Source organism: Triturus cristatus, chromosome 2_2 (assembly GCF_964204655.1).
Source record: "Triturus cristatus chromosome 2_2, aTriCri1.1, whole genome shotgun sequence".
Lineage (NCBI taxonomy): Eukaryota > Metazoa > Chordata > Amphibia > Caudata > Salamandridae > Triturus > Triturus cristatus.
The window spans coordinates 158716720-158788808 of NC_140582.1; positions in this window are offsets into that span (position 1 = coordinate 158716720).

Sequence of the window (72089 nt, forward strand, 5' to 3'; positions counted from 1 at the left end):
ATGCTCCATAATACCACAGGGATCTCCCAGTAATAAAGCCCTCCTTGTGATTCTAAATATTCTCTGGAAGAATAAGGGCAGTTTTTTTCCTTATCATTATATAACTGAGTTGATTGTTGTGTTGACGATTCAATCCCAAATCGTCTGAAAAGTACGCAGGACCATCCTCAGGAACAGGTGTCGGAATTATTAATATGTAGACCCTAGGGAACAATGAGCAGCCAAAAGGTCACTAGATCACAGCAGTGTAAATCACTGACCTGAAATATTTATCTGTTAATTTTGCAGCACAAGCCATCAAGCCAGAATCCAAATTAAATTCGGAATATGTCTCCTCCATGTAAGCACACGAGCATGAGGAGAATTGCATGCGTCAAGTAGTGTGGCCTTAGATCTTTGCACACTTTACCGCTGCTAACCAGTGCTAAAGTGCTTGTGCCCTCTCCCTCAAACATGGTGAAATTAGCTTAAACCCAAATGGCATATGTAATTTACTTGTAAGTCCCTAGTAAAATGGGATACATTTACCCATGGCCTGTAAATTAAATGCCACTAGTGGGTCTTAATCACTCATTGTGCCATCTACTTAAGTTGCCTTTTAAACATGTCTTGGACCTGCCAATTCATTCTGTGTGAGGTTTCGACCTGGCAAAATAAACCTATATGCTATATTTGAGTGTTTTATTTATTAACATAAGATTGTTTGGATTGCCTCTGTGTCCCTGAACTCATGGAGAGGGACTGATAATAATCTGAAAACATTGTCTGCACAAGATTGCTAAGTGGGCTAGGGTCAGGACTGCAGTCCAACTGGTTTTCTAACTCATTGAACTAAGTTCTTGCATTAGAAGATTAAAAATCTGACTCATGCGGCTCTGGGGATTCCTCAGATTTTCAGGCATTCACAATTCCATAAAAGCATTGCACTGAAAAAAGCCCCAAAGTGATTGGTGGAATGCTTGCGATGGTCTAAATAACAGGCAGTTGCTCAGGCCACATTCCAGTCCATGATTTTACATTTACTATGCCACTTCAGACAGAGACAAGCTTTATGAAAATTAGGATGGTCCCAATTCACTAGGACCAGACCAGCCCTAACTGCCATGCATGTTCAATCTGAACAAATACACAAGTAGCCCCAGGTCTGATTTGGTGCCTACCTAGGCATTGTCAGGGAGGTAAAGCTTCAATACTGAGGCACAGTGATCAAGTGACCTATCACTAGGCATACCCAATACTCTTAGGGTGTCACAATGATGAAAACATAAAGGTAATGGCTGGAATGCCTGCAGAGCCTTAGCCATTGGTAATTGCTTGGGGTCACATTTCAGTCTACTATTTTTCACTCATAATGCCACTCCAAACAGAGACTTAGGGCCTTATTATGAGTTTGGTGGTCCCCTGAACCACCATATGGCAGTGTGGGTCTGAGCGTGAAGAGCTTGGCAGTCTGACCACCATATTACGAGTTGGGTGGATTGCCTTTACAAAGATTGCGGCAGGACCATCGAGTTTGCCAGCAAACTGCTGACCATTGGGATCGCAGTCAGGGTAGGCAGCCACCATATGGTGGTACAGGGAAGGTACACCGCTGTCCGTATTACGATTTGCTTTGTCCATGAGCTGACTGAAGCGTTCCGACCGCCTGCTTCAATATGGCGGTGACTAAGGTTTTGGGGTGCCTACTCACCCATATCGTGTTCTTCCAGGTAGACACCAATCCCTTTCTTCAGGTCCTCCTTAACAGCAGGATCTTCACCTGAGGATTATGACCCTGTGAATGACAATCTACAGGGGAGTCCTTTTCGTACCAAATACCCATTGCCAGGACTGCCCACTTATGGGCTGAACCCCTGCAATGGGTAGATGGTATTTTTCCACATGTATCATGCATATGTGTGCATCCGCTACATATGCAGTTGAAATGCACACAGAGCCATCAATATATTTGGTAAAAGTACTCACCTCCACCACAAGATCTCCGCATCCACACCCCCATGACCATGGTCAACTCGTAATACAGCAGTCTTTGGACCGCCGGTGCCATTGGCTACTGGCGGGGGCAGACCCAGTTCTCTGTCAATAGGAGGGCCAAAATCGTACAAAAAAAGCCAATAGCCACCTTCAAATGAACCTCAATACAGATCTGATAGTAAGAGTCCAACCCAAATTGCCCTTCCAGATCTCTTTTGAATGTGATCTATATAATTCGCCAACATTGTTGCAGGAGGAAGCCTCGGGCAAGCAATGGAGAAATACAGCAATAATAAGCGCTATGGGCAGGTGCTAATATCTGCATGTGCAAGGACCCATGATTACAGGTGAATGGGGAGTGGTTAATTCAGATTCCTGTCTAAACTTCTTTTTTGCCCATTAATCAGGATTTGGAGATTTGAATAAACACTGCACCATTTTCCATGAATACACTTCAATATGCCAAACCTGTCAAACGTTGCCAAAGGGTAAACCTGCAGTACATTCCTATACATGCGAAATTTGTTACGAAAAACAACAAGTCAGTACGAAATTCCTTATTTCCCAGGGCAATGGGAGGTAGTTACAACACATGGTACATAAAACACCCACAGTTGTGGTACTAATCGCATGCTGTAAATATTTTACCTTGTGACCCCTTCAGAATTCAGACTTAAGTAGTGTAATCTCTGTCATGCACATACACTTTTACTTGTTGTACATGCCACAAATGGTCATGCTTGTGTCTGAATGTCCATATATGGTACGAGGAGCATCTACATGGTTAATTTATTCTATTGAATGGGTAACTGATTCTGCGTGCATTCGTCTGGACTTTGACATGTTTTTGTGGCTATTGGCTGTACTAATAAATAGACTTTACCATCTATTTGTTTGGTCAATTAACACATTTTTGCATGGTCATAGATACTATTACCCCGGCTTAGCGGGATTAAGTGAATTAAAAAATTTAAAAAATAAGTAAAATAAATAAACCAGATAATTTACATGCAACTTTGAATAACTACATTTAATTGTTTTCAAATATTGCTATTAAAATATTTATTGCATGTTTTAAGCAATTACGTGAGATCAAAATATGTTTTTCTTATTATTTATGCTTGAAATCAGCATGTGGTTGTACTATTCTGACATCTTTCCTGGTAATTAGTTATTTTTTAATATTTACCATTTCACTGGCCCGTCTGCTATTTGACTACTTCAGCGTTCAGGCACAGGGTGCTGGAGCTGATGCTGTTGCATATCACTTCAGGCTATAATATGCAATAGCACAGCTTGCAATCATAAATGTGGTAATAGGCTCTTATAACAATCTTCCCATGAAAGATAGCCTGTTGTGAAAAGTATGCTGTTTGAACTAAAGCAAATTAAATATCATAGGAAGCAATCACCACCTATCTTCCATTTAGAACCCTCGGTTGCCACATCAGAAAGAAAGACACTCTTTCATATTAAAATAAAATTATACCTCACACACCGTGTGAAAGGATAGGGAAACAAAAGTATTTTCCCCAGCTGGAATATAACGTAACTAAGTCATTGGTAATATGACGTTAACAGTTATAGCAGCATAATATAATACTCTTACATGTTTACATTTATATTTTTAATGATGCTTAAGGTATCTTTTTGTTGTGCCATGTTTTATATTCAATTGTTTGACTGTGGCAGCTATAAGCAAGATCAAGACCCAGGTGCATGTCATGATCACGTCCTGTTGATTGTGACGATGAGTTTCTTTTTCTTTTGCAGTTGTGGGAGCACTGTACCCCTACATTCTTACACCTGAAAATCACGACCAGTAGTTGGGTGGATAAGGCACAGCGTAAAGTCTCAGTTTATCAAGAGACAAGGTAGAAGTCATAATATCAGAACTGTGGTCAAATAAGGAAAACACGTGCTCAATAAGTGAGTTCTAGAATGGAATTAGAGAAAACATGATTTTTTTATTACAAACATTCGAAAGGTGCAATACAGAGTAATAAAATAAGTTACATAGAATCCAAGTACAATAAAAGGCATCAAATCAAAGGTATACAGAGCAAGGACAAAATGAAAAAAATGCCATGTCCCAAATTTGCAGCAAAATCAGCAAGAAATAGGACAGCATCTCTAGTAAAAACCCCAAAACATCAGCCTCACCTCAAAATTTGTGGGTTTATATAGAAAACGTGTCCATAGGAGGATATGAAAACTGCAAAGTCACTATGGTTTGAGCAAAGAAATACATGTTAATAATACATTCCTACCACCTAAGCACAAATCTGCTACATGAATATTGAATCAGCCCTTCTGACCTAATGTCATCTGGAGGTATCAGAAAAAACATAATTACATAAAAAATAGGGAACCATTGTAAATGAATGTAGTACAGGAACACAAGTTACAATTGTGAGCCAGTGCTAGAAGGCCTTCTTCGAGAACAGCATCATTCAGAAATAAACAAATCCACATCCTGCTTGACTACGTGCAGCAGAAACATAAACAAAGCATGAACATACATCATGTAGTATCCAATTTGAACAAGATGGTGTTGAGGTTTAATTAAGGCCTAGATAGCAGAATCCAGGAAAACACACTTTAATGGGTCATTACAAAATTGTTTCAACTGCAACAGAATCATATTTATACATATAAGTGTGAAATCAAAAGTAAATTATTATTCTGCCCACTTTTAATAATGAAGGTTTTGGTAAATGAACAAACACTCTCTCTAGTGCATGGGCTGTTGACAGCAGAACCTGGTAACACAGAGCAGTAATTGTCTCTTCCGTTTTCCATCACTGTGCACACAAAAACCTCGCAAGATATATACGTACATCCAGTTTTTATAAGTCCCATAGTTAAAGTTGCCTGAGTAGCAAATATGGCTGAAGAGTGTAGTTCCATTAGAACTTTTTCTGCTAGAATCAAGCTTGTTTTACCACTGTTTCATGGTCAGTGTAAGCAGAAATTATCTGGAATGCAATGGTTTTAATAGCATATCTTGTAGAGTGGTTGTTTCTTATAATGGCCCTTGATGAGTAAGTAGAACATCTCACTGCCACGTATTCTCTTTTTCTGAAAGGAAATTTTGCAAAGTCAGAGGCCGCTAACCTAACTGAACGTTTATTCAGGCACCTCATGGGCTATTTACTTTTGTGAAAAATATTTTGGAAGGCAATCCATGGTCCAGCATAGGCAATATGAGGGTTTATCTACAGGAAGCATAAGTACAATATTATCCATGGGTCAAGGAAACAAGTTGATGTGGACTAGGATCTCCAGATTGAAAGCTATGACTAGAACCCTACTGTTCCTAGTTTTCAAAAGTATTAGCACATTCTGATCCTTGAGCCATTCAGTTCTCATACTCTTGAAGTGTTTTCAAATCAGTAATGAGAAAGAGAATTGCTATGAACAATCTAGTTGATTTTGGGATGTGGGCTGTTGAGCTATGGAGGGAGACATCACAGATTTAATGTGAGCTAAACAGAGCTCCTCCCAGGCCAAAACAATCTGATCACTAAAAGAAAAACTAAACTGCAAACTAAAAGTTAAACTGTTTCCCTTAAAAAATGCCTGGTAGTCTTAGAAGCTAGCAAATATCTCATCAGAGAAATGCCTGCCACACACATGTGCAACAAGGACCAAAGTAGTAGAACATTTACAAATATTGAACAAAACATATTCATACAAAGTTAGCAAAAAAGACTAAAATGTTAACAAATTGAGATATTGGATGTTCAGCTCGAACAAAACCAAAAAGAATACAAAGCCAATAATCTTATTTTAGTCTAAATTATTCATTAGATTGTTACCTAGCTATCTTCTTGCTGACGTTGGTGGTTTGTGCTGGTTAAACGTTTGTCATTTCCACCTTAAACATTTTGTGAGGTGAAAGATTCTTCAGTGGAACATGGTCAAAACCTTTAATAAGGTCTTATATATTTGTTGAATGATCCTCATATGTTGCAGTAATGAGCTCTGAGCACTTATGGGGGTTCACTTCACTCCTAGGACACAAGAGAGTACATTTATCACCCAACATTTAAGTCTAATGACTCTGATTTCTTGTTCAAAATATTCCCACATTTTCAAGGCTGTTTCCATAGATTTCAGTTCAAGGATCCCAGTTCCACGGGGTCTCCCGCAACTCCAGTTAAGCTCCAGAGCAAATATCCAGTTCCTACCAGCCCTTGGTATATTTCTACAGCAGCAATATCTCAAAACTTTATGTACCTACAGGGCATCTGCTACTCTATAAAACAGGAGCGACAATCCGCTGGGGTAGACAGGACAAAAATTGAGTTCTACCAGCTCCATTGACTCTTTGATAGCCGGCTCCATCTTTCTCTTCTCCAGGGTCTCATGCATTCTGCAGCAACAGGAGAGGAGTTTCACATCTTTCTGCAGGATCCACTGGAAGGGCAGTATCCTTGTGTAAGAAAGAGGCTAAAATCCATAGCCTTGGAGACACCGTCCTACAAAAGTGCAGTGCAGCAAGCAAATAGTCTTCCTCTCTTCCAGTACCTTGCCCTCAATATATTTTAGAAGGCAACAACAATCTTCTATTGCCAATGATGCTTGAGTGAAAATGACTAAAATTCCTGAGGTTCTGACTCTCAGATTCTGCATCTGTGTTACCCACTTGATCTTCTAGGGTTATGCATTTAGGTAAAATCATTACCCCCTCTGAACCTAGTCCAAATGCATCCATGAAGAAACATGCAACCCAGTCTTTTTATCTCCCTGTCCCCAACAGCTCCATGGATGTATCCCCACGTTTATATTTCTATTTCTTTACACACAACAAGAAGGAGACCAGTGTAATAAGGGCTACTGTAGGCATCTGTGACCTTTAATGCATGCTGACCAATCCTCCCTCCCAATCCAACCCATTATCTGCTTATTATATGAGGTTTCCATATTCTCCAGTAGCTAGCTCAGGCTATCAAACGCAGGCAAAATAATTGAATGGAAGGAACTCAGTCAAGAATTTGAACATTTTTATTCATCATTGCTCTGATAAATATTCACCAAGAGTCAAAACACAAGATTTGGAAGGTGCACTCGTTCCAAAGTCAGTGAGGCAATTTAATTCAGTTATTCCATGAAAAATCCTTTTATTCAATAGACTACTCAGAAGTGGCACACAGCCAACGCGTTTTGTTCCCGTTTCTTTGCCAGAGGGAACTTCGTCAGGGCTGTAACATTATAGACAAAGGACAACATGAATATAACATAGCAAGTGAGAGGACATTGGGAACAGCAAGTTATTTTTCTGTTTCCTCTTGCAACAGTAAACAATTATACAAATGTCATCAGGGACAAAAGAAAGAAAAGCTATTTACAAAATATTAGTGATGTTGCCAAAATTGAATAGTTAGACCACACAAATAAGTCACATATTTTGCGATACATACATATAACACAAGACAAATGAGATATATTTAAAAAGCATTTAAAAAAACATTCAGAGAAAAAGCATTAAAAATGCATTTAAAGCATAGAACATGCATGTATAAGCAGAAGACCATATGCCAGCTATATCACCCGTAGTGTGGTACCTGACAAGATTTACGGTATACACAGGCCATAAAGTCTCCCAACCCATGCCCACATTGCTGAATCAATGTAAAATACCATATACCAGCTATATTACCCGTGATGTGGTACCTAACAATGTTAATGGTAGACACAGGCCATCCAGGCTCCCAACCCATGCCCACATTTGCTAAATCGATATTCATACAATTGCATGGTCACATGGTATGGTATTACTTTGTACCGTAAAGTTGCAAGAAACATGCAACCCAGTCTTTTTATCTCCCTGTCCCCAACAGCTCCATGGAGGTATCCCCACATTTATATTTATATTTCTGTACACACAACAAGAAGGAGACCAGTGTAATAAGGGCTACTGCAGGCATCTGTGACCTTTAATGCATGCTGACCAATCCTCCCTCCCAATCCAACCCATTATCTGCTTATTATATGAGGTTTCCATATTCTCCAGTAGCTAGCTCAGGCTATCAAATGCAGGCAAAATAATTGAATGGAAGGAACTCAGTCAAGAATTTGAACATTTTTATTCATCATTGCTCTGATAAATATTCACCGAGAGTCATGTCATGATGACTACATCAGTGATGGCTGTCCAAAGGTTGCTCCATTTCACAAAGCAAAGCAACTGTGTTTATGAACTCACCTATTACTTCACGAGCACTACCTTGCACTCATTACACGGCGTATAAATAAAAAGATCTCTGCCAAAGCAAACTTTCGGGGGACTCATAGGGCATTGCAGTGCCGGCCCTCTGAGGAGCACCACACTACGATGAAGCATGACATCCCTTGGGATATGTGAGGGCACCAAGTAAAAGTCACTTTGACTTCCCTTCTAATCTCTCTAAAACAACTCCCTCTGTCTTCTCTTAGGAACAGTGGCCCTCTATTTTGATTAGTTGTGCTTTTGTAAACATTTTAGTGCAAAATACACTTTTATGGGGAAAATTGACTGATCTTGTCATTTGTGACATGTTACATTGCATACTAAAGCATATGAAAAAGTGAGGGATGGAATGCTTGAATTTAACTCAGCCACTGGCAATCACTCTGTTCACAATCCAGTCCATCATCATTTTGCACACCATGCTACCCAAGTTTTAACCCAGACATATGCAAATAAGTATTGACACTGCTCCAGTGAGAACAGTCCAGCCCTAAGTGCCAGGCCAGTTTGTTTTTGTTTCTTTAGCCAGCCATTATCCCCCCACATCCTTAGGCAAGCACATTATTTTTTGGGCCCTGAGCCTAAACCAAGCTATTGCAATGTACCTTTTTGCAAACAATTCAGTGAAATCAATAAACGTCATTTCATTTTCTTTTTAGTATGGATCGACCCCACTACTGATAGGCATAACCGTTCCGTCAGCCGTAATACAATCTATAGGTCTATTTCAAAATGATGTACCATCTGCCTCCAGTGTTCTACCAAAGGTGGGAAATCCCAGGTCAGATGAAAGTAAGTGGCTTTTGTGTGTCTGCACTTAGTGCGCTCTGCACGTTAATGTTGGTCTATTTTATGGAGCATGGTAAGGGTGACAAACGTCCTGTGTATGAAGTTAATCTGAATGAGTATATATTGGGCATTGCTTGTGAATGTCTGTATGAGTGCCAATCCCTTCCTCTAATCTTTGTCTGTAAAGCATTCACCGTAATCTATTTCCCATTTTTGCCTCACTTTGACCATGGGTTTTAACTTATCTTCAAGTACAGCAAGGTATAGCCTCGTGATAACCCCCTGCTTTTATCTGTTCACAGAATTATCTCTAGTGTGTGAGAAATTGATGGGCACTCTGGCACATCCTTTGTAAGCTTCTTAATTGCATAATAATGCAAGAACTGACCCAAGTTTAACTAAAATGAAGCCACCTTAGCTTCCTTCCATTGACTCATTCCCGTACAGGCTGCCAGCCTGTAAGCACCCCCCTGCATTTCAATTAGCCATAATGAGCTCACAATCCATTTTCCTGCTCAATCTCCCATAGGGTCAGACCATGTGTGTGGGGGAGCTATTTGCCCCATTTGGTGTTATATATCCTCTAAGAATGAAGGCCCAGTTGCACAATACACTGTGGTTTCAATAGTGCCCAACCAGCACTTTAGACATATCTTGTTAATTTACCTTGTGCTAACAGTCCTGCAGTAGTTGTCCGTTTATAACCCTTTGAGTGCCATACCATTCCGCCACATAGTATACCTCTTAAACTGGCACTCTAAGTATGTCTATCTGTATTCTGCATCTCTCGCTTCCTTCACCAAACTATGGTTGACGGAAGTGACTTCAAGACGTTAAGTCTATGGCATGGGATTAGGTAAATAGTGCACTGGGAAATATACAGACACCTGGGTGACACCAGCATTTTGGTTGGTGCTATCCTGCCTGCCACAGATAAGGGTAGTGCAACCCAGAAAATGATCTTTTGTAGATTTAGCAGTAACTTGTAGGTGTTACGTTCTAGCCATCTCTGGTTTGTGTGTGTTACCTTATTCCCAGATTGTAGAATGTCATATGTTATTTATTCATTGTAGTGTGTCACTTGTTATTTATTCATCACCTGTTCCTTTAATTATCCTCATTCCACCATTGGAACCTTAAGTCCCTTTTATTCCAAGTTCTGTTCCCCACGACAGTTGCGGTTTGATCTTTCATCTGTCAGCACCTCTGCCGTGGGCTCCCTACCTTGTAATTTAAAGAATAAATCCTTCTATCTAAATCAAGACGGAGTGGACTAAAGATCGTTTATTATTGATTGATGCAATTGCTATGTGTTCTAACAATATATCTCAGGAAGAATGGGCATCCGCCATGGCGCTAGATGAAACTCTCAAAAAAGTCGAAATCTACATTAAAACTAAATGGCCTAATTTTAAAAGTCTTAGTAACAAACTAAAATCCTTTGCACAAATCAGTGAAGAACTCTCATTTGAAAATGAAGTTTGTGTCAGGAATGGACTTTGCATTCCTCCAGTTTCACTAAGAGACAAAATCATAAATTTTGCTCATGAGGGCCATTTAGGTACCTCTGCAACTTGCAAAAAACTTAAGAGCATTTATTGGTGGCCAAGCTTAGACAAACAAGTAAGTTTTTTTATAGAGAATTGTTCTACTTGCGTTGTTTCTGACAAACACTGGAAGACTAACAAAAAACCTTTATTTCCTGTGCCATTTCCTGATCTCCCTTGGGATAAAATAGCTGTAGATTTTTCAGGACCATTCTCCTTACTTCCATCAGTTAAAAGATATTGCATTGTTGCAAATGATTACCATTCAAAATGGATTTACTATTCATTTGTACAAGCAGCAAATTCTTCCACAGTTGTATCTTTTTTACAAAATATTTGTAAAATTTAAGGCACTCCAAATTGTGTTGCCACCGACAATGGCCAACATTTTCTGTCCAATCAAGTTACTGATTTCTTACAATGCTATGATGTAAAACATCTCAAAGTTGCCTTATATAGTCCTTCTTCAAATGGACTTGTTGAGAGAGCGAACCGGCTCATAAAAGAAGGGGTCCAAACTGCCCTAGCTTCTAATGTTGATGTGGGTGATTTTTTACAAAATAAAACAAAATAATACACCCCATTCCACTACTAACGTTACACCATTTAAAGCTCTTAGAGGCAGAGAAGCTAATTCCAAACTTATGCCGAGATGGTTCAACAATTTGGCAGCAGGTTCTGCTTTAGCAAAGAAAAGAAACATGTTGACAGATCCTAAAATGACAAAAAAGACTGTTGCTGATAAACAGCTAACACAAAAGAAATATTATGATGGACACTCTTAATTTCAACATACTAACTAATGATTGGGTTCTCATCAAAAAACCATTTAAAGTATGTAAAGGTCAGTCTAGATTTACCTTACCTGTTCGTGTAATTAAAGTTACAAAGCCTTCTGTTCTTTTAGAAAACAAAGGATGGTGGAGTAAGAACAGTGTTGTTAAAATTACTAAATCTCAAGTTCATATCTTCAACAAAGTCTATGCCAACAGGGATGTTGGAAATTATTCTGATTTCACTTTTGGTCCTGGCTTTGACATTACTTCTACTCAAACTGTGGGCTCCCTTCCTTGTAACTTAAAGAATAAATCCTTCTATCTAAATCAAGACAAAGTGGACTGAAGATCGTTTATTATTGCTGATACGTTGCACTACACAGATAACGAAAGGTGTCTGTTTCCCATGGTATCCCAAGATGAAGGAATTGCTTCTCGGGGAAGCTCCTCAGCACTCCCAGAGGAAGCAGTGATGATTTCTGTTTATTCACATATAGTCCAGATTGTTTACCAAAATTAGTTATTTCAGTCATGAGTATTGGTAAAACCGTACTGGTTTGGAAAGTACATCAGCATGTCATCTGGATTGAATGGCACCACATGCCTGTGGGGACGCATCTGTAGCTCTCAGTCATCCGTAGCCATAGGCAGACAGTCAGTCAATGGCTCCACGGCAAGCACAAATAATGAAGACAAATTGTTCTATATATTCCTGCAGTGGTTGGTAGAATATTGTGTCCGATTATGCTGTCACATACAACCTCCAGAGAGATTTAGTCAATCTGATTCACTGGCAAGAGTTTTTAAACATTAGTGGGGAGTGACTCGACAACAGCCTGCCCAAATATGTTATATTTGAGACACACTGTGCAGTCCTTTAGTCTGTCAACACAAAATCTTGACACGAGCATGTGCTGTGTGTCAGAGCATACTGTGAGTACTCCCTCTAGTGGGCGTGTTCTCTCCAGGGCTTTAAGTGGAATGAAAAAACTGGGGGGTCTCTCGAAGGGGCGTGGCCAATGTAATTAAGGCCATGGGTTAAAAACACTTAAGCTAAAATTCTGTGCTTAGCATAGTGTGCCGCCCGACTGGTATTTTGCTGTTTTTGTCATTGCATCCAGATATGATACAACAAGTAACATTACACCTACAACAAGTCAGGACTATTGGCTTTGTCAATGGTTCTTAGTTGCATAAGATAAATGGGAAGCAACTATGGCTTGTATATAAAATTGAAAAAGCTTCCACTTAAAGCCCTGGTGACCCCACGACAATGTTGCTGCTCCTGAGTTTCAAAATGAGAAGGGAAATCCAGAGAGAAAATAACTCTCTTTAAAGGATTTCCATTCCCCTACAACGCTCACCTGGCATAACGTCATGCCGTAACTTCTTCACTAGTGAGAAGTGAACAGTGTGAGCACACACACATCGATGTGCCTGCTGTCACTGCAGACTGGGGAAAAAATGGAGCGCCTGTGCCAGGGGACAAAACAGAGCCCGATAGAGACCCGTTTCGAGGCCCCCTTTAAACAAGCATTTGCAATGCAATAGGTCTCGCATTTGTTGGAGTTGGAGCTATTGACATTGTAGATGCCAATGTTTGTTAGTTATGTTTTTTAAGTGGAGCCATAATTTAAATAAACAAGGAACATATTAACCTGTAATAATCTGCTAGAATCTGTTGGAGGAATATGGTTAAAGACCAGTGTGCACACTGATGAGAAGCATGCGAGTCCAGGACAGTGTCTCCTATGAATGAGCAGTGCGGACCCTGAGTAACAGTCTCTTAATCATGCAGTTTTGCCATCTGCACTAGTCCTGTTATCATCAGCGCTATTCTTATTGTTGTCATCGGCACTAATCTCGTTGTCATCTGCACTACTCTCGTTGTCATCGGCACTAGTCTCATTGTTATCATCAGCGCTATTTTCGTTGTTGTCATTAATTTTGTCTTCAGCACTAGTCTCATTGTTGTCATCAGTGCTAATCTCACTGTTCTCGTTAGTACTAGTCCCACTGTTATCATCAGAGCTATAGTCATTGTTATCATCAGTGCTATTGTAAGGGGGCAGAAGGTACTCCCTGAGATAATTTTAGGCTCTAGAGGAGGGACTGAGAATAGAATATGAATAAGGGAAACCTCTAGACTGGCCTATTTAATTTTGAAAAGTGATCTATCAAGATTCTACATTACCAAATGGTCCTGCTACATATCATGCAAAATCCTCATGTAGTTTTGGACAACAATTTATTAGTCTTTTTTCAGTTTTTACACAACAATTTATTTATCATTTTGTAAACATCTTTTGTTCAACATCATAACATGTGTGTATATAATTTTTTTAATAATTTTTCTTCTTTTTTTCCAAACAATGTAATTACTTTTGCTCAATTGATTTGTTGTGAATGCTTAATACACTAAATTTGAAAACACGACATCCTAGACATATAAAAACCCATCATTCGACGATACTTACATACTCATATATACCCACATTCATACAGTAATATGACTTTCTATCTAAGAAAAGAAGAACAATTAAGAAATAAAGAGAAAAAAGGGTACCCTAAATATGGTCTCAAAAGATGTCAACAACAAATATTAAAAAAGTGGTAAGATATGTACAGTTTTTCAGGATGTCTGTAAGAAAAAGGGAGGATATGGTAATGTCAACAGGAGGTATGGTAACGTATTCAATTTCAAGCGGAGATACTTCCTCATATTTATATTTAGCATCAATTACTTTAATTATTTTCTACTTCCGGTGCATCATCATGCAGTGAGTGCAACCCCTTGCTGGGTGTGACAGTTCCCCGAAATGAGGAAAGTTTACATAAAGTGTGAAAGGACCAAAGGGTTCCCACTGTGGTTAGATATAGAGAGGCCGAAGGAGATATGAGGTGAGGCTAGTAGTGGAAATTCGAACCTTATACCACAATATTTAATTAGAATTAGGGAGTCCTAATTACTAACCTGGAGGTCAGTATGAGGCCTCTAGTAGGCTCTCCAGGGAGGCCATCTGTATTTTATCTATAGAGGCGTATCGAGTTCTAGAAAAGAGGACATAGTTTTATTGAGCAATAATATTTATATTTATACACCAAGGGTAAAATCCAAAGATAGAACCGTTCTTTTTATGTAGCAAATATACCTCCAACAGCTAGGTAGGGGGAGGTCCAATTAGTAGATTTCCATAGCAAATTTCAGTGAGTGTATGAGCAGGAAGCTGGAAAGACAGTAAAGTGAACACACTTATATATCTATTAGACACTAAGTGTTCTATATCAAATAGGGTAACATCTGTAACAAATTTATTTACCCCTAGTAAATACAAAGACTCCTCCTCTTGAAGCAGGACAGGATTGTAGTATTTCTCCGTGTCTCTCTTAAATTCTAATACTGGTACAAAATTCTGTCTGCGGGATAAGAAGATGTAATACCATGATTAAAATTTCATTCTCTAATTTAGAGATGAGCACATCTTTTTGTTTTTGTATTTATTGCATAAAGGACATAATTTGTTTAATTTAATTTAATTGGCCAATTATCGTGTATGCCAGAAGTTTATTAATATCTGCACATAATCGATGTGCTTAATCCAGGATGGAATTAAATGTGCCCTAATCAGTTGTGGGGGTATGCATGGGGCTTAGTTCCTCGTTGTAACATCATGTTATTGCTACTTCCTAAACATACATGTGGGGAGGAAGACAAACGCTGAATTTTACTTATTGATATTGGGAAGTTTACATATTGCCTGTTAGAAGTACGTTTGTAACCAGAAAATAATTACGTACGTTAATTTGGAGAGCTAAAGGCTCCTAAGTTATGGTAAGTGGAGCGTTAGGCTCATATAGATCGCGTGGAGCAGCAATTTCTGTTTACAAGAAACCACAACTGCAAAACTGGTATCATGTACGGCTGTGAGGGGGATAGACACCAAGAAAGTAAATTAGGAGCCTAGTATTGGAATGAGTCCACATACCTGTGTTAATCAAAATCCTGCCGCCAGCTGCTATCATGGTTCTCGAAACGGTCTAGGTCATTTGAGCGTTTGTATTTTGAATGTATGTGGGTCTCACGTGAGTTAGAACTAACGAGACCGGAACTACGTAATGTTATGCTTTTACTATGACAAAGTAAACGCCATCTTTGAATGGTGAGAAGGAGATCCTCTAACTGCGAAACTATAATGGTGCAAAAATAGCCAGTTTCGGATTCTTGATACATGTTGACCTAGGTTAATAGAAATTAATCGAAACCATGTCACCCTATTTAAATGACGTCTATACGGAATTCAGTCGATTTATTCAAAAGGCACGAGGTACCATCATTTACCTATTCAAGGAGTGCCCAGACTCACGTAAAAAGATTAACAAAGTTACGGACAATGGGCACCATCTTTGAACGGTAGGAGGAATGTCCTCTGGCACTGAAATTTGAAAGCACAATGCATGTTAACCCTAGTTAATCGAAACTAATCGGAAACATGTCCCCCTATTTACATGATATCTATACGTCATTCAGTTGATTAGGTCAGAAGGCACGAGATGCCATTATTTACATATTGAGAGAGTGCCCAAACGTGCGTAAAAAGATTATCAAAGTTACGAACAATGGGCGCCATCTTTGGACGATAGGAAGGATGTCCTCTGGCAATAATGCTTGTAAGCACAATATGTGTTAACCCAAGTTGATTGAAGTTGTTCAAACCCATGACTCCCCATTTAAATGATGTCAATACGTCATTCAATTGATTAAATTAAAGATAAAGAACGGTAGAGGCACAAAATATAATTGTTTACATATTTGAGAAATGCCCAATCGTGTGTAAAAGGATTATCCAGGTTTCAAGTAGTGGGCGCCAATTTAGGATAGGTCCAGATCACATGCTAAGTAAATGTGCGGGGTCTTGCTAATGATATCTAATTTATCTCACAATGTTAAATTGTTGTGATCCGTTATACAGCAGAATGGGAATATTTAAAAGCTCCAGTGATATAAAAGGGGCAGAAAGTTGGAATATTGGTATATCAATTTGGTTGCCATAAATTTGTATTCTGTCTGTTCTAGCAACATTATTGGAGATGCTGAATTAGATTCCCAGTGTGATTAATGGTTGATATTTGATGTCTATGTAATAATCCAGGTGATCTCTTCATTCAGACCCCTGCGTACTGTATCACAGTGAAAAATCCAGAAAGTCTCCCTGTTTTTGCATACTTTACTCATTTCTTGGCCTGGTTTATAAGCTATCTTTTCTAAAATAAGCCATTTAAGATCTTGTTCTCCATGGTTTTGATCTAAAAAGTGTTTTACCATGGGGGCTTGTGTTTTGTGTGTTCTGATAGCTGATTTGTGCTCTGATAATCTAGTGTGGAATTCTCGGCCAGTTTCACCTATGTAACCTAGGCCACATGGGCAGAGGATGAGGTAAATTACGTTTTGGCTTCTGCAATTTGTATGCCTTTTAAGTCTGCCTTTCTTGGTGCCATATGACCATTCTTCTGTGGTAATGGCTGTAGGGCATGCATGGCACGTCCCACATCTGTGATTTCCCAGAATCTCTGGTAGTCCATCAATAGTACCTTGCGCCAATGAGATGGTGGTTTGCTTCATTCTACTGTGGATTAGTTTGTCTCGTAAGTTGGGGTTCTTTCTGAAAGCCACTATTGGTTTCTTAAGTGCTTTGTAGCTTTCATCAATATTTAAGATTTTCCAATTCTTGTTTAGTATCTGCTGTATCTTATGATTATAGCATGTGTGATTGACCACACACACTAGTCTATCCAGGTTTTTTTTCTCTTTCCCAGTGATTAAGCTGTCTCTATTATAGTATTTTGCACGTTTCATAGATTGTTTAATGAGACGTTTAGGATAACCTCTGAGTAATTGTCTCTTTTTAAGTTCTTCAGCATGTGTCATATAATCCTGCATATTGGTGCAGTTCCGCCTAATTCTGAGAAATTCCCCAAAGGGAATTGAATCTTTTTGGCATGGAGGATGGTAGCTAGCATGTTGAAGGACTGTGTTTTTAGCTGTTGTTTTTCTGTACAAGCTAACCTCAATGCTATTATCTCCACTTTTGATCCAGATATCCAGGAATTCCACTTTGTCTCGCGAATATTTGGCAGTAAATTTAAGATTACATTTGCTAAGATTTAACCATTCAATGAACTGGTTAAGATGATCTTCATCTCCCGTCCATACAAAAAATATGTTGTCTCTAAATCTATGCCATGTTGATATATTTTCATAAAAAGGGGCCATTTCATTATAGATATGGAGAGAAGGAGACTTTGTATTTACTAGGGGTAAATACATTTGTTACAGAGGTTACCCTATTTGATATAGAACACTTAGTGTCTAATAGATATATAAGTGTGTTCACTTTACTGTCTTTCCAGCTTCCTGCTCATACACTCACTGAAATTTGCTATGGAAATCTACTAATTGGACCTCCCCCTACCTAGCTGTTGGAGGTATATTTGCTACATAAAAAGAACCGTTCTATCTTTGGATTTTACCCTTGGTGTATAAATATAAATATTATTGCTCAATAAAACCATGACCTCTTTTCTAATACTCGATATGCCTCTATAGATAAAATACAGATGGCCTCCCTGGAGAGCCTACTAGAGGCCTCATACTGACCTCCAGGTTAGTAATTAGGACTCCCTAATTCTAACTAAATATTGTGGGATAAGGTTCGAATTTCCACTACTAGCCTCACCTTATATCCCCTTCGGCCTCTCTATATCTAACCACAGTGGGAACCCTTTGTTCCTTTCACACTTTCTGTAAACTTTCCTCATTTCGGAGAACTGTCACACCCAGCAAGGGGTTGCACTCACTGCATGATGATGCACCGGAAGTAGAAAATAATTAAAGTAATTGATGCTAAATATAAATATGAGGAATTATCTCCTCTTGAAATTGAATACGTTACCATACCTCCTGTTGAAATTACCATATCCTCCCTTTTTCTTACAGACATCCTGAAAAACTGTACATATCTTACCACTTTTTAAATATTTTTGGTCCTGAAGAAGGTGGTCTCCCACTGAAACGCGCGTTGACCGCAAATTTGTTTCCAGTAAAGTAACATCGGAGATTGTTGTCTCCCACAATGGTGACTCCGAGAAATATATGATCTAGCTCACCGAATGACATCTTTTGAGACCATATTTAGGGTCCCCTTTTTCTCTTTATTTCTTAATTGTTCTTCTTTTCTTAGAAAGAAAGTCATATTACTGTATGAATGTGGGTATATATGAGTATGTAAGTATCGTCGAATGATGGGTTTTTATATGTCTAGGATGTCGTGGTTTCAAATTTAGTGTATTAAGCATTCACAACAAATCAATTGAGCAAAAGTAATTACATTGTTTGGAAAAAAAAGAAGAAAAATTATTAAAAAAAATTATATACACACATGTTATGATGTTGAACAAAAGATGTTTACAAAATGATTAATAAATTGTTGTTTAAAAACTGAAAAAAGACTAATAAATTGTTGTCCAAAACTACATGAGGATTTTGCATGATATGTAGCATTACCATTTGGTAATGTAGAATCTTGATAGATGACTTTTCAAAATTAAATAGGCCAGTGTAGAGGTTTCCCTTATTCATATCATCAGTGCCATTCTCATTGTTGTCATGAGCACTAGTCCCATTGTTATCATCAGAGCTCTTTTCATTGTTATCATCACCACTAGTCCCGTTGTTATCATCAGGGCTACTCTCATTGTTGTCATGGGCACTAGTCCCATGGTTATCAGTGCTATTCTCATTGTTGGCATCGGCACTAGTCCCATTGTTATCATCAGTGCTATTCTCATTGTTGGCATCGGCACTAGTCACATTGTTATCATCAGTGCTATTCTCATTGTTGTCAGGAGCACTAGTCCCATTGTATCATCAGCGCTATTCTCATTGTTGTCATGGGCACTAGTCCCATGGTTATCAGTGCTATTCTCATTGTTGTCATGGGCACTAGTCCCATAGTTATCATCAGTGCTAGTCTCATTGTTCGCATCGGCACTAGTCCCATTGTTATCATCAGTGCTATTCTCATTGTTGTCATAGGCACTAGTCCCATTGTTATCATCAGTGCTAGTCTCATTGTTCGCATCAGCATTAGTCCCATTGTTATCATCAGTGCTATTCTCATTGTTGTCAGGACCACTAGTCCCATTGGTATCATCAGCACTATTCTCATTGTTGACATGGGCACTAGTCCCATTGGTATTATCAGCGCTATTCTCATTGTTGGCATCGGCACTAGTTCCATCGTTATCATCAGTGCTATTCTCATTGTTCGCATCGGCACTAGTCCCATCGTTATCATCAGTGCTATTCTCATTGTTCGCATCGGCACTAGTCCCATTGTTATCATCAGTGCTATTCTCATTGTTGTCAGGAGCACTTGCCCCATTGGTATCATCAGCGCTATTCTCATTGTTGTCATGGGCACTAGTCCCATGGTTATCAGTGCTATTCTCATTGTTGTCATGGGCACTAGTCCCATTGTTATCATCAGTGCTAGTCTCATTGTTCGCATCGGCACTAGTCCCATTGTTATCATCAGTGCTATTCTCATTGTTGTCATAGGCACTAGTCCCATTGTTATCATCAGTGCTAGTCTCATTGTTCGCATCAGCATTAGTCCCATTGTTATCATCAGTGCTATTCTCATTGTTGTCAGGACCACTAGTCCCATTGGTATCATCAGCGCTATTCTCATTGTTGACATGGGCACTAGTCCCATTGGTATTATCAGCGCTATTCTCATTGTTGTCATGGGCACTAGTCCCATTGGTATCATCAGTGCTATTCTCATTGTTCGCATCGGCACTAGTCCCATTGTTACCATCAGTGCTATTCTCATTGTTGTCAGGAGCACTAGTCCCTGTAACAGTCACCCAAGTATAAGGTCCATGGCCAGCTGCATATCTGATGGTCACTGATTTACATTGGTAAAAGGCTTCTGCTCCGGTCCACCTCGCCTGTAGCACAGCGCCTCACTGTGAGGACAGAGGATGAGGTGTTAAGAATCAGATAACAGAAAGGCACCAGCAAGAAAGTAGATGAGGCTCATTCGGGCTAATGAAGTGCCCGAGACCAAAGGAAAAGGAGGCAAAGAAACACTGAAGGCAACGCATCTCCAAAAAGATCAAACAATAGGAACCGGTGCGTCGCACACTTCCAGCTGCACTCACAGTGTTAATTGCATTTACATAGCACTTACTAGCCGTGGCGAGGCGTTGAGTTATGCATGACATACTAAATAGCCCACACTCCCTCTCAGAAGTCACCCCACTTACATTTACTGTCACTACTTTCAAACTTGTACAGAGCTCCGCAGTCTTTTAATATGGCTCACTCTACTGCACAACGCTTCCCTGTGAAATGGATCCAAAAAAAAAGAAGCCTGCGAGTGGTGCGGGCGCCACAGCGAGACATGTGCTTTCAATTATCACGCCCGTGTCTGGGCACGATCATTGAAACCACATGGCCTTTGGTGCACGTAATAGACACCAATAGGCCATGGGCGGAGCAATGCGCCTGCCTTTGGCCTATTGCGTGCCGTCTTAGTGAAAAACACGCACGCAAAGGCCAATAGCGGGACACAAAAGAAAAAGCACATGCACGAGCGTGTGCGATTCCAGGCTCCGTTTTAAAACCCTCTACAAAAGGGCTCTCACCTGCGCAAGCAGTTCTGCACACTGCAACGCTAGGACGCGAGCCCTAAAAACTGCCAGTGCTCAGACCCGGTGAGACCCGGGCCACTTAAAACCCTGGTTCTCTCCATATATCCAGTAAGTCTAGAACACCCAAACCTCCACTTACTTTGTAGTTTATCTGGCCAACTGGAGAATAAATATGCTCCTTGGGTACGGTACAAGCAATAAGCACTCCCCACTTCCTTAAGCATGCTACCACCCTGGCCCTCTTCAGTGGCGGTTCCTCTGTATGGGCGTTGCCCCACTGATTACTATGCCCCAGGGGTCCGGCCACCGCAGCAATTATGGGAAAATAAATTTCAGCCCGTGAGGGCACACCGGCACGACAGCAGTCAGTCAGCTGTGCTGTCTCTGACTCAGCTGCTGCAGGCATGCCACTTGACGTTACTAGGTGGGGGGGGTGTTAGAGCAACTGAACTGAGTAAAGTTGCAGCATTCCACGCCTGGGCCAGTGCAGCAAATGCATTTTTCGGGTTGGCCGGGTGCCTTTCTCTGGCCAGCCCGACAAGCGCAGTCTTGAGGGTCTCTTACTCTCGCCTGTGCAAATTGGGTAGAGGCTGCCGCCCCATGACCTCCTAAGGATCGGCAAGGTCTCCTGCCCCAGGCCAACCCAAGCGCTGCTAAAGCAGAGCCTAGATTTGATGCTTTAGTCTCTAGGCAGTGGCAGTCTCCAGAATGGGGCAGAGCCTGTGTGACTCACTTGGCAGGGCATGTCCAGGAACATGGAGGCATTTTGACCAATCACTGCGTGACTTTATTGTAAAGCAATGCAGTGATTTGCTGCCCAGCCCTGCCTCCTCAAGCTCAGCCCCGCCGCTCTCTGCTACAGGTGTGCTCCCCCTCCCCTCCGTGTGTGGTGCGTGCCATTTGCACACACAGGAGAAGGGAGTGGCCGAGTGAGAGAGAGAGAGTCAGGACTCAGGAGCACTCAAGCCCCACCTGACCTCCTCGTTGCCCTGAGACTCGGAGGCCTAGTACTTTCAGCAGAGCAGCCCAGGCCACTAGGCCAGTGCAAACCTTGCTGCATGTGAGCTCGCTGAGCTGTCAGTGCCATCGAAGTCGGTCTAACTCGTGGAAAAAGGATCGATCGATTCGACACGACACGCAGTGAGTACTGCTACTGAGTGACCTGACCAGTAAGACCACTACTACTACACTAATAATAGCTGCGCCGAGCCTGCCACCTGCGCAGTACGCATACCACCAGTTCATCCATCTCTCATGTGTGCAAAAAATCAAAATGGTCAAAATGGTGCGCTGCATATTTACTTTAGTTTTAGTGCATGCAACTGAATCACTATGATTATTTATTTTATTTTATGAGATTTATATAGCGCTGACTAGACCCGAAGGTATCAGAGCGCTTTTAAAGATATCACAGAGTTACAATAAATTACACAGTAAAAACAGGGGTTAAGGACATGAGAATACTCAAGGATGGCAAAAAAGACGCATGATGAGGCAACGTAAGCAGTGGTATAACAGTAAAAGCAGACGATAAGCGGTGACAAGAACAACCTAAGGGGCAGGGGAAGGAAAAGGAGGGAGAACAGAAAAGAATGGGTAAGGAAGGCAGATAAGGACAGGAAAGTGAGAGGGAAACAAAACAGAAATGGGACCAGAGATATCAACAAAAATGAAAACGAGGAGTAGGTCCATGGCAAAGGAGAGACGATCGAAAGGTCGCCCAGCTGGAGACCGGCGACGACAGAGGAAAGGTCAAAGATCGCTAAGATGGCGGATCAGGGACAGGAGTGTCAATAGAAGAAAGTCCCAAAATGGTAGGGAGCATATGAGTCCAAGTCCGAAAGTCAAGGGATCTATTTGCAAAACACCAAGAGCTGATTTTACGGAGGGGAACTAGAGGGGGAAAGGAGCCAGAGAGTCAGGAGGGGGGAGGGCAGTCGATTTCCAAGTCACAGCCATGTCGTCCATGTGCAATAGTTCTGGGCAGCGGGGGCAGCAGTGTCCGATCTGGTATCCACAGGTCAAGGAAGAATGTTACAGGCGCCAATGCAGCAGTCCAGCGAACGGTAGGCAGCAAATTTAAAACTGGAGGGGGCGCCTCGTCGGCACGGCCGAAGAATGATAGGCTCAGATAGCCACGTAGAGCAGTGCCGAAACGTCTTACCTCCACTAGGCCCCCAAAATGTCCCAGATGTCTTGCGGGAGGCGAAGCAGGCAGGCTAGTTGTAGGGAAAGGCAGCGGCAGTCGAACCCGGAGGCAGGGGAAGAGTCAGGAGGGAAGAACCTTCGCCAAGGTCTTCTGTGGCCATCCGGAGAGATCAAAGAGGCATCGGCTACGCAGCGAAGGGTTCCGTTGAACGCTGGTCACCAGGGAATTCAGAGAAAAGGCGGGAGTAGAGAAAGACGAGCAGCGGAGATGAGAAGGGAGCTGTGCCTGATGCCCGACTGGGTAGGTGTCGGCCGCAGCGAGATACCTGGGCCAGACTCCCCTATAGCTGACTGGGCAGCTCCATCAGACATTGGTCATGTTTGCTTTGGACTCCACGGGAGAAAGCCTCAAGCGCAAATTCTTTCGAGAATCTCGGGCTCACAAGCGAAAGATTGGAGCATCGAGGACAGCAGTTTAGATTGGAACCTCAGGTGAGTTAGTTGATCCCTATATATCTGTGTGGCCAGAGCAGAGCACAGTCAGCAGCTGCTGCTGAATTTAGTGTGGAGACGCGAGACTGCTGCGTCACGTCACTGGATTGAGGGCGTGGGCCTGTATTCGTCGACGGGGCGGCTGAGACCTGAATGAGTCAGTCCTCCAATTTAACTAAGTGAAAGTACCCAATTAGTCTGAGTCGACACTCAGCAGTCTGTGTTCTGCACTTCTCTTCTGCTCTGTGACGCAGCACCACAGTTATGGCCATTATAATGGCCAGAGGCCAGGGCAGATTTACAAAGTCGACAACATCCTGCCTGCGAGAGCCTCTGCCACTGCCAGAGGCTTTGTCACCTATCCAACTTTCCACTGCGCTTCAATCTTATTGTCGGTGATTTTTAATTATGATTGCATCCTAGTTAGTTAATTATTTGAGGGCCCTGCCTCCAGTGAGGAATAGTTGGTATATCTATCATCGTTGGTCGAACGCAGGCGAGCACTGAGGATCGGAGCGCACTAGCAGTAAGCGCTAAGCGCTAAGCGCTATACATTTAATGAAACAAAGGCACCCATTTGCTTTGTGCAGCTGTCCTGGCTTCAATTGTTCTAATTGCCTCCTCTGACCATCAGAGGCAATTGGAACAATTAAAGGACAGTCGCACAAAGCAAATGTTCACCTTTGCTTCATCAAAAGCAGTTCTTCAAGTTCTGAATTGCCTTCTGGGGTCGCGTTCCCACTCTATATAAACACTAAGTCTAACACTCTTTGAAGTGCAGTCTAGAGTGACTCAATCTGCACTTCAAGGAGTGTTAGTGTTTATTGAGCGGGAACTGGTGCTGGTGCAGTCTGTTTCTCAGCATTGAATCTTGAAGTCTGTTATGAAGCTCTGTGGTTATACTGAATAAGCAGCTACCATGTTGTTGTTATATGACATCCATTTATTAATGTAATAACTGTAGTATCACAACTGCTTTTATAACCTTCTTGCTTCTCAAATTTGCTTGAAAATGCACCATTTACCCACTCTTTTTTCAAATTTTTCACCGGACCCCCCTTTAATTTTTGGGGCTCGCTCGCTGCGCTCGCTTGCCACAGTGCTCTCCCACAAAGTTTACGGCCTACCACTTTCAAATGCCACCAGCCACCACTGATTAGAATGACTAAGACCCCGGTCATACCAGGTGATTAAAGTGACTGTGTCTGTCACAATTTAGACTGTAGATTAGTATTGTCACTCTGCCCATTTCCCATCACGCTTCTCTCCGTTTTTATCATCATTGTGCATTCACTATTCTGAACCATAAATTCCAGGAATCCAAAGAAGAGTAGACTGCTATAAAGACGCCAATGCGTTTATAAGCAGAATGTGCCCAGTGACTGAGGTCCCACCACTACAGGCTGCTCAAGTAACTCCATAGACCCAGTTTAAGAGCAAAAACCGTGCTCACAAAACATACAACATTAAATTAGCAGCCCATGCTTCTGCTGATCCAATGCCTGTGCCGGCTAAACCTCTCCGTGGATCTAAATCAGGGTGGAACCAGGGGCCAATAGGAGTGGGGGCGTGCCCCTGTTGCCAACGACCAGCACAACTTTCAGGTCTTTATACAGGTATGGTCTATTCCCCTATGGCCTTCTCATGCGATTCATCACTCACTATTTCCATATGTATGTCGGTTTGCTGCTGATGTATTATGTCTTTTGTTTCTCCGCCATCCATCTGTGTTTTTTCGTGCTTCGGGGGTTCCTGCCTCATGTCAGATTTTTCAACCAGTTGCTCGAGTCAATCCTAGACCTGCTTGGGGGATGTGAAAAAATGAGAACCATTTTCATAGAGTGCTTTCAGTCTCTCTGGGATGAACGTCATGTACTTCAGTTTGACGACCCTACCCCTGCATTTACCTGCTTCAAATGAGCGAGAACTTTTGTTGTTGTATCTGCAGTGTAAAATATGGGAACAGTAAAATTGACACTCCTCCCAGTCTAATGTTTCTCTGCCTGTGAATTTCTTGCAGAGTGGCACGACTGTCACTGAATTTGAGTAGTCTGGGGGTGGCGGTGGCATTGCTAGCATCCTGTGGGCCCTCGCAATTGAAAATAATTTTTATAATGCTCTCAGTTTAATCTGGTTCATGGTAAGCTTTTCTAGGTATAGCTTTAAACACTGTCCTTCTTTCCGTTCTGGGAGGACAACCAGCCAAATGTTATTAAGACAGGATGAGCCTTCTGCATCTTTGGGCCTCATTTCCAGGCTCTGAGCTCTCTGTGCAAGTTTAGCTCTTGTCTTTTGCATTTCAGACACTGTTATGTACATGCCCAATGCTTGCACCTGTACATGATTTACTCCGTCAGCGACTTAACAAAGATCTGCCCTCAACAGGCACACACCTATGGACATCACATTAACTTTTGCCTCCACATATGCTCTTGAACTGTGCATCACCTCCATTATGCCGACAAGCGTAAGGTCTTCCTGCAGAGGGCTTCTATCCACCGTGTGCCTGACAGTGCAGGTAGTAGTTTTGCATATTTGTGAATGTTGGCTTGCCTTGCCAATGTTTTTGAGGGTTTATCCTATACCATTATGGGTTCCATGCTGTAGTTAGATAGAGGTGTTAGCTGTTTGCATCAATCAATCAATCAGGGGGTTTAAAGCATGCTACTCACCCATGAGAGTCTCAAGGCGCTGGGGGTGGGGGTGCAACTCCGGATCAGCCAAAGAGCCAGGTCTTGAGGCTCTTCCTGAACGTGTGCAGAGTAGGGTAGAGTCTGATGCTGACTGGGAGGTCGTTCCAGGTTCTGGCTGCAATGTAGGAGAAGGCCCTTCCTCCCACTCTGGTTCTGCGGATGCACAGGCTTTCTGCCAGGGTGAGGTCAGCTGAGTGGAGGTTTCTTATGGGTATGTGGAAGGAGACTTTTTCAATGAGGTATTTGGGTCCACGGTTGTGGAGGGATTTGTGGGCATGGGTGAGTAGCTTGAAGGTTACTCTCTTTTCAACGGGGAGCCAGTTGAGGTCTTGCAGGTGTTGGGTGATGTGTTCATGCCGTGGGATGGCAATGATGAGTCTGGCTGCGGTGGTCTAGATGTTCTGGAATTTGCATAGGAGGGATTTGTTGATTCCAGCGTAGAGGGCGTTTCTGTAGTCCAGTCTGCTTGTTATGAGTGCGTGGGTGACGGTCTTTCTGCCTTCAGGGGGTATCCACTTGAAGGTCTTGCGGAGGGTGTTGAAACAGGTGGAGTCAACGGCGTTGATCTGTCGGGTCATGGTGAGAGAGGAGTCGAGTAAGATGCGGTTTTGTGCATGGTCTTGGGGGTAGGGGGTGCCCAGTTCGGAGGACCACCAGGAGTTGTCCCACGTGGAGGGGGAGGGTCCAAGGACTAGGACTTCTGTATTTTCCGAGTTGTGTTTCAGACAGCTGCTGCTCATCTAGGCTGGGATGTCTTTCATACCTTCGTGGAAGCTGAGTCTGGTGGTTTTGGGGTCCTTCATGTGAGAGAGGATGTGCTGGGTGTCGTCGGCATAGGATACAATGCTGAGTCTGTGCTGTCTGACGATGGCGGTGAGGGGAGCCATGTAGATGGTGAGGAGCGTGGGACTGAGTGATGATCCTTGTGGAACTCCGCAGTCGATCTCTGTGGGTTCGGAGAGGAAAGGCAGTTAAAGGGTTAAAGGTGAGTGCATTGTATCAGTGTTGGTGTCCATAATTAGTATTGCCTAGGCATCTCTGTTTACCTTGCACGAGGCAGTTGCATTGCTCTGTGACGTGATTTGTTTCATGACAGTGCATACCAATGCTGCATGCATATACTGATGAATGGGTAGAGGTGCAGTGCGTAAAGTTTTTCAACCCACTTCGGGAGTCCCAGGGTTCACTAATAAGGCTGCACTGATTAGTAATGACTCTCAGCCTTCTTAGAAGGCTCAGAGGTCCAGCAAACACTACTGGAACAGCCCAGATGGTGCCAACTCACCACTAGCTTTGTTAGTTCAAATGTGCCCCTACATGGCACCGGCTAACTTTTCATTGCTCCCGGCCATCACCCGCAGTGCACTCTGGTGAAAGGACTCACCCATTGACTGTCCCTGGCAGACATGTTCTCAGGTCCCTCAGAGCTGCCGGATGTTTGCGAGCCTGCTACCCCTCCTGAAATTCCCAGGCAGCCGGTGATTTAGAGGACCACCAGGTCATAGTCTGTGGCAGTCTCATGCTGCTCCAGAGGGGCCACCTTACTGTATTCCTGATCTGAGCTATGTTTGGTTGTAACTGGTGTAATTCTCTCTAGTGTAATTACTCAGAATTGCCCCAAAAGTACGTACAATATTGCGTAATTATGAGAAGTGTAATCCACTATTTAGCTCTATTTTCTTAGTGCAAAAACACCCTTATGTCCAAAATGGGCCAGAGGATGCATTTTACATTAATAAATAGCGCAGGATGCCATAAGACACAAACAACAGAAGCCAGGTGCCACTCAATCACTATTAGTTCATTGTTCCTGTGCTCTTGCAGTTGAATAGTTGCCCCAAATTACTCTTAAGTACTCAAGCTGGCATAATTGTGTAATTTCGCTTTACTGAATTACTGAAATTACTCTGTTTATTCTAGCGTAATTAAAGTTTCATCCAGGCCTTATCTGAGCATGGTGGCCATCTTGTATTGAGTCCAGAGAGTCCCAGGCCAGCAAAACATCTTATGGTGCTCAGCAGCAAAGGCAGCAGTCTTCCAGTGCCAGTTTTGTTATAGTTGGCTGTCGGATGGAAGTGATTTTCAAGGATATTTTACAGGCAATTTAAGCCTCAAGCCGAGGAGCATCGCTTTATGCATCCTAATGGCCTCCCGCTTGTGGTGTTACCACAATTAGTAGGGAAAGACAGCATTTTAGTTTCATGTTATGTTCTTTGCTTGTAAGAATGCAATGGCAAATTTTCAAACCATAATACTTCATATTATGGCTGGCCAAGATAACGTCTGTGTTTCCTACTTCAATAACAAAGATGTCTTCCGATTTAGGTGGGTAACTGTAAGAGGGGTACCGAAAAGAGATCCACAAATCTAGAAGCAAACTTGTGGTGAAAACAGGTGGATAGCCAGCTTTAGTTGGTTTGCTTTTGTCAATGATGATAAGGAAATCATTTATAGTTAGCATTGGCTTGTTGTAAGTGGAGTAAATATGATGCAATATTAGTAAGGAGTATTGTAACTGATGCAACTGAGGTGTGCACTATGGCTTCAGAAAGAAATTGTGGAAGAAACCAAAGGAACAAAAAAAGGGGGAATGGCCTAAAGAGGTGTGCAGAAAATATTATAAGGAAGTTCAGCAATGAGTAGCCACAAAACCCAATGTTCTTTTTGGTTTATCATGTAACATCTGAGAAATTGTTCAAGGGACAGATTAATAAGTTCAGTCTGAATATCAGTCCTCTGGTTGATGACTGGTGGACTGAAAGGTCCACCAGTCAATTTACAACATAACGTGTTCCAAAATTTGGAAATACACTGAGAACCTCTGTCTATGATTATTTCTGAAAGTTATCCATATAAGTCGACAATTTATTTTCGCAATATCATGCTCAGTTGTGGTGCTGTTGATAACATGCAAGGAAACATAGTGAGCATTTTTCATAAAATAGCTCACCAGCATAACTGTGTTTATTCTTAAAGGGGGAGGATGTGTCATGAAATCCATTGAGATCTTTTTCCCAGGGTGTTCAATCACTCAATCAACTGATCAATTAATCAGGTCGCCCTTGCAGAGCGCGACTTGTCACCGAGAGTGTATCAAGGCGCTTGCTGTATGTTTTAGTCAAAGAACCAGGTCTTGAGCCTCTTCCTCAAGTAAGCCAGCGAGGGTTTGGTGTGGAGGTGGGGGAGGAGGGTGTTCCAGGCTTTGGCAATGAGACGGTAGAAGGAGCGTCCTAAGTCATGGCAGCAGCTTATGCAAAGGATCTGTGTGAAGACAACGTGTGCATAGCAGATGTTCCTGGGGGGTCAGTGGAAGTGCGGACAGTGGTTCATATAGGTGGGTCCTTTGTCATGGAGGGCTTTGTAGGCATAGGTCAGGCACTTGAAAAGGCATCTCTTCCGAACCAGGAGGCAGTGGAGGTCCTTCCAATGCTGGATGATGTGGGTTCCCTTGGGCTGGCTGAAGATCAGTCTGGAGGCTGTGTTCTGGATCCTCTGGAGCTCTTTGCATGAGTTTGGTGGTGGTGCCTGCATGAAGTGTGTTGCTGTATTCCAGTCAGCTGGTGATTTAGCCCGGAGTCACCATCTTCCTGGTGCTGGTGGGGAGCCAATTAAAATATTGCAGAGCATGCAAAGCGTGTGGAAGTAGGCTGAGGAGACGGCATTGATCTGACATTTCATAGAGAGCTTGCTGATGAGGATGATGTGGAGGTTGGGGGCAAGGCCTTTTGGCGTGGGTGTGGGTCGGAGATCAGACGGCACCAGGAGTCATTCATTCATTCATAGAACTTTATTCGATATATAAAAATACCATAAGAGCAACCAAATTTATCAAAGCCGGTTACAGGTACAAGTTAAAAGTTAATAAATTCCCTCTTTTTTCAAACCATATAATACAATTTCCATCTCTAGTTATGAGGATCATTCGTTAAACAATAGGTAATTATAACAGAGAAGCTACAGGTTACCATTACCCCTTGTGTTCCTTAGTCTAAATGCAGCCCTTAAAAAGTTTACAATACAAAACAGTGTGAGAGTATCTGGGGCCAATTTTAAAAATAACAGTGCCACCCGTGCCTGTTTAAATTTGTCTTTCTTTAGAATTCCCTTCAAGAAGAATCTCCTAGGGTAAGAGAAAAAAGGGCAAAATAAAATGAAATTAAGGGTGTCCTGAGGAGATCTATGATCGCAGCCACAGGGCCCCTTCATTTCTATGGACGGTGTGAACCCTGCCGGTTCCGCCAACACATGATGCAAGAGATTCAACCTGAAACGACTCATTAAAAATCTGTTGTGTGCACTGTTTATGCAAGACAGGTAGGTTCAATGCCTCTGACAGACCTAACTACTAAATGTTCCCTGACCGACAGCTCTGTGTTTTCTCGGAGCATTAGTGCATGTTTAAAAAACTGGTCCTTAACCAAAGCCTTATCTTTCATACCCACTTTAGAAGGGTTGTCAAATAGGTCTGCAGAACCAATTTTTTCCAGAGTCTCCTTCACATATTTAAGCCAGGGAATTTTTAGCCCGTGGTCCAGAGAAAGGCAATCTTCTATATCCTGCCTACTAAAAGCCGCCTCCTCATTTGCCCAGATCTTTATCCAACAGACTAAAGGTTTAACTGCCATACTGTCACTGATGTATCGGGCACCCAGTTCTTCATGCACGATGTGGGCTGGTGTGCTTTGAGGTACTTTTAACAGATGCCTAAAATATGGGTTTTCTTCAATTTGCATCTGTGTGGCCTGGGTAAAGCCCCACACCTCACTTCCATACAGAGCTTTAGCGCAACACATAGCACTATATAATCTTAGTATCTGTTCAGGGGACCAGCGACCTTACCTGTGCGCAAAGCCAGGAGTCATTCCAGAGGGGATTGTGGTCACCAAAGATGAGCACCTCAGTTTTGTCTGTGTTGAGCTTCAGGCACTTGTCCTTCATCCAGGCTGAGACGTTCTTCATACAGTTGTGGGTGTTGATCTTCGTCAAGGTTGGCTGAGAGTGAGAGGACAAGCTGAGTGTCATCAGCGTAGCAGATTATGTTGATGTCATGTGATTTGACAATGTCTGCGAGTGGTGTCATGTAGCTATTGAAGAGGTTTCCGCCGATGAATGAGCCTTTGGGGACGCTGAAGAAGGTGTGCTTCACTTGCGATGTAAAAGCAGGGAGGTGAGCTCTCTGGGTGCGTAATGTGAGAAAAGATGTCATCCATTGGAGCGCATCGTCTGTGATACCAATCTGACATAGGCAATTGATGAGTGTGTGATGGGAGACTGTGTCAAAGGCTGCGGAGAGGTCAAGCAGGATCAGAGTGTCAGACTCTCCTCTGTCGAGTAGGGTGCGGATGTCATCTGTTGCGGCAATCAGAGCTGTCTCAGTGCTATTATTGGTTCTGAAGACTAATTGGGAAGGGTCCAGTAGGTTGTTTCTCTCCAGGTGTTTGGTGAGTTGGAGATTAATGGCATTCTCCAGGACTATGGTGGGGAGCAAGAGCAGTGAGATGGGATGGTAGTTCTGGAGTAGTTCTGGGTAGTTCTTGATGATATATTGGTACTAAAGACCCTGCAGGTTTATGAAGAGATGATATTATCTGGGCACTCACTGAACACTGTTTGACATATTTTAGCAATTGATCTTTCTGTGTCCCACCATAAATGTTCAATCAATCAATCATTCATAAAGCGCTCACTCGGAAGGTTCAGAGAGAGAGGGGGCTGGTGGGGTAATCGCAGATCCTAGAGGTTCACTGAGTTCCATCCAAGAGCCGGGTCTTGAGGTCCTTTAGGAACTTGGGGAGTGATGCAGTCTGTCGGAGGTGGAGAGGTAGGGCGTTCCGAGCCTTGGCTGCGAGGAGGGAGAAGGAACGTCCTCCTGCTCTGGTTTTCTTGATTTGAGGTATCGGAGTGAGGGAGAGCTGGGCCGAGCAGAGAGAACGCTGGGGAGCATGGAACACGAGGCGGTGGTTCAGGTTGGCGGTTCGTATGTTGTGGAGGGCCTTGTGAGCATAGGCTTGAAGGTCATTCTCCTCTCGACGGGGAGCCAGTGTAGGGTTCGTAGGTGTTGACTGATATGGCAGTGGCGCAGTAGGTTGAGGACTAGTCTGGTGGTGGCATTCTGGAGCTTGGGTGTGAGGTTCTCATTGATCCCAGCGTAGAGTGCTTTGCCATAGTCCAGTCTGCTACTGATGAGGGCATGTGTGACAGTTTTCTTATGTTTGGGGGGATCCACTTAAAGAGCTGCAGAGTAGGCGGAGGGTGTGGTAGCAGGAGGAGGTGATGGCATTGACCTGGGGGTCCATTTTGAGTTCGGAGTCCAGGATTATTCCATGATTGCGTGTGTGGTCCATGGGGGTGGGGGGTCACCTAGTATGGGGGACCACTAGATGTCGTTCCAGGCATCGAGTTGTGGGCCCATGATGAGTCTCTTGGTTTTGTCCGTTTTGATTTGTAGGCAGCTGTTGTTATCCATCTGGAGACAGCTTCCATTCCGTCTGAAAGTTGCGTTTGGTGATGTTAGGTTCTTTGGATAGGGAGAGTATGAGTTAGGTGTCGTCTGCATGCGAAGTGATGGTGAGGCAGTGTGCTCTGATGATGAATTGGAGCGGGGCCATGTAGATGTTGAACAGGGTTAGGCTGATGGAGGTTCCTTGTGGGACTCCGCAGGTGGTTGGTGTTAGTTCTGAGAGGAATGGAGTGAGTCTGACTTGTTGCATTCTGCCAGAGAGTAAAGAGGGCCTTGTTCTGGATTCCTGCTTCGTGGAGTCTGTGGGCTAGGGTGCGGTGAGAGACAGTGTCGAAAGCCGCGGAGAGGTGAAGGAGGATGAGAGACACAGTCTATCCTTTGTTGAGGAGCGCACAGATGTTATCTGTAGCTGCGAGGAGTGTAGTTTCGGTGCTGTGGTTCTTCCTGAAGCCCAAATGGGAAGAGTCGATGATGTTGTTCTCTTTGATGAAGGCAGCGAGTTGGCTGTTGATGGCTTTTTCCATGCCTTTCGCCGGATAAGAGAGTAGGGGGATCGATCTGAAATTCTTGAGGTCAGTGGGGTCCGCTTAAGGTTTTTTCAGGAGAGGATTGATCTCAGCGTGTTTCCAGTCATCGGGGAAGGAGGCTGTCTCGAAAGAGCGGTTGATGATATGTTGAGTAACTAAATCATAGGCCTTCTTTTCCACTGGATGTTCTGCAAAGGGAGCATCATGACACCAGTATAGTGCTTTCGCCTGTAATTTAGATGTCAGAACAAATAGTTTATTTTTCTGAAAGTAGAGTCCATATGCTATGGTGCAACCAGCATCATTTTCCAAACACTGTGGATTCCAGGCTAAAATGTGTTATTAGCTCTGCCAAAAATCCTTCCAAAGTTAATACATTTATGCTGATTTATTGGAATGTTGTCAGTTTCAATGTATTGTGATAAGGCATTTAACTTTCCTGCCTTTTGCTTAGCTTATATGTGATTTTATATTGCAATTGGGCGAGGAATAGCATCCACCTAGCATGCTGAGAGATGGTAGACCTAATGGATCTCAAGCAGTATAAAGACTTGTGATCTGTCCATATGGTTACTAGATTTAAGGTCCCTTCAAGACGGGCCTGCCAGTAGGCAAAAGCCTCTTTAATTGCTAACAGTTCTTTATGATAGATCGAATAATTTTGCCCTGATGTTGTGAGATTCTAGACAAGAAGTGCACAGGGACATCTTAAGAAATTTGGTGGCCCTGGGCCAAACACATTTTGGGAGCCCTTGTTCAGGAAAGCTTTGGATTTATGATCCAATTACACCTCTTTTATGCCTTCTTTGGCCACATAACTGACAGTGAACAGGCACACTCCTAAACATTCTGAATGTTTTTACATCTAATATTGAGGGATGGTGAGGTGTTTTTTCAAAATTGTAACACAGCAGCAGCTCACTAATATTACTGTAAATAATCTCTGAGACACCCACCCATTTCTCATATGTGAGGTCCTGTTTTGATCTAAAGACTTTTTTATGGGTGCTGAATGAAACAAACACAAAACTTCTCTGCAAAATATCTGTAATAGAATCTCACACATCACCCACATTAAAAATAAATTACAGGATAACGTATTTAAAACAATCTGTTTAAGAATTATTCAAGGTCATCAGGGCAAGACTCTTTGCAGAACAGAACTGGCTCTATTAGGGCCCCCTGAAAGGCTGGGGCCCTAGGCTAGAGCCTACTTAAAACGGAAGTGTACCAGATACACTGCATCAGTCACTGGATCCCTTAGCTGCTGATCAATGTGAAGTACTAAATCAATAAATATATTTGAGATGGTTCCTTTATTAGTAGCCAAGGAGAGAGCATCCTTAAGTTCTCTTTGTCCATGGTAAACGGCAGCATCCAAGGCCTCATCAGTTCAGGCTGCTTCCAATTTACCTCTGTAATCTAGCTGGTGTATGTAATAATAGCCTCTGGATCCTATCAGAAGTTTAGTAAACCAGCGTGCGCTGCTGGTGTAATTTGTTTCTGCCCAAATGCTGCTTTAAATTGCTGAAGGGTAGTCCATATTGTTGAAGCCTACGAATTGTATTGAAAGTTAAAGATGTAGCATAAATTAAAGCTTCTCTGAACAAATAAGACAAAATAAATCTCATTTTAGTGGAGTCTGTTGCAAATTGCAATGGTCAGGTTAGAAAATGTAGATTACATTTTGCTAACAAGGACTGGAAGAAATGGGAATCTCCAGTTTATTTGTCGGGTGGTGCCAAATCCATTACAGGCTGTTTTTTTAAACCTCCCGAATATCAAAAATGCAATGAGTTGCAGTGGATTAGATTTAGAACTCATGTTAAATACTATAGAAAACACAAGGAGATGATGGACGGAGCTCGGAAACTTTCCAGACACTCAGCCCCAGTCACAGATCTGGGTTGAATCCGTCATCGTTCTATAGCTCATTTCGCCACCTCAGTTCAAACCCAGCTGCATGCAAATCAGTCTTGACCCTGTGCCTCATGGGAACAGTCCAGCCCGAACTTCCAAGCCAGGTCTTCCCTGAACTGAATACAAGCATCCTGAGACGGGTTTCGGGGTAACACCCCTCATCAGCCAGGCTAGCTTGAATCCAGTGGCAAAGTGAGCAAGGGACCCACGTCTGGGCATACCCTGCCTACTTAGCGCGAACAAAGCAAACACAAGGAGATGATGGACAGAGCACTGAAACTTTTCAGACACTCACCCCCAGTCACAGAGCTGGGTTGAGTCAATCATCGTTCTTTAGCTCACTTTGCCACCTCAGTTCAGACCCAGATATATGCAAATCAGTCTTGACCCTGTGCCTCATGGGAACAGTCCAGCTGGACTGCCAAGCCAAGTCTTTCCTGAACCGGATATAAACATCCTGGGACCGGTTTCGGGGTAACACCTTTCATCAGCCAGGCTAGCTTGAATCAAGTGGCAAAGTGAGCAAGGGACCCATGTCTGGGCACACCCTGCCAACTTAGGGAGAACAAAGCAACGCAAGGAGATGATGGACGGAGCGCTGAAACTTTTCAGGCACTCACCCCCAGGCACTCACCCCCATTCACAGATCTAGGTTGAATCCGTCATCGTTCTTTAGCTCATTTCGCCACCTCAGTTCAAACCCAGCTGCATGCAAATCAGTCTTGACCCTGTGCCTCATTGGAACAGTCCAGCCGGACCTGCCAATCCAGGTCTTTCCTGAACCGGATACAAGCATCCTGGGACCGGTTTTGGGGTAACACCCTTCATCAGCCAGGTTAGCTTGAATCCAGTGGCAAAGTGAGCAAGAGACCCATGTCTGGGCATACCCTGCCAACTTAGGGCAAACAAAGCAAACACAAGTAGATGATGGACGGAGCACTGAAACTTTTCAGACACTCACCTCAGTCACAGATCTGGGTTGAATCCATCATCGTTCTATAGCTCACTCCGCCACCTCAGTTCAGACCCGGCTATATGCAAATCAGTCTTGACCCTGTGCCTCAATGGAACAGTCCAGTCTGAACTGCCAAAGGCAGGTTTTCCCTATAGCATCCTGCAAACTGACAGGATTCCCAGGTCTTCATTGACTGCGTATGAAGACAATCCATCCCACTCCCCGGAATGCCACTTGACCCGTGTGTGAGTAAGCAGGAACACAAAACTAAAACCATAGAGGGCAGGGAGAATAAAACTGAGGAAGAGAAAATAGGCAGCACAAATGGATTTGTCTTGTCAACCACTTGTCTCTTGTACTTGAGGGGATTCACATTAGTGTTTTCATTGGTGAATTCTAGACGTATACTGAAGGTATATAGAACCAACACATTTTTACTATATTGCATAAACATTGAAATACTCTGAGAAACAGAGATATTGGTGAATGTGCTTGCTGGCTTTGTAATGCGGTACCACAGGGAACCTAAGTCACGAGTTAGGGAAGCCGATAGCAGCAGTGGTGGAACCCCAGGCCAATAGTGATACCTGTAAATCAGGAAGCAAGAGAGAGAGCAATCAAAAGCACAGCCGCTGATACCAATATGTAATTCAGACCAAGACAGACTTCAACAAACATTACCAAATCATAATTCACAAAGCAGGTCAGTGTTTAGGTAAGAAGTTCAAGGGAACCTAGAAGGGAACAAAACAATTAAGGTAAGAGACTCAATAACAGGAAGCATACTGAGCGAAAGTTACAGAACCAATGCAACACATTATAGTTGTCAGGCACCTTCCAAAAGGAAGTAGAATCCTAATAAAGCCCTTCAACCACTCGTAACCTGAAAGCCCCTTCCCTTGACCTCATCCAGCCAATAATGATCTTGATAGCCATGCAGCCATACACTGGTCCTTGAATTCGTACTGGCTTTCTCGGCTATATTCTATGACTATCAGTCCCAGAAGCAAATCCAGTAGCGGCTGCTACTGGATTCGGGTGGTGAGGCAGGGGGGTATGAGGGATGACAATGTAGGAAAAAAACACTAACCTGATATGTCCGGCAGCCCTCTATCCTTTTTTCACCTTCCTCTTCCTTTTTTCTGCAGTCCCAGCCAGCAGCAGTAAGCACCTGGCTCCCAGGTTACCCTGAGCCAATCACATTGCTGCAATGCAGCGTTGTGATTGGTCTGAGCACCATGGATTGGCATGTAGATGGGAGGCTCTGTGTGTTCCTCACTAGGCTGCGGAATGCAGCCTGGTGGGGAAGATGAAAAGTGCGCATTACTATTTGGCCGGCCTGAGAGGGCGGGTCAAGCAGTCATGCCCACTTAAGGAGTGCAAAGCACTCCTCTCTCCTGCTGTGCCCAGCCCCACTCCGAGTGCCACTGACTGCATAGGAAAACTAAAATGATGATAACAATAGTTATCATTTTAGTTTTCCTTTTGTTCAGTGGAGTGACATTTCTCCACCTTAGCGGAAGAGCCGCCACTGAGCAAACCTTTGAGTCTGTGTAACTCTCTTATTCCTGACAATGTAATAATTTTCTCCCCTGAATCATGGAAAAACACATAGAAAAGGACGCAGTACTTCCAGGCATGTGTGGTTATTCTGCATTCCAGGAAGAAGAGTCACAGGGATTAAGATTTGGTACCAAGAGCCTAATGTTGGAGAAACAGAAGTAAACTACTAGGTAAAATGTCACCTGTGTAGGACCGGTATGTCGTGTGAATGGGACAAAATGTATGTAATTGGTATGTACATGATGGGACTATCCTAAAGGACATGACATCACAGTTACTAGTTTTTGGTGTGTGGATTCCATATGTCATCAAAAATTCTGGCACTCTGGCATCCCCACATCAAAAACCATCACACTTGTAATCAGAGCCTTAGTTTTGTCATTAAACCAACATTGGATCAGAGATGTGTTTCAGGGCTTCACATCTTCAGACTAGGTACATTCAACAATGAGAACTATGGCATGATGTAATGATGTTTAGGTATTAAATGATATGTAGCCCTCATACTTAGCCTCCAATACTTGCAATTTCTATATTTTAATTAATGTATCCCTTAATATGCACACATTTCTAGATGTTTTCATATTACTGTGAATGTGTAATGCTCATGCAGATAAGGCTTCAAATTTAAATTTGCTTAAGAAAGAATAAAATATTTTTTTGCTGCTTTATGAGTCTGCTTCAAACAGTGCAAGCAGTTCTGCATGGCTTTTTAAATGAATAACTATGTATTTGGCAAGTTCTATGTTTTATTATGATTTAATACCAAATATGGGTGGACAGATAAATTATTATTAAATAAATGGATTAATTTAGTAGAACAGTCTTTAGATTTTTGTAACAAAGTAAATCAATGTTTTAAACCATATAAAAACATGTGTACATTTTTCAATACATAATTCAACTTTTCATAAATTTAAAATAAACGCTTTGCTAAATTTACTTTTTGCAAAAATCCTATAGAAATGCAAAATGCTTTGAATCTTTTTCAACATTTTTTACTACTTTAAGCCCATAACATTTTTAAGGTTCTGAGCTTAAGTTTCCATAAAATCACATCATTTTCTCAGCTTTTGGATAATTACCTCCTGGATCTTTTCATGTGCAAAATAGTCTATAAATATTCGGATTCCACTACTACAGCTTTCTCTGTGAGAGTATAAATTTGCTGCAGTTGTCACATAATACATCACCTGCTGCTTAACTTGCAGGGTCATACAAAAATGGTAAACAGCTGAAACAGATCAAAAGTTATTACATTGCAGCATTCAGGGTAAAACACGCAGGGGACGATTACGATGGCTCATCAGTTGCAGTCTGACCGCCATCTGCTGCTGCAGTCTGACCAATGCTTAACAAAGCGTGCGGTCAGAGGCAGCAGGCAGAGGGACAGTCCGACGCTTTGCGACAGGCATGCATCAGAAAACCTACATAATCCCTTAATGACGGCGGCTCTGCCGTTGGGATTATGATGTCGCTTTCTGACAGCCATTCCATGTTATTGGAATGCTGTTGGAAAGTGTCATTGGGGTCCCTGCCTCTGCAATGTGGCCTGGGGGCATCTATGGTGCCCCGTAAACATCCCTCACCATGTGGCAGGCTCTGCATAGGGCGTGCCACGCGGTGCAGGGATGTTTTAATGGAAGCTTGAGCTGCAGGCCTTTTCCACCTGCCACACAAGCTTCCATTGAAAAATTGATGTTTCCAACCGATTCAAATACTGCGGTCGAAACTGCCAACCTTAAGTCGGGCGTTTCCCGATCCACAACAGTGTCAGGCAGACGTAAGTTCGCACAACATCATAAGAAGCCCATTAGTCTGTCATTAACATTATTCATATTTCTTCAGTTTATTGCTGCAGTTAGGTACTACCAAGGGTAAGAATTTTCCAACATAACACCTGATATAAAGTATGGTGAGAGACCCACTGTCCGTAAGAGTGGCAGAGGTCATCTCCTCTGTCACTTCAGTTGGACAGCCACCCACAATATTTTGAGATTTCCGCTGGCCCTGAGGAGATCTCTTTGGATTCAGAGAAGCTGACATCATGGTAGCTGCCCTGAATGCACAAAAGGTTGAAGTGGAAAGCATGTTTAGAAGGCTACTCATCAAAAGCCTTGAAAATCAGTTTGTCAACTCTAAAACTTAGTTGAGTCATCAGCGTAGGGTTTCCAACAGTGAGGTAGCTAGGGCATCACTACCCGAAACATGATCTTCTGGCCGAGTCTCAATGGAGTGGGTGGACAGTCAGTTTGGCAGACAGGATACTCTCTCCGCCAAACTATAAATCAGGCTCATAGTGTAAACATATTGTAGAAATACCGTAAATAACTCCAACTTATGGACTGAGAAGAGGGATATTGTCTACAGCAGGAAATAAAATAGAAATACTTAAATGTAATTTAAACACAATGCAAAGAATGATTGCTTCTTTAGCAACAACAATGTAGTCCCACTATTCAATCAAAGGAATGTTTGTTTACATAGCAAACTCTGTTTTCAAAACAGCAATTATTTCAAGAGGGTACTGACAACATTGACTTTGTGTCCTTAACATTAAGCATAAAGAATATTGTGACTTCTCAGTAGTATAACATTCCAGGTTTCCCTGACCAGAAATGGAGGATTATTATCGCAAATGCCGTGCTTTTTAATGGTATACACCTGGTTTGAATGTGTACCAATAGGAGGCTCAGGAATTCTTGTTCAAACTTTGTATCAACTCCCAACATCAAATCCTAATAATGTACCTTGTACCATAGTACTGCACAAATGAAACATAAGCTGGTCAATATTACAAACAAGGGACATATGAAACAACCAAAATTGACACTAGCCACTGGAAAGCAAGCAAGTGTACTCCAAAACACTTACCTGATCCTCACAGAGCCTTGCCTTCCTACACCCCAGCTGCAAATTGCAACGAGCCACACAGAAGATGGAGCCAGTATCCTTGAGGAAAAAGAAAACATACATTAAGGAGGGAGCTTACATTATAGTTTGCCTCCACATACCCTTAATGTGGAAGCTGTTTACTCGCATAAAGCATTGCAGCAAGGGCTAGGGGAACCCTACTTTCAGAGTTATGAAGTAGAATAGGTGTGGGTGTAAAAAAGCAGGAAAAGAAGTACATCAGGATAAAAATGCCTGCTGCAACGGCTTATGGCAGATCAGTTTAATGTCATTGACTCACCCAACTCCAAGGGCCAAATATGTCATCAATACTATCCAACCTTTGGTCTGTCTGGAAAGGCCGTGGTCTTCAGGTCAGGCAAGGAACAGGATCAAAAGCATGTCTCAACGCATGTGCATTGGTGCAATGGTGCCACATTATCCAAACAATATGTTCTTCAATCAGACACAAATGGCAATGTGCTGCTCAGCCATCTCTGTAGGTATTCTGAAACAGAAGTATCTTGCTGTAGATCTGTGCAAATACATATATTGATTCTCATACGCAACATAAGAAACTCAGTCATAACAATTGGGGCCCCCTCAAGCAAACTCAACGTGAACCATGATCCTGGACATCATGTTTTTCATGGTATCACCCACACTCCTCATTCATGTATGTCAAGTTATAAGACATGTCCAAAATTTATATTTATATGTTCTCTACACCTTTCATCAGTTCCCTGTTTCCATGTCTGTAATTTGTCAAACATACATCATAGGGAATCTGTAAATCAATGCATGGTCTTCCATAAGAGATCCAGTGTTGCAGCCACCATTGCCACTTGCCAGCAGATCCTCTGGTGATGGTGTTGCTACTGCTATCCTGAAAGTTTACTTAGAGACTCACCCTATGACAAAGGCTGGTAGGAGTTCAAGCTCATAAGCGATATACCCTATTCAAATGTATTTCACTCTCAGTTACTAAACATTGTCCATGCTGCTTATCACAACCCCATCATAATATCTGCTCCGGTTCTCATCCATGCATTAATACTGTGACCTTAAATGTATGTCTAGTAAGCCACATTGTTTGGACATGCCAGATCAACCAAACCAACAATGTTTGAGTTTTCATGATATATATTTCAAGACATTCCACCCATGGCAACACCGTGGCAGTGAAGTTGAAATCCCACCTTAAAAGGAACCTCTAGATGTGGGTGGCAGTAGGACATATTGTTTCAAAGATTGATGTCCTTTGTGGATGTGTCAGACATACCTCAATGATGAGGCCTAAGGAAACCAAACCTGGCCTGGGTGGATTGTGTTCATATCTGGAGTTGACCTGGCCTGGCATTTCCGTCTGGACTGGTTCTACTGGAACTGGCCTAAGATCGGTCACTTTTTGTAGAGAGACATAGTGAGCAAAAAAAACATTGATCGAAATGTGTTTCCAAATGATGGCCAGGAGATGAGATTCATTCAAGCATTCCTTTAATCACTTTATTTTTTGTTGCAGTAAATATCTGAAGTGCTACAAATATGCTCAGACACGGATCCCTGCTCACTATGCTGTAGGACTCAAGCTACACCTCACTGATGAATCCATCCTATTCAGGCATTTCCTGTATTGTCGTCTGGTGGTGACCTGTCCTGGCAGTTCCAGTCTGACCATTTCTATTGTAGCAGGACCAAGGCTGATATAAATGTTCTCATCTAGCGAGGCATAGGAGATGAAAAGTGGTGGACTAGAATGTGCACTTATACAGTACAGCTTGAGTGAGAAGTGGCATCGGTGTTCTGACTGAGGGAATGCACATTTTATGATGTTCAGTGTGCTTTCCTCTGTATGTGCAAGCCCAGGGGCAATTGACTGCATTTTGACATTTGCTGTGGGCTCTGTTTATTGGTGTCTCACTACCACCCTCAGATCAGTTTATACTGAACCTGGACAAGAATATTTATGTAAATCACTCATCTAACTTTTATTTTGTTGAACTTTTCACTTGTATGTTTCCTCTATTATTATCGAATATTTATGTTGATAATGTTATGCTTTTGTTGACAAATTGGTTGTCTGCTTCTTGGTGTCACCTTTCCATTTTAATTTACTTCTTATTTCTTTGCAGTTTACCTTTGTGTGAAGCTCGTTGAATTTCTTTATAATTGTGTGAAGTCTTTGAAGTAGCAGAGTTTGGCCTAGATAGCTAAATATGTGTGTTGTTAAGATTACATTGAAAGCTTTTAAAATAATATTACTGGAAGAGGTGTGGGTGTCTCCTTTTGAGAATGAGGATTCCTTATTGCGACTTGATGTTTTGTGGTTGCATTAGTAGATTTGCATGGCACTTCCTTTTCTGATCATTTTTGGGTGCAATTCCTGGGAAAATATCACAGCTGTGCCTTCCATTTAAATTTGCCAATGTGTGCACCTAGCCCCACTCCCCATAGATCCCCCGGTCCTAAAAAGACTGCCCGCCAGACCAGGAGGTGGGAGGTGGCCCCGTATTGAGTCAAGGATGAGGGCGGAGGCCTTTATCTCGGCTGAGCGGCTGATACCAAGCGGCTCCCCAAGATGGGGTCGCAGACCGGGAGCTGCACCAAGAGTTGTCTGCCCGGAGCGGGGCCCACAGGGTGAAGAATGGAGGCGGGGCCACAGGTCCAAATTTACCACCAAGGAGGTAGGATAAGTCTCCGGCCCACCAGACGGATGCACAGGTACCTCCCCCAGGGACAGATGCTACTGGCCGATCTCTGATGCAGAGGGGAGAAAGAGTACAGAAGGCAAAACACTAGAGGAGGTCTCCCATGAGCAAGGGAGCACACGAGAAGCAGGCCTTAGCCCGACAGATATAAGGACTTTCCCCTCTCGTGCCCACGGGAGACTACATGGGAAGGTAGTGGAAGGACCACATACGGAGGTCTCAGCGACAATAAGTAATTCCAGAAAGACCCTAAGTGGCTGGGCTGGGAGAAGGCCCATGAAATTCCCCCTATGAGAAAAATAATCTCCTCCAGGCTCTGGGTAGGACCTCTGGGAGGTCACCAACAAAGGGAGGAAGAAAAAAGAATCCTCAAGTACATATGAGAAGAGAAGAGATATACCCCCACCATAACCAGATTAAAAGAGAAGAATATGGCCAAAGATAAAGACTCTCGATCGAAACAAGGGAAGTTGAAGAAGCACGCAAAGATCATCACCCCAGTGGAGGAACCAGAAAATGGAGAGCAGGCTATGTCCACCAATGCAGAACTCCTACACTCTATCAGTGCCTCACATGAGACCCTCAAGGGTTGTATCAGGAGTTGCGCTTGTAAGTCATATTGCTCCAACAAGACCTACCCAATGTGGCAGAAAGTGTCACGAATGCAGAAAATAGAATCTCGGACCTCAAAGACACAACGCAGATATTGCTTATAGAGGTGACAGACATGCAAGGAATGATGAAAGAGGTGGGCTGGTGAGTGGATGATGCGGAAAATCGCGCACAACTAAACAACCTGCGCTTCGTGGGCTTTCCAGAGCGAGTGGAAGGTGAAGACAATTCCTGGGGCAATGGTTGAAAACCATCCTACTAGAAGTGCACTTTTCTACCTGCTTCGTGATTGAGCGAGCACATCTGGCACTAATTGCGAGGCCACCGGCAGGCACAACCCCAAGGCCTGTGATCACTCGATTCTTAAACTATCATGACTGAGACACAATATGTTATGTTATGTTATGTTACTGAAGTTTGTAACGTGCACAGATATTCCAAAGAGTGTCCCGGCGTGATCCATGAGGTGCTGAAAGTGATAAACTGATTAAAACATTAATGTTTTGAGCTGTTTCCTAAATTGCCCCAGATCCTGAATGCTGCGCAAAGAATAAGGCAGGGAGTTCCAGGCTGTGGCCACCCTAAATGCGAGAGACCTGCCCCCCATTCTTTGGAGGCAAATACAGGGTATCTGGGCAAGAAGCTGGGATGCAGACCTCAAATGTCTTACAGGAGTATAAAACGCAAAGCACGTCCTTAGATATACAGGCCTGACGCATGTAAAGCACGGTGCACGACAGTCAAAGCCTTGAACTTTACTTGTTTAATAAGAGGCAGCCAGTGCAGCATACGCAGGTGTTGCCTAATACTGCTTCTGATAGGAATATTAAACAAAAGCCTAGCAGTCGCATTCTGGACCACCTGCAATTTTTTAAGAGTGTAGTCCAGGAGGCCAATGTACAGCGCATTGGCATAGTCAATGCGAGACATGATCAGCGCCCGGGTCACCGCTTCCTTCACTGCCCTAGGAAGCAAAGGAAGAAATTTCTTAAGGGACTTTAGTATCCCAAAACAGCCCCAGGCCAGCTTTTTAATTTGGGTCGGAAAGGATAACTGCTCATCGAACCAAACACCTAGGTTCTTAACTGGTTGGCCAAAGGAGGATGGCAGTGGATAGTCGGATGGCCAAAGAGATTCTCTAAACTGGAGAGGAAAATTCCCATAAAGAAGGATTTCCGACTTATCTTCAATACTACAAGAAGTACAAAGATCGGGGGAAGCCCACTATGAGAGTTCCAAAATAATGATTTTCCCGGATTACTCCAGAGAGGTGCAGAAGCAAAGATGCACTTTTGATGCAGTAAAGGTGAATTTGCTGGCACTACACATACAGTACATGCTTCAATTTCCTGTGAAACTCAAGGTGCTCTATTAAGATAGGGCCCTCTTCTTCCAGACTTCAGAGGAGGGATGGCGCTGGATAGAGGAGAGGCCTCCTCTACAAATCCCCAGCTTACTCGGAGCAAGTCAGGGTCACCAAGAAGAGGGGGAAACCGCCTGGATGTCCCTGTGGTGTTGAGCACGTCATAGAATCAACAAGTCCTATAAGAGGCTGAAAAAGACACCACTACCCACAGAGAACAGACAATTACAGTTGGGGAGCTTCACAGATACAGAGGGCGGACACAGGCAGCGAGAGACAATGAATATTTAAAGGAGACGATTGTTCAGAGCCCCAACCATGCCAGACCCCTCAGAAAAAGAGACCACATCAGAATCAGATGGGGATCACCTGATCCTAGCAGTAATGCACAGCATAAAGGGTACAGACCCGGAACAGCAACCCCTCAACCCAGATAAGAGTGGCAACGCATAAGGATCTATACTCACTGACTGGATTGCAGGCCTGTGGAGGCCACACTGACAAGGACAACTTTCGCCACCCCCCCTTTCCTCTCTCTTTCCCCCTCCATCCTTCTTATCTGTCCCTCACTTCGTATTTTCTCAAAGACACACTTGTTTAATTTGTGAAGTATAAACCCCTCTTCCCCCCTCTTTCTCAGCCTCATTCTCCTCTAGATGTTTACCTTCCTGCCCGTATCCACATACCCTCTTTCTTCCTCACTTCCCCCTCCCTTCTGCCGTTTAAGTTACTTTTCATTGTTTCTTTGAGCAGTAGGAACTAGCTTGGAGTTTGGACTGAGAGTTAAATATTCCTGTGTTCACAGCAGGGCTGTAGTTTCAAGGGTGGAGACATAGGGTATGGGAGGTTGAGCTACAGACCCCTCAAGTCTGGCATGCATCACAGTTGTCCAGTTGAGGCATGGGGAGGCGAGCTGTGTCGGGGAGAGGGCTGGGGGAAGGAGGGGGTTGTTACTGTTGAGTTGTTAAAAAATGGGAACAAAGCACAGATGCTAATAGAATACATACGTTGTATGAAGATGCAGCCATAATTGAATGGGAACCTGGTGTACAAACACAGTTGAGACACTTAAATGGGTGGGCAGAGCAATCAGGATGACAACTCCTACTCCGTTCTGACCTTGAATGTAAACAGGGTGGGAAGCAAAGTTAAACAAGGGTTGGTGGCAGCATACCTCAGAGGACAAAGACCAGATGTGGTGTTCATCCAGAAAACACATCTAAAGGGCACCAACTGTTCCTTCCTGGGCAGGGGGGACCTATGTCACACTGGCACATGCAGGTTTTACTTCTGGTGCTAGGGAGGTCACAATACAGGCTAGACGAACAACCCCCTTTCATATAGAAAACAAAGTTAGATATAAATGGAACCTACGCTGCAGTGCAGAGCCAATGGAGACATAGGAGTATCACTCATATTACAGTTTACAATCCCCCCAGACTTCAAAAAGCCATCATGGACAGAGTGACAGGTATACTCCTGCAAACTCAACCTCAAATGCATTGGGGGGAAATCTCAACGTTGTCCTGGACCCCTCCATGGACCGCTCTGGCTCGGCCAGGGCAACAACGAAAGACACACCACTGGCAAAATTCATAGACACACTAGAGCTTGCTGACCTCTGGTGCCACAGCCACCCAACAGCATGAGAATATTCCTACTCTTCCGGCATGCATAATAAATTCTCCAGACTAGACTATATACTTGCTCCAATCGGAGCAGCTCACTCGGTCCGCAAGGCCCAATGCTTGGCGCTGGGTTTATCTGACCACTTACCACTCTGGGTCACGATAGGCATAAGGCGACATGAGACGGGAAACAGCTGGAGGCTAAATGCCCAAGATCTGAGAGATGAAACGGTGGCACAGGAACGCAGAGCAGACTCCGTGTTATATTTCACAGAAATTGAAAATTCTGTGGATTCGGCGGTCATGGTCTGGGAGGCATATAAGGCAGGACTGCGTTACAGGGCGCAAAACATTCTGGCCCATAAAAAAAAGAGAGACACAAGACATTTTATCCCTAGAAAACCGCCTCCTAGCATTAGAAGCTACCCCCTAGAAGGTTACAGACCCCATGAACCAGTGCAAAGCAGCGATACTTCGGAAACATTACTAGGCACTGGCAAATGATGAGGTGAAGAAGATGATTTTGGCAACACAACACCGTTTGTATAATGCTGGAGATAAGGCAGGGCACCTACTGCCTTGGATAGGGAAGAAGGAGAGGGTGGCAAGATGGGTGCAGGAAATAGTGAACAGCCGGAACGAGACCCTTAGCAAGGCTCAAGACATTGCCAGAGAATTTGCCCACTTTGATGCACAATTTTATAAAGCCAGTGCGCTGGCTGACAGAACCCATTACGTGCCTACTTAGAGGAGATTAGAATTCCAACAGTCAGTGAAGAAGACAGGGTACTACTGGGGGAAGACCTAACGCTGAGCAAGATCCAGGGTGCTATAGGCAGGCTGAAAACGGGGAAAACTTCATATCCAAATGGTGTACCCGTGGAGTTCTTCAAAAGATATTCAAGTCTACTTGTTCCGCATTTGTTGAAAATGTAGATGCAGCCAAGAAGGAGGGAACCCTCCCGCTAGGTCTTCGATGGGCCAGCACAGTGGTGATGCATGAACCAGGCAAACCACCCAGTAAATGTAACTCATATCACCCGATATTGCTCCTAAAAGTAGAGACCAAAGTCCTAGCTACTATACTGGCCCAGCCTGATACAAGTTATCATGCCCCTGATTCATAGAGACCAGTCGGGTTCATGCCCAAAAGATCAACAAGGCATAACCTACGACGGCTACTTAATTGGCTTGAAATAGCCAAGAGGCGTTCGGACCCAAATATCTTCCTATCAAAAGATGCAGAAGAGGCATTCAGCGCGGTCCATTGGCCATATATGACACAAGTGCTAGAGAGGTTTGGGTTCAGACAACGGTTTATGGCATGGGTGAAACTACTAGACCAGGATCCGGTAGCACATGTAAGAGTGGATTGCTAACTGTCATTGGATTTCTCCATAGAAGAGGGATAGCACGCTGTCCCTACTCCTTTGCCTGAGTGCGGGAACAATTTGGCATTAAAAATTCGAACCTCCCCGGGTATATCGGGCTCCTGCAGGACGCCAGAGGAGATAGACAATTAGTGTATCTCGTTATACGCAGATCATATCCTATTTTACCTCACACAACCAAGGAGATCCCTGCCAGATGCATTTAGGATCTTTGAAAGGTATGGAGCACACTCTGGGGACAAGATAAATTGGGCTAAATCCTGCCTATACGCAGTCAGGGACGACTGGTAAGACCCCATGATTCCACAAAGTCTCAAGCGGGTCCAAGATGGTTTTCAATACATAGGAGTTTACATAATGCCAAATATTGATAATAATATGAACCACAACATCCGTAAGGTACTGATGGATCTCCACAGAGAAGTGGAACACTGGAGGAGCCTCCCCCCTCACCCTGCAAGGAAGAGGAGCAATGTACAAAATGATCATGCTGCCTAAGTTGCTATACTCCCTACAAGACACCTATTACACAATATTGACGAGACATTCCTTAAAATAGAGGCAGACGTCAGGACCCTCCTGTGGGATGGGGACATCCTAGAGTAGAACGTAAAACACTTCAGAGGAATCAATATGATTGTGGAATTGCCCTTCCAGACACTTGAGCCTACTACTGGGTCTCCGATCTGGTGGTAATTAATGAATGGTGCCACGCACCAGGAGATCATCCTACCTACATGAACAAACACAGGGGCATAATCTCATGGACCTATCGCCGAGTTATCGGCACTTTTTTTCCATGCAAAGTCTGAATACATTTTTCGCCCCATTCACAAGCTGGTGCAAACAGCTGATTTCACCAGTTTTCCGGCTATAGCATCCTCCAAAAATATCGCCACGGATGACCCCGGCAACTATCGCTAATGAGATACAGAGTAGGCGTTCCCGTGCAAAAAGCCGTGACAACACCACTTCACAACATTCTCAATGACCAGCCACATTGGCGATAAGATCAAAAAACATGCAATAAGTCACGGTAGCAGCAGGAAATTAACACCTGCTCTGACCTGGTGCAAAGTCGGACAACAACCAGCACAATCATAGGGAGCCCAGCCCAGAGCCACACCTGAAGACCAACAGATGCCATGGAGCCACTGATTATGCCGCACAGAGCCCCAATAGGGCCACAACACCCACCAACACCATACCCAGGACTGCCACCCCCTATACCCCTCTGCCCCCCTCCCAGATCACCACACAGGCAGCGCAGACCAAGACGGCGGACCTGCAGAAAACCCACCAACCTCACAGACCCAACACCAGAGAATGTCATTGTCCACTACAGGCTCAAAAGGACAACCATCCTATGTATCCTGACCACCCTTGCACACAGGCTGACGGTACCAACACAGCAGATAACCAACATTGAGGAAATTCGATTTTCGATTTCGATCGTATTGACCCGCCATTTTGTAAACCGCCGCCATTTTGTGTTGCCCTCACTCAGGCAGCACGGCGAACGAAGTCTTTTCTGCTTTTCCTGCAATATTGTGTCAAAATAGCCTTCTGGCTCTGTTTACAAAGCTGGTGTTAGGGACTGGCCGAGTACACTAATCCCTGTCTGGTTTTTCTAATCCCTGTCTCAACTATCTGTTGGTTCACACTATTCTCTTCTGACTTTATCTTATCCTCTGGCCTTCGCTGTCTTCTGCTCGTATTCTCTCGTTTCACAACTGTCCTCCAGAACACACAAACGTATCTCGCTACCTGCAAGTCAGCTACAGACACGTTAATACCTTAACCTGTGGGGAGGGGTGGCAAACACAGTTGAAGGAGAGGCTTCTTCGAGTTACTCGACACCTTGTTTTCCAACCTTTCCTATTGGCTCTATCTTATCTTGAACTTCCCTTATTGGCTCTCGATGTGTACGATAGGTGTGTTTTCTGGTTAATGTATATGTCTTCTATACCAATATAAGATTGTACGCCACGGAGTGAAGTGGCAGTCTCCTGAGAACATACCGTGTGTGTACTTCTAGGACAACTGTACTAGCTGCAGCTAATAAAATCTGATATTTTACGCCGACAGAGTATCCCCGTGTCTCTGTTAGCTGAAGCAGGAGAACCCAGGAGATTAAGGCGTACCCTGCGCCGCCAGTCCCAAAAGGTTCTGGTTCTTCAACTGGCGCCCAACGTTGGGCGGTTTCAGAGGTAGTGGTTCTGCCTGAAGGTCGTGAGGAACCCCACAAGAAAATTCTGGAGGAATCGCGAGCCACGTCAAGCGACCCCTGTATGTCGAAAGTGGTCCAAAGGTCTTTTGCAGCGTGGTTACTCCTTCCTGACGGCTACTGATGACTGCTGCCCTGACTACCGCCCTGCTTTGGCCCTCTTTTCGATGATGTATGGTAAGGCGAGATGATAGACGGGCCTCTGTTGGTGTAAGAAGACATCTTAGTTAAGTATTGGTGGGTCGCTCCCACATTTGGTTCTTTGGTTCTTTGGTTCTTAGGTTCTTTGGGTCTTTGATTTGGGTATTGCAATAACCGAAGCCGAGGGGTAAGTACATTTGTGCTGTGTTAAATTACTTTTGACCCCCTTGATGTTTGTGAACAGTCCAGTGAAATAACGATGCCTGGTCTGACTAAGTTTGAGAAACTTTGTTGCTTTGGATGTAATAGGGATTCCCGGCTGGAGGACTCTTGTCCGATTCCTTCGGTTGGAACTCCCACTTATGTGCTCTATTCTAAACATGGTGTTGGCCCCATTGCCTTTAACGAGGCATGGATCCGATACACGAAGAATGATGGTGTTTTAAAATGGCCAGAAAATGGTAGTTTCGAGCCTGACATACTAGATAATTTGGAAACTATTTTATTCCAAAGAAAAGCCCGGCCGGCAATGTTTGACTCTTTCCGCCTTTGGCGTAAGGAAGCCAAACAGAGAAAAATTAAGCAAGAAAAACGAGATAGGAAAACACAGGGTATGACAATTATACAGGCTGCTCAAAAATTTTAAGATGATGAAGTCGATAATGCGATGGAAATTTCAGAGAGACAGCATCATATGGCGATAGATAAATGCTATCCGATGTTGCCAGCTTCCCCTTCCGATAAAAGAAAGGATTCAGGGGAAGATCCCTTGATGTCTCACTTATTGAGATTGCCTCCGCCCTATGTACAAGGTGCTAATGCACCACCGTTGTTTCAGCCTGCTCAGCCGCCAGCTGCGCCTCCGCTTGCTCCGGCTCTTCCACATTTGCCCCCTCAAGTATTGCCGCCTCTGCCGGCTTTGCCTTCGACTCCTTTGCCTTCATCTTCTTTGCCCTCTGCTCCCCCGGTAATTACCGATTCCTTTTCAATTAGTTTGCCTAATACTTTGTCCCCTATCCTTATGTCCAATTCTCCGTCTATGCGTAAACGACTCACAGATACAGTTTCTGGTCTTTTATCTCCTTTCTTTGAAGCTTTAAATGTGTCTCCTGCTTTTTCTCGAAGACAGTCTCGTAGTTAGTTCCCAGCTTCCGAAGAACGAGAAGAGTTATATTCTCTCGCTCGTAAATGGATTGAGAAGGGTCCTCGGTATAGTGTGCTCGACATTATGCCTACCTTCTCACAGTGGAATGCGCCTACGCAGAGATATGTTTTCAATGCTATGTGTGATACTCTCGTTAAAGGATGGGAGGATATGGATTTGGGTTTGGTTCCTCAGGGTCTGTTAGATATTCAGGCTGATTTTGATAAGGGTCTCATTGTGGGTTCCAAGGATGAGGATGCCGTAAAGCGACTTGTTACCTTTAGAACCTTATTTACCTCCCAGACCTTTCTCGACTCCGATCCCTCAGTTAGGTTGACACTGAAAAATTATCCAATGAGAGAGGTTCCTCCGGTATGGAGAGAAGAGGTTGCGGGAGTAGGTAATATTCCAGCTATTCCTGCTCACTTCCAGCGTATATGGGTACATGTTCCCTGGAAGAGTTCTGAAGTTTTGGCTCTCAAACAGTCTTTACCGGATCCTCGTAAGAACCCTGCAGGTTATTATAAAGAATTGTCACAAACCGTTGATGCCTGTATTATGAATCTACTGTAGCTCATTTAATGTGACATGGAAGAACCATCAAACAACCACGCTATTACTACTGAATAGTATTTATTTCAATTTCTTTTCATGTAATTATAGAAAACTTCTTGTATAGCAAATTTGTGTGTACAAGAATCTGAAGCCGTCTACAGGTTTAGTTACAAATTACAGAAAACACATAATGGAAAACACATTTTGGAAAACTGTCTGCCAGAAGGGTAGACCCAAAATTTTAAGAACACCACTCAAACACCACTCCTCATTCAACAACCACACAATCACACACAAAATGTCCTTTGGAAACCTTTTTATTGCTTGAAAATAACCAAAGGAATAATCAACCTGGTGACTCTTAAAGAGGAATTATACAAGGGTGCATAACAACTAATGTTGGTAGAAATCTTGGTAGTTCGAATTGATTTTTTAACGATGCACCAACTTGTTAACTTTACACCAGTGTTTGACGTTTATACTACAAATGGTAAAACGAAACAAAGGTCGACGCGTTTCGAACCCCTAGTTCTTGAATGTGGGGTTCTCCTCAGGACCAAAACACAGGGTGGTGACGTAAGACAAGCTGAGAAAGCTATGGGCCAAATCCAGTGGCGGTGATCGTTTCTTATTAAAGAAACGGGGAGATTGTTCCGTAGTAATCAGTGCAAATCTCACATGATTGGGAAGGAGCAAGGGAACTCTCAGTCTTCCCTTCTTAGTCCAGCGGAGTAAAAAGACACCTGGGTGGCGGCAGAGCCGGATCTGAATCTCGGCGCGAATCGCTAGCTACTACGGAACTAGGGGTTCGAAACGCGTCGACCTTTGTTTCGTTTTACCAAAAATTTGTTTTCCATTATGTGTTTTCTGTAATTTGTAACTAAACCTGTAGACGGCTTCAGATTCTTGTACACACAAATTTGCTATACAAGAAGTTTTCTATAATTACATGAAAAGAAATTGAAATAAATACTATTCAGTAGTAATAGCGTGGTTGTTTGATGGTTCTTCCATGTCACATTAAATGAGCTACAGTATTTATCAGCATTGGCACTCCCTTGTTTACTTGATTTTCCGGCTCAGCCTTGCTGATTAGAGCCACACCCAGTATTGGTCATAGTGTATTATGAATCTAGCAGACATTGACATGTTGATGGGGAATGTAGTCCCACAAGCATTATGGGCTAAAATTCGTAAAGAGAATCATGCCCAAGAATTAGGTGGAAATTGGGATGCTATCACTGCCGCAGATAGAGACCAAGTGGGTGGTGTGTAGCCTGATGCTTTGATTTCGGAACTCCCTGTTAGGATTATTACATTAATGAAAACGATGATGCCTGCCTTGAGAGTTAACTGGGATAAACTAGCCGCGTGCAAACAGAAGAAAGATGAGAGTGTCTCCGATTTTTTCACTCGTTTCGAAGAGACATTCATTGATCACAGTGGTCAGGATATGACTACGGAGGGTGGACAGCGATTATTCGTAGATAAGTTTGTGTTCAACCTGCTTCCCGAGCTGTCGCATAAGCTAAAAGACTCCGAGAGTTCATGGGCTGTTTCTTCTTCAGCCCAGATATTGGCTACTGCTCAATATTATGAAAATAGAGATAAAGATAAGCAAGAGAAAAAGACTAAAGACTTGAAAACTAAGGTTCTCTTGCAACAGGCTTATCCACCTCGTTATGCTCAGCCCCAGTTTCAACAGCCTCCGCAGTTTCAGAGGGTGTATCAAAAGCCTGAGCCATATATTCTGGGACCTTTGTTAGGTCCTAATCAATGTGCCTATTGTAGAGAGGAAGGTCATTTTAAGAATAGTTGTCCGGTTTTATTGCAGCGCAATGGCACACCATCTGCTTCACGAGGTCGTGCTGGCCTCCAGTCAGCAAACAGAGGTAGAGTTCGAGGTATGTTGACTCAAGAACAGCGTTCCCTTCCTCCTCCTAATTCCGTGAACTATTTCGATCAGCAAAACGTTCGGTCTACACAGTACTACAATGAGGATTGTTATGTTGAAAGCAATAATGAAGGTCTTCATGCTAACTAGGACAGCCGTGGACAAAGTAAGGGAGTGGTGTCGATTCCAGTAGATCAGAATGGACCTTATGATAATGTCACTACAATGGGTGTTTCAGAACCATTTCTTTTAGATACTGGTGCGATGAGAAGTTCTATCATTCATTCAAAACTCCCTGGGGCACCTTTGTCTGGCTTAACGAATGTATCTGTAGGTTTTTCTGGCGCCCCAGTTGGTAATCCGGTCTCTGGCCCTTTGCCTATTTCAATCGGCCCTTATGATTTGGAAGCTCCGCTTCTCTTAACGAATAGTTGCGGCGAGAATCTATTGGGCTTAGATTTACTGAAGAGAATACATGCCACAATATCTTGTTCTCCTTCTGGTGTATATCTTTCTCTGGGACAAAGATTGACTTCTCCAATGTATTTGTCTAAAGATCAGTTCCCACCTGAATTGCTCTCTCTTCCTGCAACGCTTTGGGCTACGGGTCCGAATGATGTTGGTTGTCTTGAGATCCCACCGTATGTTGTTACTCTTAAGCCCAACGCTGAATTGCCACGCGTTCCTCAATATAGAATTTCCATTGAAGGTGAAAAAGCGCTTTTGGAAATCATTCATGATTTGATTCAGAAGGGAGTGGTTGAGGAAACGAGAGGAAACATATGTAATAGCCCTATTCTTCCCATTCTTAAACGCACTGATCCTTCTCAGCCTCCTGTTTATCGTTTTGTGATCGATCTTCGGGAGGTTAACAAAATTGTTGTACCGCAGTTTCCTGTTGTCCCAGATATCACTGCGCTGTTGACAATGATACCTTCCACAGCAGTTTGGTTTTCTGTTATCGATCTTCAGTATTCCCATTGCTGAAGAAAGTAGAGATATTTTTGGCTTCTCTCTTGGAGGCCGAAGCTTCTGGTTTAAGCGCGCACCTCAGGGCTATTGTGAAAGTCCTTCTATTTATAGTCAAGCTTTGAAATGTCATCTTGATGCTTTTTCTTTGCCGTCTGGTGCTGCTCTTATTCAGTACATGGACGACTTGTTGATAGCTGCTGATTCAGAGGACATATGTAAGAATGTGACGGTTGCATTGTTGCGACATTTGTCCGATCTTAATCATAAGGTTTCACCTTCTAAGCTACAATATGTTCATCGAGAGGTTACCTACCTGGGTCATATCTTGTCAAAGGAGGGAAGACGATTAACCCCAAAACGTATCCAAGCTATTGCGCAAATGTCTGTGCCATCCACACAAAGAGAGGTACGTGCCTTCCTGGGCATTATTTCCTATTGTAGGCAGTGGATCCCTAACTTCTCTCTGTTGGCCAAACCTTTATTGGCACTCACTTTGAAAGATACGCCTCAGCCCCTTCCGTGGACTGACGAATGTCAGAGGAGTTTTGCTGACTTACGTGCTGCTCTGTGTTCTGCTCCTGTACTAGGTACTCCTGATTACAGTAAACCTTTTACGCTCTATGTTCATGAAAAAGAAGGTTGTGCATTGTCAGTCTTAACGCAGCGATTTGGAGACAGACAGAGGCCATGTGCCTATTTTTCAGCTACGTTAGATCCTGTAGCTAAAGCATTGCCTAGCTGTCTTAAAGCGACAGCAGCAGCAGCTATTTCCATTCGACAGTCAGCTGGAGTGGTGCTAGATAATACTCTCATTGTTATGGTGCCACATGCAGTGGATACTTTGCTAAACAGAACAAAAACGCAGCATCTTACGAGTGCTCGTTTGACTGGATATGAGCTGACGCTTTTGGCTAATCACGTACACATCAAACAATGTAAAACTTTAAATCCAGCTACTTTGTTGCCTCTTCCAGAAGAGAAAGGTGTTCAAGAACAACATGATTGTTTCCTCCGTACAGAGGAAGAGACAAAAGGTAGAATTGACTTAACAGATACGCCATTAGTGAATCCGGATGGAACGCTATGGGTAGATGGTTCTTGTTTTAAGCTTCCTAATGGACAGACAACTTCAGCCTATGCTGTTACTACTTTGCATACAGTTGTGGAAACAGCACGCATCAGACATAACTCGGCTCAGGCAGCTGAACTGATAGCCTTAACTAGAGCGTGCGTGTTGTCCAAAGGAAAAAGAGTGAACGTGTATACCGATAGCCAATACGCTTTTGGTGTAGCATTCAATTTCGGACGTCTGTGGAAAGAAAGGGGATTCCTTACTTCCCATGGCACTAAAATACAACATGGTCAATTGGTGACTGACCTTCTTGAGTCACTTGCTTTACCTACCCAGATAGCAATTGTGAAGTGTAGTGCGCACAAGAAGATTACCGACGATATTGGTCGTGGAAATGCATTTGCGGATGAAGTAGCTAAAAAGACAGCCAGAGATGCTACAAGTCGCATGTATGTTGCGGGCCCTGCAAATTGGTTCAGAGAAAGAGGAATGTATGAATTAACAGTAGAAAGTGTGAGATCAATTCAAGAAGAGGCTACAGAGAAAGAATTGAGTAAGTGGAAAGAAAGTACAGGAATGTTAGATGAGATGGGTTGTTGGGTGGAATTGTCAGAACACCAACGTTGGCTGTTACCAGATGCCTATGTACTACCTGTAGTTACTATGGCGCATGGTCCAGCCCACCTAAGTGCGAAAGGAATATGCAAGCTTTTGGCTCCAGTATGGCAGGATGAGGGAATACCGAAGTGTGCAGAAAATGTAGTAAAACATTGTATCATTTGCTTAATGTACAATCCGGGAAAGGGAACCCCAACTCCAGCAGGTCATTTTGCTCCTCCGACCTATCCATTTGAGGTGTTGCAAATCGATTACATTCACATGGAACGATGCAACAATCTCAAATATGTTCTAGTGGTGGTATGTGCCTTTTCCAGATGGATAGAGGCATATCCACTGAAAGACAATACTGCTCTATCCACGGCCAAAATACTTCTAAAGGAGTTTTTCCCTTGATTTGGATTGCCGCGCATTGTCTGGAGTGACAATGGGAGTGAATTTGTGGGCCAGATCATGCAAAAAGTTTGTGCAGGTCTTGGCATCAAGCAAAAATTCCATGCGGCAAACCATCCACAGTCAGCGGGTCTAGTAGAGTGCTATAATGCACTCTAAAGCTTAAACTGGCTAAAATACAAGCAAGTACAGGCCTTAGTTGGCCCGATGCCCTACCTTTGGCTCTCTTATCCACCAGAATGGCTGTGCATTCTCGTTTGGGACTTAGCCCTTATGAGGTTGTTTTCGGACGCCCAGCTAATGTATGGGGAGTCCCTCGCCCTAAAAAGTACTCTGATATACCATACCCGATGTTGATTGATTATTTGCATGACCTCACAACTAAATTGCATATTCTTCATCAACAGGTTCAGAGCGCTTTGCCCGAGGCCTCCACAGACTCAGGTCATTCCAATCAACCAGGTGACTGGGTCTGCGTGAAGAATTTCCAGAGGAGGAAGAATTTGGAGCCTCGCTGGGGAAAACCTCGTCAGGTGCTCCTCACAACCCGTACAGCAGTGAAGGTTGAAGGAAGGAAGAATTGGATTCACGGTGTGCACTGCAAGAAAGTGCCTTTGCCTTTGCCTTTCAATCAGTGGGTCCGCAAGGGCATAAGAGACTCTGAAAGCGAGAAGGTCCCTCGTTTTGTACCATTTAGTGATGCACACGTGAATGGAACATTGTCAGAGAAAGAAAGCGATGACATTCTCCAGGAAGCTGTACCATTGCACCTTCGTCTGAATACCACAGATCCACGAACATTGTTTCAGGATCAGACTGTACCTGATAAGGCTCGTTATAATTTGAGACCTAGATCGAATACTTAAGATTCTCTCTTCCATGTAGTTTCTATCCCAGTTGCAGGGTCACGGTAGGAGTCTTGGTTGTGACCTGAGTAGTGGCAATAGGTCTGCAGGACGTGCAGTGTCATAGGACGCCAGATAATCATAACCAAGTGATTGAGGAAGATTGCCGTGAGCATCCACTTAAAAGATGGAGACTACATTAGGGGAAAGAGAGAGAAAGAAAGAGATGAAGAATTATTGTAAAATAGTATATAATCGTTGTGGTATAACCTTATGTATTTTCATATTATTGTGTATTTTAATGGCGTGTATAGGTTGGATTATTCATGCTATGCAGCAGAAAGTTGTCCCTTCTTCTATCACTGCTTCTATCACTGTGCCTTCCTATTCCACTATTTCTCCACATCTTTTTCATACACTTCCTCAACATGAACTAATTCGAAGAACCGAATATTACAATAACTCTTTTATCCAGTTATTACATCAACACCAATTAGTGATTAATACAACCGACTGTTGGGTGTGTGGACTAATGCCTCATGCCACAGAAAAAGGGATGCCATATTTAGTTCTTCCGTTTTCTTATGAAGGTTCTGCTTGGGCTTATTTTGAAATTTTCTCTAATGCCTATCAAAGCCGATTTAAACGACCTGTCAATTCTTATATTGGTGGACCAGATTTCAGTCATAGTTCGTTGATAAAGGGAATGGTAGCTATGGCTAAAATCATGGAAAACAGTAAAATTTCTATTGATGAGAGAAAAGCATACACTAATTGGAACGTAACCCATTACATCACTAGTCTTAATGATAAAGTTAAACAGGGCAAATCTCCACCGATTTGGACTATTCCTCATCAAGGCAATTTCTGTTTGCAAATAAATGGTCAGACTGCTGATACCGAACGGAGAAAAAGCTTTTGCTCCCATACGTACATCCATTCATCTCAGAATTCGCCGGCGTTAGTACCATCTCAGGGCACGTATTTTATCTGTCATGATAGAGCCTATACATGGTTACCGACTGGTTTTTCTGGAACTTGCTATATAGCTTTTCTTCTACCCCCTACATATACTGCTTCTTCAAATTTTCATAAAAACAAATATGGCAGAGGGATTATTGATTCCAAAGATACAGCAGGACAAGAGGGAGGAGATTTCCTGAAAGGATTTCTCCCTTTTTGGGGTCCTATGGCAAATAGTAGGAATATGAGGCAACTGGTTCGTGTAGTAGAGACTACCATAGACATCCCTGTAGGAGCTCTAAGTAATATCACAGCGGAACTACAGTCTTATGACATTACAGAATCGAGTTGCCTTAGATATTATTCTTGCAGATCGTGGTGGAGTCTGTAAATTGATCAAATCAAGTTGCTGTATTTATATACCTGATGACGCTCCGACAGTATACCAGGCCATCTCTAAATTACACATAATCTCCGAGTCAATTCATCAGGACGAAGGAGATTGGTCGTTATTGGGATGGTTTTGGGGACTACTGTCCAAATGGGGTTGGAAAGTGCTAACATTCCTTGGTATGGTTTTAGCCATCGTATTCTCTTGTTGTCTTTGTATGCACTGTGGTCCCGCCATCTGCGACCTTTGTGCTACTATGTGCATCCCAAAACCCAAGGCACAAAGAACAGAGAATATTAGAATGATGTTACAGCAACAGCTTGATGACCTCATGACCATTGACATCGGCTCAGATTAACATGAGTCCGTATGTTATTGCCTGAGTTTTGGCAAAAGGAGGGTCCGAGGAAATTCGATTTTCGATTTCGATCGTATTGACCCGCCATTTTGTAAACCGCCGCCATTTTGTGTTGCCCTCACTCAGGCAGCACGGCGAACAAAGTCTTTTCTGCTTTTCCTGCAATATTGTGTCAAAATAGCCTTCTGCCTCTGTTTACAAAGCTGATGTTAGGGACTGGCCGAGTACACTAACACCTGTCTGGTTTTTCTAATCCCTGTCTCAACTATCTGTTGGTTCACACTATTCTCTTCTGACTTTATCTTATCCTCTGGCCTTCGCTGTCTTCTGCTCGTATTCTCTCGTTTCACAACTGTCCTCTAGAACACACAAACGTATCTCGCCACCTGCAAGTCAGCTACAGACACGTTAATACCTTAACCTGTGGGGAGGGGTGGCAAACACAGTTGAAGGAGAGGCTTCTTCGAGTTACTCGACACCTTGTCTTCCAACCTTTCCTATTGGCTCTATCTTATCTTGAACTTCCCTTATTGGCTCTCGATGTTTACGATAGGTGTGTTTTCTGGTTAATGTATATGTCTTCTATACCAATATAAGATTGTACGCCACGGAGTGAAGTGGCAGTCTCCTGAGAACATACCATGTGTGTACTTCTAGGACAACTGTACTAGCTGCAGCTAATAAAATCTGATCTTTTACGCCGACAGAGTGTCCCTGTGTCTCTGTTAGCTGAAGCAGGATAACCCAGGAGATTAAGGCGTACCCTGCGCCGCCGTACCCAAAAGGTTCTGGTTCTTCAACATCCCTCCGCAGACAAAGCTGCTGGCTGTGCTGCACCTGTTGGCCTCTGGGACACTCCAACCAACAACCGCCAGAGTCGGAGGAGTCATATAGCCAGCCCTCTTAAAGTTCCTCCCACCTGTCTTGGATGCCATCATCAGCTTGGTAGCCCAGTACCTATACGTCCCCCACAAAGCGCCGGAACAGCTGGAGACCAAGCATGGACCATACGCCATAGCTGGATTCCCGCACGTGTTAGAGGGCAATCAACTGCACACATGTCCAACTTGTGCCCCCTGCCGACACTGCACACAAGCACCTCAACAGAAATCACACACATTCCATCAATGTGCAGGCAACAGTGGACAAACTGGGAATCGCCACTAACGTCGCCAACAACCCAGGCAGTGTGCATAATTCCTACTTCTACCGACAGTCCATCATCAACCAGCGCTAACAGGATGGCACCCATGGAAATGCACTGCTCGTTGGCAAGTACCACATGAACACACCACACTCCCCAACTCAACAATCATGCAACTCACAACTCTGGGAATGCACACGTCACAGACTCACATCCAACATGCCAAACAACATGCCCAGACACAACAGCACAACTTACTGTGGCAACCTGGGCTAGCCATGTACATGAGCCATCAACGCCATGGCACCTCAGCCACACAATAGAGGAATGTGGGGAGAGGTGGGAACCAGGCATGTGCGACGGAGGCAAGTGACCCATGAATGAGAAGGTACACAATGCCAAGTGTGGTGGAGATGTGCTGGACAGACTGCAGTATGCAGACCACAGACATATCCATGTCCACATGCACTGCTGGTGTATGGAGTGTAGTGGACAGTGGACACAACCATGTCACCCCAGCAAGTGGAGAAGATCCAGGAAATGTAGCATGTGACGTCCCACCCTGTAAGCGTGAGCAGAGTGGGCCAGCATGGCGTACGCAAGGCCAGCATAGGGGTGTGAATAAAAAGCAAGTAGCTCTGGGTGTGGTTCTGTTCTGGAATGCCCAACGTCTCTGCCAGGGCGGCGCCTCCAGCCCACCACAAGGCCTACACCGTCAGTGTGAGCGGTGTTGCCTGCGATCCTGTGCGCCTGCTGCACCCCAGCCCGCTTGTCCCCGAACCCGTCTTGCCCACACCTGTGCACTCAGGCCTCACTGCTTACCTGCCGACACCGGTGTGTGTCAAGGAGTGCCCACCACATGCCGGTGCAAGCTCCAAACTGGGGCCCACGGACTAAGCAGCCTCCCAAGACCACCACGGCCTCCGCGACACAGGCCCGCAGTACTCCTTTCTTGTTTACATACTCCACCTACACAGCTGCCAAGCCGGTCACACATTTGGAACTGAGTCTTGATTACGCAATGGCAGAGTGCACACTTTATAGTAGATTTTATGTCACTGTACTCCCTTCGATGCGGTGCCACCAACTCTGTGCATAGCATCTGAACGACACGTGTCTGTGGTCCCTTGCTGACTACTGCCTTCGACCTACAATGTGGTCAAGTAGGTCACATAGTTGCAACTGAGTCTTGATTTGTGTATGGCAGAGTTCATATCATTGAACGCATTGAGAAGAGTTAGAGGAAGACATGGTTCAGTCCAGAGGAAGAAAGGATCCTCGTTAAGGAGGTGATCGAACACTGCCACCAACTGCTCTGGTGTCACTAACTCTGCGCATCGCGAGCCAACGACATGTGACTGTGGGCCCCTGCTGACCACTGCCTCTGGCCTACACTGCAGTGAAGTAGGACACACATTGGAAACTCAGTCTTGATTTCTTTATAGCAGATTTGATATCATTGTACTGGCCTCATCGCAGACTGCATACCCCTTCAGCTCCGGTGCCACTAAGTCTGTTCCCTGACATCCATGGACACTTTCTGGTTGAACTTTGGTGGCGGCTGAGTCTATGGACTGGGGGTTGTCTTCACCATCATGTCGGTGATACTGATTTTTGGGTGAAACGAGCCTGTAGCATTCCACTCCTCAATTTACCACTTCTGGATGGCATCTACCCTCTGCATCATGCCCTGGAGGACACCTTCCACTGTCCCCCGCAAACCTCTGCCACATTCACCTCGGACATCGATGAGGACCCGCTCAGCTCGCGTGGCCCATCTCACTGCACCGCAAGTCACCGTCCATGGCAGTGTGCCTGTGCCGGCCGCAGTGCATCCAGGGAAACTAACTCTGAGCAGCTCAAGTCAGGGACCCTGTCCAGTGACATATTGGATATTGGATATCACCTGCCTGATACCCTGCTCAGCACTCCAGGTGCCACTCACTCAGTGCACCACGACTCATGGACCATTTCTGAATGAGTTATTTGCTGTGGTGAGCTCACCTCAGTTAGTGTAGGAGACCTGGGACGATGATGAGGAAGATGATGCATCAGTAATACACCCCACTGCAGCTGCATCAGTAATAACCAGAAGGGACACAATCCTAGACATTTTCTTCACATGAGCGCGCTCAGCTGTAGTGCCCCAACATCAGTGCACTGCAACTCATGGACACTCCTGTTTGCAGATTGGGTGGCCTCTGTACTTGCTCTGGCTGCCACCATGATGCTCCGCAGTTGCCTCTGTAATGCTGGTGTTTTCTCTTTACCTTTTAATGGCGTCACTGTTCAAGTTGTTGCCAGCACCAACCACCCCATGCGGGTGGGCTTACACTCAACCTACACCCATCCAGCACAGGCGTCACTGGACATGTGACCCTGCCAATAAAGGGGCCGGGTGCACGTGCCCATAGCCAGTTCCACAAACTATCTGCATGTGTCTGTGTGGTCATGATGTATGCATGAGGGCCCCGGGGGCTACAACATTACATTGTGCTTTGTACAGTGGATGCAACGATGTCCCCACTGGCAGCGGGTAAGACCTTGGACATGTATCTTTGTCGTCACCCACTCAATACTTAAGAGGAGTGGACTGGGCTGTCGTATGGAGGTCCAGCATGGGGGTGTGAATGATGATTCTGGGGCTCTGGCTGTGGTTCATTGCAGGGAATGTGCAAATTCATGTGTATCTGTTGCAGTGTGGGTCACCTTTGTGGGGTGCAGGTGTTCCCTGATGGGACTTGAACTCCCACGTATGTGATCTACTTTGGCAACCATGAGCTCTGACCCCACCCGCACCTGTTCGGCCACCTCCTTTTGGCATTCTGACACCTGGCATTGGAATGCGATGTGTGCATAGGTGAAGCGTTGGGAGCCAGCCATGGTGGCGGGTGCTTCCTGCTGTGTGGTCTGTGCAGGGGCTGTGGTCACATCTGTCTAGCTTGGCTGCCCTGCTCCTGGGGGTGGGTTGCCTGAGATGTCCATGGGCTGTTGTAGGGCGTCAGTGTCGAAGGTGTGGTGGTCTTCTCCAGCATCACTGATGAGTAGTCTGGTCTGCTCTGCTGAAGGTGTTTGTCCCTCTGCCATGTGAAGGGGAGATGCATGTTGACATTGTGTTGACATGTATGTTGGCGCATTGTTCTTGTTTACATGCAGACTGTCTGACAATGTACATTGTGACTGTTTGGGAGGTGCTGCATATTTGATGCAGGACAGTGGACATTTGGACTACATGACGGATGTGTGGTTGTACACGTGCATTTCCATCTCACTGTTTCCTGCTATGTTAGATGTGATTGGCCTGTTTCTGTGCATGAGCTGACCCAGTTGTGCCCTGTGTTCTGCAGTGTCTGCGTTGCACTTTGTACCACATTGTCGTCGGATGTGCTGGCATTGCTATGTGTGTGTGCTGCAGTGTGCCACGGGGATCAGTGACATGTTCCAGGGTCATTGTGTGTGCCGTGTCCAACACATCATTGTGCATGTGTGCCATTGTGCCCATCTCCCTCCATCCCCCAGGCCCTGATCGATACTCACCCTGTTGATGTTGTGTCAGGTCCTATCGAGCTGTGTCCGGACTCCCTACTCCTTGCACCGTCTTCACCCTGATGACTGTGGCCTCCGTTCCCTCCAGCTCCTCCTGTGGCGCAGGACTCCCACCTCCTGTCGCCGTTGCTGCCTTCCTGTTGGCAGTGGGTTTGTGCTTGGTTTGGCTTTTCACATTATGCCAGCGCCTCTTGTCCTCCTCCATAGACCTCCTCGACACTCCGACTGCATTCACGTTTCTCATATTGACGTTCAGTGGATGGTAGTGTTCTGTCACCTCTGTGACGCTGATCTGGTTTTCCTGCAGACTGCACCCCGTCTGCCTCTTCCTCTTCTCCTTGGCCTTCCCCAACCACAGGGTTCCTTGCTGGTGGTCTGTTGGGCTTGTGGGGTTCGGGTTGGCCTCTGCACTCGGTCCAGGTGCATCCATGGTGCTACGCAGTTTCCTTTTTTCTCCCTTTTTTTGGTTGCTTTTATAGTGCATTTTCCCGCATGATGCGTGGGAATTGCAGGCCTGTCGCTGCTTTTTGTATCGCGATTGGCATCATCGCAGCTTTTTTTGCATTCGTGTTTTGCATTTTTGCAGCGTCGCGTTGACTTTATCGCGGACATTTGTTGCGTTACCGTGAGCCTATCGCATGGTACCCCCGGCTTGGGAATACCATGTTATCACTGTGTTATTTTCCCGTGATAGGCTGCGATGGTCAAAGTTGCGTTAGGCTAATTTTGCGATGATTATCAAACGTTCTTGAGAAAATCCCCCACAGTTTCAAACTCATTCCTATCCACATTACCTGTACGGGGGTCCAGGTAGGCAAACGCTAACACCTGCCACTCGGATCACAGTAGAAGCCTGTAGAAGAGCAGGGAAACACATGGGATGGAACAAAAAAGTGACCCGGGAGATCCCCCACTGGGAGGGAGCACTATTAAAGAAAATTGGGATGTTAAAGGGCTATACCGCATGGGACGCGATAGGCGTATCAAGGGTAGGAGATGTCTTGACCAAAGGGACCCTGGTTTCGTTTGCGGTACTATGACAGGAGTATCAACTTCACAAAACCCAATATTTTTAATCTATGGAGTTTAGACATGCCTGCCAGGCAGAAGGGATAGAAAGCAGGGACATACCAGAATGCGCCCCCTTAGAGGGAAGGCTGCTTCAGGGTGAATTGATAGAAAAGGTCATCTTGTGGACCTACAAAACGATCAATAACAATATGCCCAACACACTGTAGACCCTACGGGGTAGATGGATAAGGGAGGTGGGAGAAATGGATAACACAGACTAGAATGGCGCACTGATGCACCTCAGAGAGACAGCAATAAAATCTCGGCTCTGACTAATTCAATATAACATTTTACATCGCGTATACTAGGACAGGGCCCATGAAATGGGTTGGGCAGAAGTGTCTCCGGTTTCAAACAGAAAGGGGAACATACATACACCCTCTTTGGGATTGTTCCAAGATATAGTAATACTGGAGAGACATGCTAAGTGAACATGGTAAAATATTAAAACATACTATACCACCTGGTCCGCAATATATACTCCTGGGTGTGCCAACTGATGCAGACCTCCGCAGGGCCAAGCTAATTTTTTCCAACCTAGGCCTGGCAGTAGCCAAGAGAGATATAGCGAGGAAGTGGGGGGTGTCAGATACACCAACTTTTAAGAATGGATAAAAGCAATGGACATTTACATGGTAGCAGAAAAATCACATATAAGGTGTGAGGGAGCCTGAGGAAGCGTCTTAAGATATGTACCCCATGGTTGGAATACTATGGTATAGAACTGGAAGAAGACATCTCTGAACCATAAACATATGTGTTAAAGTCTGGGACCCGAGACAAAGGTGGGATAGGGAAACAGTTCTGGGTGTCATGAAGTATGCCAAGGCTGTGCATATGAGGGTAAATATTGTCAAATCTGCTCTGCTGGCCGATCATTCTAACATTGTTCAGTAACACCAGATGTAAACAATGATATGCTTGCTGTGTCATGTATTCCCAGAAAATTAATAAAGATAATTTAAAAAACGAAAAACAATTGCCAATGTGTAATAGTAAGCAAACTTGCTGTTACATATTCATGTTAAAGTAAGGTTCTTGCTTCGTGCATGTTTCTGATTTTTGTTTTGTGAATTCAAAAACGTTTTGATTTGTGTAAACCCCAGACCATTGCCATGCATAATTCTATTGTCGGAAACGGCCTTGTGAATGAGGCCCTCTGACTTTAGCAGAATTCCAAATATAGTGCATTTTGTTTCAAGTCAAATAGCTACAAAATTAAATGGCTTTCTAGTGAGGCACAAATATAATACAAAATGAATGCACTGTGCTGTTTTGCATGGCTATTTCTTAATGGAAGGAGAGGCTGGCAGAGGCCCTAATTTACTAGTGATAACACAGGATAATCTGGGAGATATCGCAAAATTAGGCACTATGGGCCCCATTCACAGAACGAATCTGAGACAAAATCTTAAATTTACTAATTTTGGTATTCACAGAAGGCATTTAGTAGTAGTAAAGTTAGGATATTGTCTTAAATTTGACTTAAGACAGTCTTAAAACAGACTTAAGACATCCTTAAAACAGACTTAAGACAGACTTAAGACAAATTTATGACAAAATCCTAACTTTGCTACTTCTAAATGCCTTCTGTGAATACCAAAAGTAGTAAATTTAGGATTTTGTCTCAGATTAGTTCTGTGAATCAGGCCCATATTTTATAATAAGTGTACTGACGACAGAGAGCTATATTGTATCTGCTTTACACAGTTGATTTTACCGTTTTAGTTATAAAGGGCATTAGTAATAAAATAGCGTTCTTAGCATCCATGCAACAAAAATTTCAATTTTTTAATGCCGGTTTGAATCGGATTGATTGTTAAAACTTTCTTTTTTAAGTAGCATCTTTATTTATTTAGAACTGTTTGGATCTCTTTTGCACAAATGTCAAAGCAGCTAGATAATTTTGCAACATTATATGCTATTGTATAGTGTTAGATTTGGGGGTATCTAGTTGGCATAGGTAGGTACCTGTCACAAATAGGGACCCTTGCGTCTAGTCAGGGTAAGGGGCTACACTCCTAAAATAACCCCAGCTCACCTCCTTGGTAGCTTGGCACTAGCAGGCAGGCTTATCTCAGAGGCAGTGTGTAAAGCATTTGTGAACACATACAGTAATACAGTAACAACACTGCAAATGGACACCACACAGGTTGTATTATAAAAATAAGTATTTTTATATAGACTTAACACAAGACCAAATGACAAAAATCCACAATACTATACTCCAAAATAGACTTTAAAATGTTGTAAACTAGCTCAGTTCTCTTAAGTTGTAAATGCAACACTTTACTCTCAATGTACCTTTGATGCGTAATAACGCAAGGAAAACAAAAGTGTCGCAGGGAAGTTGATGCGTCGGTTCCTTACACGCAGGGGAGTGAATGCGTTAGTTCCTTACTGCTGCGCAGGGGAGTTGATGCTCGCTTCCTTACTGTGTGGGGAGTTGATGCATCGGTTTCTTACTTCTCTGGCACCTCGATGCGATACTCTTCTTCGGTGCAATGCGACAAAATGGTGTCTTGGTTGCGATGCGACAACGTTGGTGTGATGCGCGCATGCCTGACGGCTGTGCGGCGACTCAATGATCTTTCGAGCCCCGAAAGGCCCTGCGACGCACTTCTCCAGTGATGCGACGATGACCTCTGTGGCAGCATCCCGCTTCTCAGGCGATACACCGCGCTTCGGCGATGCGATGATGACAGCGGCGGCTCGCTTCTTTGGCGATGCGATAACAGCGGCTGCGGCGGCGACACGCTTCTCGTTGTTGCGTCACGCTTCAAGCTCCCAGCGACACGCAGTCTCTCAGAAGGCCCAGCACAACAGCAGGCACTTCAATTCCCAGCAAGGGAATTCAGGGTGGAGCTGGTTGGTGAAGTCTTGTATCCCTGAGACTTCAGGCAGGAGGCAAGCTCTAGTTCAAGCCTTGGAGATTCTTCTTCAAGTTGATAGAAAGCACACTCAGTCCTTTTCTCCTCTCTTTGGTAATGAAGCAACCACTGCAGGCCAACCCCCAAACACACAGCACAGGGGTAGTCTCCTCCTTCAGCTTCCTGGTTCTTCTCCTCAGCAAAGGTTTGCCCAGAAGTGATCTAAAGTTCTTGGGTCTGGGTCCCAATATTTATACTACTTTTCTATTTGTTCTCTGAAGGCAGAAAGGCCTTTGCCTAGTCCAAACCAGTTCTGGTCAGTCCTGGAGCACTTTGTTGACATGTCTCCTGCTTTCCTCTCACAGTGCAGGGCAGGGACATCAGACACACCACAGGAGGTGGAGCCAGTATTGTGGAGGGAAGGCCCAGCCCTATTCAGGTCCCAAGTGCAACTCCTCCCACCCATCTAGATGTAGATCTCTCTATTCAGCCTTGTGCTGACTCACCCTGTCTCCTGGAATCCCCCATTCCCTGTCACTCAAACTCCAGACAAGGAATACACAGCCTAGCAGAGGAAGGTTTGGATGGTGAAAACCAACTTCACTAAAATATTTATTTTATCATTCTGAGTTCAGGCATACTAAACTCAAATTTATACCATGTTCCCTGAGTCAGTTAGGATCATAAGATGTAATAATAAAACTGCCCATTCCGGCCTATGGGGAATAGGTAGCCTTGCAATAGTGAAAAACGAAAATGGCTGTTATTCACTATCAGGACATGCCACACACATCAGGGCATGTCCTACCCTTTACCTACAATGCACCCTGCCCTTGGGCCTACCATAGGGGTGACTAATATGTATAAAGGGAAGGTTTAGGGACTGGCAAGTGGGTGCACTTGCCCATTCAACATGGCAGTACCAGGCTGCACACAGGCTCTGCTATGGCAGACCTGAGACACACTTTACAAGCTGCTCCGGTGGGTGGCACAATCAGTGCTGCAAGCCCACCAGCAGCATTGGTTACAAGCCCTGGGCACACGCAGTGCACTGTACTAGAGTCTGACAAGTAAACCAATCAAGCCAACCATGGAGTCACTAATCCATACATCAATTTACCAGAAGGAGCACTTGCACTTTGGCACTGAACAGCAATGGCACAGTGCCCAAAGCATCTATAACCAACAAAAAGACATGAGGCAACAGCAAAAAAATGGAAGGGAGATCCACGCCAATGGTGCCAGGTCTAACATATAGTTTGCATCTACATGTACAATAATTTATCTTTTCTTGCTGGGAAATTTAGTCAGCACTCGATTGATGAATTATTATACACTATATCTGTCTATATGCTGTAAAACACTTACGTTTACATTTTCCTTAATAAAAGACAGAACAGGTGTTTTTAGTTCTTCTCTTTTGTGTCATTCATGTGGGATCACTCACCTATACATTCCCTGGTAGCATAATCAAGCAACATATAAAGAACATCCAATTATCCACAAAAACATCATCTGATTTTTTTTAACATGTTTCCCAGAGGTAATATACGATTTGGTCTGAATGCATGTTTTCAGATATGGACTATGATTATACAACAAGTGAAAGCTCTAATTTAAATTGTAGGGAGTGTCAGCCACAACTAAGCATTAAGGCAGTGGCAGCTCCTCTTCTAAGGTGGAGGATCGTCGCCCCACTGCTCAAAAGGAAAAATAAAATGAATAACGCATCGTTATGATCTTTTTATTTTTCCTATTGCATTCAGTGGCAGGACGGGGCTAGCAATAGCAAATGGTGGAGTGTTTTTCACTCCCTAAGTTCACATAACTGTTTGGCTGGCCCTCTTGGGCCGGCCAAATATTCATGCGCACTTTGCATCTTCCCCACCAGGCTGCATTACACAGCCTGATGAGGAACATGCAAAGTTTCCCAGTCCCTGTCTGAGCACCGAACCACGGCGCTCAGACCAATCACAACGCTGCATTGCAGCATTGGCTCAAGGGAGCCTGGGAGCTCTGGTGCTTCATGCTAGCATCCGGGACTGGAGACCGGAATAAGAAAGAGGATGGAGGACAGGCGGCGGCGGCAGCCGGCCAGCCGGCACAGGTAAGTCTTTTTTATTTGCAGCATACAAACATTAACAAAGTGAAAATATAAATGCAAAAATCCCACACAAATTTTGAATCATAGAGTAAAATACACTAAATTAAACAACACAAAAACGAATTGCATGCAATCAGAAGAACCAACGTTATGATTTTTTTATTTTTTTTAGTGAAAACAAGTGCCTAACAGACTTGGTGACTTTTCAGCCTCTGTCCAGGGAAGTGCGTGGAGCTCCACCGATGTTTCATAATTTACCCCTGAGGTAGGCCGGGGATCGGTGCAGGACCCAACAATTAATTTTTGTTATTGTATGTTTTTTTCACAGTAATAAGCACATTTACACATGATTATTATTATTATTGATGATTACAGTCACATACAAAATTATGTTTTCGAGATGTGGCTTGTTGATTTTGACCCTTTAACCAGACCAGTAGACTTGCTCTATATGTTTTTATGACCCCCCTTTAGGTGGTCACAGGTGATTATTGCAACAGTGATGTATGGAATTAAAATGTTTAATTTTTTTTCTTAGGAAGCTATTACATTATTTTTCAAATTCTAAATATGGTATAGTGAAATAATAAATATCTACTATTTTTATATACATTTAAAGATGAATGTGTATATAATTGATATGAATTTACATGTTTAACTATTTTAAATAATTTATTTTAATTTAACATTATTTCATGCAGGGTTTTATTCTAAGTCTTTACCTTCCTTATTATATATGGGAGGGTGTTGCAGTGTCAGTGGTTGACCATGTGTGGTGCTAGGCTTACAATTGTTTTTTTTCTTCAGTAGTACCTTACATTTGGAGTTTTTAAATACCAAAAATTAGTAAACCCACTCAAAAACATAAACTGACTGAAAATCATAAGTTACCTTTGTTAATCAGCAACTAAGGACCTTTTGCATTTTAGGCTAAGGGTTCTACACTGCACAAACTTTTAGGTCATATATGGTTTATTCAGGTGCAGTAACCACAAAGAATAATTAACATCATTGTATCTGAGTGAGTGATAATTAAATGGCCTTGATTGACCAGTGATTTTGTAATATCTAAATTATCTGAATATCTGAAATAGATCAAACACAACAATTGATGGACAGAATGTAGAACAAAGTCATACATTCACGCCAGTACAGTGATCTGGACCAAATTCCATCGTTATTTTGCTCACCATGCCATTCCAGTTTGAACCCAGCCATATGCAAATCAGTCTTGACCCAGTTCCCAATGGGAACAGTCCAGCCTGAACTGCCAGGCCAGGTCCTCCCTGGACTGGAAACAAGCATTCTAGGACCGGATTGGGGGTTTCACCCCTCATCAGCCAGGATAGCTTGACTCCAGTTGCATGGAGAGCACGGGACCCATGTCTGGG